Source organism: Crotalus tigris, unplaced genomic scaffold (genome assembly GCF_016545835.1).
Source record: "Crotalus tigris isolate CLP2741 ecotype Arizona unplaced genomic scaffold, ASM1654583v1 scf7180000017560.2302168, whole genome shotgun sequence".
Lineage (NCBI taxonomy): Eukaryota > Metazoa > Chordata > Lepidosauria > Squamata > Viperidae > Crotalus > Crotalus tigris.
The window spans coordinates 13,966-74,913 of record NW_024096474.1 but is presented as its reverse complement, the minus strand read 5'-3'; the positions used below and the strand labels follow the sequence as shown (position 1 = coordinate 74,913).

The 60,948-nt window shown below is 35.0% G+C and overlaps 1 protein-coding gene across 3 annotated transcripts; it reads left to right on the top strand.

The window, feature by feature from the left end:
- The first annotated feature begins 5,858 nt into the window (after positions 1-5,858).
- On the top strand, positions 5,859-47,675 carry LOC120310014 (cAMP-specific 3',5'-cyclic phosphodiesterase 4B-like). 3 transcript variants are annotated; one of them, XR_005557246.1, is made up of 6 exons: positions 5,859-7,427; positions 7,872-7,992; positions 15,858-15,945; positions 31,800-31,912; positions 33,643-33,872; positions 47,367-47,675. XR_005557246.1 is itself a non-coding variant. In XM_039347876.1 (4 exons), the coding sequence occupies exons 2-4, from the start codon at positions 31,871-31,873 to the stop codon at positions 47,434-47,436; spliced, it is 342 nt and encodes a 113-aa protein (XP_039203810.1). In that variant the 5' UTR covers positions 5,859-7,992; positions 31,800-31,870; the 3' UTR covers positions 47,437-47,675. The 3 variants fall into 3 exon arrangements, 1 of the variants encoding a protein (XP_039203810.1); XR_005557245.1 differs by lacking the exon at positions 15,858-15,945; XM_039347876.1 differs by lacking the exon at positions 15,858-15,945 and having other exon boundaries at positions 5,859-7,992.
- Positions 47,676-60,948: the final 13,273 nt, after the last annotated feature.

Genomic DNA, 60,948 nt, shown 5'->3' with positions numbered 1-60,948 from the left:
AAGTCTCAATAGATTGTCTATAAAATAATGTAGAGTCTTCTTTAATATTATTTTGCTCTCCTCCTATTAGTTTTTTATCTGTCAGGTAATCAGTTGGAGTCTGGAGATCAGCCTGCCCTTCTGGGGTAACATCCTTAGTTTCTGTGCTAAGAGTCATTTGTTCATTAGCATCAAAAGTTTTTTACGGTGTAGGTTGGTAGTCCTGATGTAAGTTTGATTCCTCCATCTTAGTAAATTGTGAATAAAGTTGAAGGCGGGTCTCTTGAGTATATACCCCTTCTGCTGTTTCTTGGCTTAGAAAGTGCTCACTTACACCTTGCACTTTAATTTGTCGTTGAAAAATAATCTCTTTTGTATAGGCAATTATTTGTTCAGTATTTTCAAGAATTTTGTCCAATATATACTTGTAATTGAAATCTGGACAGAGTTCCTCCATTTCAGTAGTATATAAAGCCATTATTCTTTTGGTGGAGGCTGTATTTAATAACAATCAGTCAATATCTGCTTCCACCCAGCTATACAGCTTCTTTATCTTTCCCTTTTGAGATAATTTGAAAGTCAAAGTCAGACACAGAGTCCAAAAAAACAAATAACAATTGCAATAAATAATTTCACTACAAGATGTCCCCAGAGAATTAACCAGTTGTTCAGTCTTTCCAGACTCCCAATAAAAATAATTTCTTCCCTCTTTTCCTTCTTTTCTTTAGTTATAAAAATAGTAGGAAAAAAATTCCTCCAAATTGCTAGCATATTAAGTTTCTGTAACAAGGATTTTAGGACTCCCAAATATTCAAAAATAAAATCAACCATTGAAAAAGTTAAAATTAATTTTTTTTTGTTCCAAGCCTTTCCTTCCCCCATCAACAAAGCCGCTTTAAAAAGATAGGGAAATGATTCCAAAGGCTTTTCAAGGAATAAATAGGAAAGGGAGAGGCAAGGAAAGGTCTCACAGAATCTTCCACGGTGATTCTATTTCGCTTAGATGTTCTTGTGGCTTACAGCTGGTACAGCCAAGTGATCGGCCATTTTACTGACCAATCTTTACTCTGTCAGCCCAAAGGAGCTTGCTTGGACAGCAGAGGGTGCCTCCTCCCCTCTTCAGTCAAACAGGCAGCCTCCTCAATGGTGGTCGCCCCTCCAGGGCGACTTTCGACCCAATCAAGGATCTATCGGCGGGGGAAACTCGGTCGGCAAAGAGAGAAGCCTCTCTGAACGACCGCAGCGCTGCGACCTGGAACCAGAAGCCTCAAATATATGTTTTTCTGAAGTAGTAATCTATAAACCATGGTTTATGACTTAGCATGCAATCTCAGCTAACTCTGGGTTATTTGATAATCAGCTGTTAAACAGAATTGCCAGCATCCTATATAAATCTGTACCGAGGTCACTTTTGGGAGGCAGTGTGTAGAATTTTTGCCATCCTAATTAAATGAACGATTGCAAAACATACAAAATTCTAATAATACAAAAATTGGTTCACTATCCTATTAAAACATTAAATTGGGATATGATATATAATTTAAAACAAAGAGAAAAATTAAATAAACATCATTAAATTGTGCCTTATAAAGAAAAGGCTAGGATTTTTTTTTTAATGTGAGAGATTGATCTGACTAATATAACTCTACAGTTCAGGCCACCTGATTAAATTGTTGGCTTCCACTAACAAGATAAAATTATTCCTGCTGTAGTACATATTTAATTTATGGAATAAACTAAGACTAAAGGGATTGCTGGTTACTGGCTTAGATGAGCTAAAAGAGATTAGACCAATCAAAGTAGGATAAGACATAAGGATCAAAGCCACTGTTTCTCTGAACACTAGATTTTGGAACATTCTTTGTGGGAAAATTTTTATTTGATATTTGTGAGACTGGGTAACAATGCATTTGGTAGGTACTGCTTGAGAGAGGATACTGGCAAGATGGAACATTCCAAAACTGAAGACAGTATCTCTGAAGACTTTATCTCACATTGTTTGAACACTTTAAAACTTACCTCAGTGGCAGGAATATTATTTGTGTACTTTAGCAAATTCTACATAATCCACGCTGGCATACTAAGCCAACCGATCATTATTCTCTGCTCAGAACAAATTATGTACAATGTAATAGTATGATATAAAATTATAACCATTATCATCATCTTTAGCAGCAGCAAACTAAAAGCAAATAAATTATTTTTCAGGTACATATTTTTAAAAGGTGACATCCTCAAACTTTCAGTTTATTGTATTTACCAACATATAAATACATTTATCTATCAACATGACTAATTGGTACTAATCTAAATGAGCATAACTTGCTCTTAATAGCACGATTTCCTGAATTGTAATTATGATTCAGTTTGTTTGCTTATTCACTGATGGACATAACCAGATAACAACTGCAGGGTTTCATTTGGGAAAATTAGTGAGGATGTGTCTCACAGTTTCCAATTAAATTATTATAGAGACAAAAAAAGATGTTTGTAACTTGTTAAGAAGTTAATTCAGTGACTTCTTCTATACTGTCATAATTTATTTGCTTTTTTGCATCCATAACATTGTAGATATAACTCTCTCAAATTGAGCCTGACTGCTTTTGAGTGCATGGACATGTCTAGATTTTTCTTGTTGTAATAATATGGAAGGGATTTATCACTGACTTCTTCTCAAGTCTTGTGACTTCCTGATTTAACCCACAATCTTGTGATTTTCTGATGGTCTTCTGTTTAAGTATTAACCCAATTTGACCCTACTTTGAGATTTACCAATAAAATAAAATCTAGTTAGGCCTCTCCAGATTGGTATACATAATAATAACAGCATATTATTAACTAAATTTTAGATGAACTTAAAATGAACTCATTTTTACTTTAAACCCTCTATTCTTTCTTGATTCATATCTAATGAGAGAAACTGAGGGCCTGGTTTTGAATAAGTGAGACCTAAAAGAATTCTGCCAATTTTATAATGTATAAGGAGAAAATTAGTTTGTAGATTTTATAATAATATGCATGTGCTTTTAAAAATATTTTGTATGTTGTCTTGGGCATAATTTGCTGTTGATAAATACAGTAATTACAAATATAAATGTTATTTATGAAATAGAATTATCTGGCTAAATGGCACACATTTGTATTTTATAATTACATTGGTAAAATATGAGTGGAAGTTAGGTTTCCTTGTTTTCATGCCAACATAAAACATCAGATTTATTATTCACATTTTAACACCATGGTGTTTTCTAGTTATTTTGATGGCAGTAAGTCTGGTGGTAATTTCAAATGTATAATCATGTTGGCTAGTTAGGACTTAATAAGGGGTACTCAAGGGACCAGTATAAGAAAATATTTCAGTATAATTATAATCTTTGATAATATCATGCAGTCAGGTATCACATATGCATAAAGAGAGAAAGTCTTTGAAGTAAGAATTATAGTAAGTATCAAGGAACATAATCCAATTAAGGGACTGTAGTAAAGGTACATAATCTAAAACTACAAGATTGCACACTCCTCCTCCCCACAAATTTAGGTATGCTGCACAATCTCCTATGTAACTTGCCAACTTGTAATTTTTATAATAAGAGAGAAGGCAACGCATTAAAAGGATATGCTTGTGATTTCATGATTTGCATTAAATCAATAACATTTAAAAGTAACAGAAAATCTAATGAATTTAATTTTTGTCCTGGCTCCCTTCTATTTCTTGATGTTGCCTTTACTCATTTGTGGCCGTTCAGGAAAAAACAAACTTCTATGCCGGGCACAAGTGCTATTGTTGTGCCATTTGTCACTGTATGGCTTCCCTTGCTTTAGCAATACTGACAAACTAGGATGTGGCTGTTACTTCTGTTATACATTCCTTCCAGGTCCAGCTCTGCATCCAATCACAACACACTGCATCTACCATTCAGATGATACAGCAGCCATCTTCTCATAAACCCATATCACTCCAGCTTCATTTATATTCAGAGTGCAAAAGGGGGAGATCTAAATATGAACACCATAAAGAAAGTGTCCATGGTATGAGACAAATTAAAATGAAAAGGAATTAAGTGCTGTCTTTGCTGTATCAGCATATCTGGGATCGATTGATTTATATCCCACCTTTATTATTTTTTATAAATAACTCAAGGCAATGAACATACCTAATATTTCTTCCTCCTCTTATTTTCAACACAACAACAAGTCTGTGAGGTGAGATGGCACCAATTTGGGAAGGGCTTTCCAAGGAGTGTGCCTTTCTTCTTTCTTCTTAAGCTGTAAGATAAGACGGATATCATGCCAGCGTAATATGATGCATATTAGACCCCTCCCCTATCCCCCACCCCCAGAATAAGATGGCACCTGCTCTCCCAAGGTATCGGAAAGCTTTGAAAACTTGCTTTTGGTCCTAAGTCAAGGCTGAAGGTTTGTTGATTGCTTAATGACCCTTGTTTGTGGATTTTGTTACTAGAACATGTTAGCCTGGGCTGTCTGTTGATTTAGTATTTTAGCTATTTTTCTGCCTCTTTTAGTTTTGTGTGCCATCCAGAGTTTATTAGAAATGGTCAGCCAATAAATGTAAATAAATAAATAAATATTGCATTTCAAATAGGGTCTGCTTTTAGTTTAGGAATTGAGGTCCCCGTTACTTACTGCATATTTTCTTCACTGCTGAGTGAAGTCAAGGTTGACTACTGCACAATGCAGATAATTTTCAACACCTTTCCCTTAGCTGATTTTCTATTTTTTATTAAGATTGAACTGCATGTTTCTTTGAATGTATATGATGCAGCTACAACTTTATTTTTATCTTTTATTACTTAAAGGCACAGAAGGGGATTTGAAGTATATTGATGAAATAATCTTTCCATCCCAACAGTGGGAATCATACAATTGCTTTCATACTGGATGAAGCAATGCACAGTAAAGGGAAAAAAATCTTTTTCAGCTCTGATTAGTATTTTTTAAGAAATACATTTCCTTCATAAGTATGAGACTTAAGGGAAAAAAAAATCTCCACTTCACGGGATGGGTACGAGTAATGGCAGGCTACCAGGTCCCTATACACATATCTCCCACATGTAATTTTGGTTAGCTGGAAAAGGGCAACCAATGTCATAATGTAAACACCATAACATTAATATGTGGCCTGACATGGAAAATGAAGACATTTCAAAGATTGTCTTGCTCTTATAATATTAATTAGATTTGGCCACTGAAACTAAATAGAGGTTACTAAATGTAGAGAGATTCAAGACCAGTAAAAGAACAGAATACATATTTCAATGACTAAATATACATAATCAATCAAACAAACAATATTAAATTGGAATAAGACAAACATATGGGCTATAAAGCCAGCAATGGTTACTAGTTACTATCTATTACTAGCTACTATCCTAATTAATTAGCAGTTGATGCTTTATGCCTGACTATGGTGCCCAAAAGGTTGGGGATTTCTGAGTTAGGCAATGTGCATCATAAAAATATAGAAACAGAGTCAGGCATAAAGCATCATCGCACAGAGTTGCTCTGAAAGTAAGATTGGATAGCTGCATCAAATAAATCACTTTATCAGAAAACAAAAAAGAACGTTAGTCATCATCATCACCTCCAGCTTCCACATTCTCTCAGCCACTATAGCTTGCCTTTGAGAAGATATAATATTTCCAAAAGTACTGGGCTGAAACCCCCCTTTGTATTTTTTTTTTAAAATCAAAAGGCATATGAAGCCTAGGTCAGCCTGGAGGTTTCTTATAAATAAATAGCAATAGCAATAGCACTTAGACTTATATACTACATCACAGTGCTTTACAGCCCTCTCTAAGTAGTTTACAAAATCAGCATATTGCCCCCAACAATTTGGGTCCTCATTTTACTGACCTTGGAGGGATGGAAGACTGAGTCAACCTTGAGCCAGTGAGAATCGAATTGCTGAATTAGCCTGCAATACTGCATTCTAATCAATGTACCACCACTGCTCAGTAAATAAATGTAATTTTGATAGTTGGCACTTCTATTGCAATATCTTTTTGAAATCAGATCCAGATAAGACCCCTGATTTTATTCCAAAATGATACTAAAAAGAATGAATCTGTCACTGATAAATGTGCCTAGTTCTTTGTGTACATTGATAAAAAAGACTGAAGTAAATCTTGCTTTGACATAATTCACAAACATACCTTTAATATTAGCATAGAACTTAAAATATAGATTTTTTTTATCCAAACACTCACATTTGACAGTAACACTCTAGGACTTATTGTAGAGTAGGTGAAAGATGAATTCCCCCACAAAAAATTATTTTTCCTCTTGGAAATTAATGTTTCTATCTCCAATTATGAAATTCATGTAATTCTTGATCAAATGAAAGCCCTAAGAATAGTAGTTGTGTAATGAGGTGTAAAAAACCCCAAACAAGAAATATTCATATTCCCCACCCAAACAACAGGATTTTATTAGAAATATTTTGTCTCAGCATTTGTATTGAAAAATATCTCCTTTGAGTCTTATTAAATGTAAGAGAATTCCCTGCCTGTACAAATTACACCAGATATGCAATTAGGAAATAATCTGCTTTCAATCCCATAGCCTAACCATGGCCATAAAACAGTGTTTGATAAAAAGGGCCTGCAGATGTTCTTCATGAGACGACACTCATCTAAAAGAAGCCTAGTGTAATACTTTCATTGTGATAAATCACAGAAGACCTGGGAAATGTCAATGCTATTGCTAATATTCTGTGTGTGGGCTTTTTATAGAAAAGCAGCAGTTTCAAATGTGGAGAAATTCTTTAAAAAAAACACACCCCAAACATCTGTTTAGGCAAACATGGCTAGATATTAATACTGGATAGTATCATAAAGGGCCTATTTTACAGCTTCTTTTGTGCAATGACTATATTCAGGCTCGTTAAGAAGTGTGGGAGGGCGGATAGTAAAAGATGTATCTGATGTAGATCATTTCTTTTCCACTGATTTCCAAGGTTAATCTTTTCATCTCCCCTCTTATTTCCCCACCTTTCCATTCCCTAGAGATTTATGCTGCCTTCCCATTAACTAGGGCATCTGGCGTGGGGTCTGTTTATGCACGGAGTTGCCTGGGTTAGCTGGGCAGCATCGACAGGTGGTGGCCCGCTCTCTCATCTCTCCCCCTCCTCTCACACACACACACACACAGAGAGAGAGAGAGAGAGAGAGAGAGAGAGAAGGCGACGTAAGCACACACACATTTAGTCAAAGCAACATTGTCATTCAGTGCAAGCAAGCAGAGCTTCCCGTCGCCTGCCTCCTGCTGCTGCAGGCGGAAAGGCGCTGAGGGGAACGAGAGGGTGAGCTGCCCCAGCCCCAGCCAGCGACAGATTGGACCGCCGTCGCAGGCAGGGGAATTAAAAGCCCAGCCCGGGCCTCCTTCGGGTGAGGAAGAAGAACCACGCCGCTGACGGACTGCCGGCAAAGGTAAGAGCGCCTCAAGGGCCAGGGGCAGGCGTCAGGTGTCTGCCTTTGAGGAAAAGCAACGTTGTGACTCCCTCGCCTCGCCTTCGTCAAGTGAGGCCATGGCCGCGCGTTGGGTCCTGTAATAGCCAGCCCTCTGGGGGAGGGAAGGGGGAGAGAAAATACCTAGTGGTGGGGGGTACTGTCAGGTGGGGGAAGTGGCGAGCGCGTGTTTAGATCGCAAAATGCGATCTGAAGAAAGTGCGGGCGGGGGGAAGTTTGGAATCCTTTCCTCCCTCCCGCCTCCCCCCCCCAAAAAAAAGTGACTGGCTGGTTTGTTTGAATCCGGTAAAAGAAACAAAATGCCTCCCCGGTGTGCGCGGAAAACGTGCATCGGCGGCTGGAACTGCTAGTGCCTTCTCTCCGCCTGAGCGACAGATTTAAAACTCCTCTCGCCTTTTTTTTCAGCGAAACCCCGGCAGGAAGAAGATCTCGGTTGAACTTCGAAGGCGTCGAGGTGCCCGTTTCCCTTTCGCGGATCCTCTGAGAAGTGGAGGAGGAGGAGGCTGCCTTTTCCAGGCGCTGACAGGTGGGCTGGAGCACTTAAGGCGGGGGTTGGAAAAGGAAAGGGGACCATTGAAAGGGGACGGTGGAGGAAAACAATGAAGTTCTACTAACCAGGAACGGAAACAAACTCTTCTGGGGGGGGGGGGGAAGAGAGATTATACTGAAATGTTAATTTAAAAGTAAACATGAGGGCATTTGATGTTCTATCTATGGGGTGTGTGTGCGCTATAATTATCATTTTAAAAAAAAACTGGTGTTTTACCTACATTTTTGTGTGTGATAAATGGGTTTCAAATAACTGGAGGATTGAGACATTGATAATTAATATGTTCTAGTTTACCATAACTGATGTTGCTGGATTTGATTTAATTCTGGTTTTACTGTATCCATACTTTTTTTTTATATATAATCAGATGATTGAACTTAGTTTAGACTTCGAGCTGGAGCCGAAATATATTTATAAGATAGCACAATATATCATGAAATAGGTCTTAAATTTGAGATTGTTTTGCATTTATATAATTTTAATACATAACAATGTTCACAATTTCCTCACAATAATGCACTAGGACTCTTTTTTATTTGTTTTGATTTTGGAAAAAAAATATTGTCCTGGTTTGAATAGAACAAGAAAACAGTTCAAGAGTTAATATCTCTTTTAGTTTTTCTATCTGCTATACTAATAGACGTTTGTAATAGAAAGATATGCCATTGGTTTGAACATTACCTCAGGGTAATATATTCAGGGAAATAGAATATATTGCCCCAAATTGTTCTCTATTTTTATATTGGCTTTCATTTTTTTTTCATTTTATTGAACAATAACTACTATTGTGGATCTTGTTACATAACCAAAGTCTAGTTGACTCATTTTTTGCATTATGTGAAATATTCTTTGGATGTAGGAAACAGCTGGGGATTTACAACTGCAGATTTATTAGGTGTACAATTTTAAATGTGTAATTACTGCTTTGTGTGATTGGTTCATGGTAGGAGCAATCAATATATGATACTAGAAGTTTGGATCAATTCAGTAGATGTTTTTTTTTTCCCCTGAACAAGAATAATGAGCTATGATTAACTAAATTGCTGACTATGTAATAGTTGTACAGATATCTATATAAGTACCAGAATAAACTCTTTTCTTATATCTGTGCCAAAAACTAATACTCTTAAAATGTTAATAGAACTAAAGTGAATTTATACTTTCTAAAATCTGCTCACAAAAAGTCATATACACATCATTTGAAAATCTTCAAATACACCGTATCCAAAACTACTAAATTATAGGAATTATTTTTATATTAGATTACAAATGAGCATACATTAAATCTACTTCACTGATTTTTATAAAAAAATTCATGTCCTACAGTGTATTTTATTCTTTTTGAAAATGTAACCTGATAAAGACGGAGGCAGACATGATTTCCCATGACAGATTATGGAAAAATATTTTTTCTGAATCTTACTTTAGATTTAGATTAGGCTACTTCCAGGGGAATTCTAGATCATTTGTGGAGTTCTGAATTGAATCCTGAGCCTAGTCCTGCTGCGAATGATATAATTTTATAAGGTCACAAGAAAGAAAAATCCAATAAAGCTAAAATGTCACCCTCAAAGCTAAGTTGAGGTGTTATCTATATATGTAATCTATTGCATAAAATCTATGTTAAGATTTTAGTTCATTTTTTATCTTTATGTAGAAATATTGCTTGATCTAAAAAGTAATGGCATTTTAAATTGAACCTGTATTGAAAAATATTCAAATTCTCTTGCTCTTATTGTTGTGATGTGATTTCTGAAATTCAATTACTGAATTCACAGTAATATAATCACAGAAATATTCAAAATATTTAATTTTGTACGAATGGATAGATCTTCCTGGATGAAGAGAAACAAATATTTCTGATTCCTCTTCCTCCTCATCACTTTCCATTCCCATTGGAAGGATTCCCTCCTGTGCTCTAGATAAACATTTTAAGAGATGGTGTTACAACCAGACCCACAAGTACCCCCTATGTACTTTATTGTGACTCCAGGCTAATTCCATGCTTGACCCTTCCCCCTTGCCAGCCTGAATGCTTCCCAACATATTAATATTTCACAAATAGGCATTATAAAGATGTCCTCCTAGCCCCCAGACTCTAGCACAAATGGAGAGCTTCTAATGTATTCCTAATCCAAACCAGTATACTCTGAAATAACAGGAATTTTAAGGTTAATAACTATGCATATCAACAAACTATCAATCTCTTTGCTTGATGACAATATGACTTTGAAGTAAGATATTGCATATATTAAAATATGCATGCATCCTATTTTACTTAGGTTTCCTAGATGACTGAATTGATATAGTTGTAGATGTACATTTTAATAAGTTTCCCCCTGCCCCATTGTAAATGTAGTGAGGAAGAGATTATCTGTAACACTCTTTTAAATTTCCTGCAGTAAAATCTGCCTTATTTTTAAATTTAATCTACTGTTGAGATTTTCCTTTTCCTATTATCTTCAGACAATATCCATGTCTACAGGGTGCTGGATCCAGATTTTGTCATGTTTAATCATATTGAAATCAATAGGATGAAATTGATTATGATATGTTAAGCCACACTGATTTTTGGATGCATAACCGAAAGCTTATAGAATGGTCAGGCTATTTCAGCAACACTAGTAAAGGGAAGTATAGAATCTATTAAGGTAGTAAAAGATAGAAAGAGGGGAAATGTTATTTTAAAGGAGATTGTTATACTTCTGTATGTGTACATATTGTTGCTTTAACATTGTGTCTTTTCCCGTGTAAGATTGAGACTCGAATATGCATGTATAAAACTTGTCTGTATATGGGTGTATACGGATACACATGTATGTTTATATATATAAAGGTACATATATTCAGAAAGACCTGCCCACAAGAAGAAAAGCAAATGGAAAAGAAATGGGGGAGGACATAGCAAGGGAATTTTCCAGTGAGAAGACATAGTAGCCTCTTGTCCAAATTGAATATCTTGCAAGTTATTGCTAAAGTGTCCTAATCTGGATAGTATTTTCTTAAGCTGGCTTTGAGTTAAGCTGGCATGAGCATACGACAGAGCAACTTAAATTGTAAGTGCTTTTATGTCCTAAATCTGATTTAAACTCAGTATGCAAAGGTATTGTATACTTTTATGCATATTTTATAGTAGATAGTTAAAAGTATAACCTTAAAGCAAGTTCAACACTTGATATTTTCCAGTGCAAATTGCTCACATCTAGAGCTGAAAGCCATTCACTGTCTAATGCTATATATCCAATATTCAGTTTGTCTACTGAACATTTTAGACTAGGATGGCAAAATGATAATGATAAATTACAAAATGAATAAAAACACATCTTCCATTTTTAGCCCAGCCAGAGGAAATTATATTTGTTTCTAGATATCTTCTTCAATAATATGTTTGAACTGAAACTTTTATGAATCATTAGAAGTATGATTTCTTCAAATTCAGCTTTCTGTGCTTTTCTTAGGAACTATATGGAAGTGATTTATCACTGCCTTCTTCTCGTATATTACTTTGACTTTCTTGTAAAGATCAGACCCTGGGATTTTCTGATGGCCTGATCCTTTTTAGTAACCTAAACTGGTGGTGCAAAACTTTCTTGCCTAAATGAATACTTTTTAGAAAGGTAGGCACTTGAAGATAACTGAATTTTCAGAAAATTATAGAATAAGGAAGATGACCTTGATAGAGATATACAAAGTCTATTGCAAGGGGGATGAAAAATAATTTAAATATGCAACAGACAGATAATATTCAGAAGTGAATCAGACAGGCAGCTTCCTAATTCATTGAACTATAAGCAACAGGAAGAGGTGCAACATAATCAGACTTGCAAGACTGTCAGCTTTAGTAGGCAGTGCAGACCAAGAAATCAAGTATTTATTTTTTATTTGGATAAATGATCAGATCATTCCTTCATTGCTATGGAATTCATTAGTGCTCTGAACTCCTGCCATAAACTTATCTTTGATCAGTCCTGATAGATCAGGTGATTTCCAGAAGGTATTTGGGTTTTTTCCTGAAATTATGATGGATAATTCTGCCAAGAAGTTGGTCACCCCCTATAATATAGTGATGGTAGCATCCTTGGATATGATTACATCTGGACAGTCTCTTCCTGTTTGACAATACAGAGGAATCTCCTTGGTTTAATAAGGAACTCTGAGAGATGAAAGGAGAGAGGAAACACCTAAAATGATGCTGGCAGAAGACAAGGACTGAATCTGATCAAACATGGAGTTAGATTTGAGTCTGCAGTGTGGTGAAACAAAAGACACTATGTTGATTATTTCCTTTAGAAATCAGGTTCTCTACACTTTGGGTGTTTTATAGCACCATCAAGATTGTCTGTTTCAGCAAGCATTTAGGGTCTTAAAGGTTTGTTTCCTTTTTTAAGGGCAGTGTTTCTCAACCTTGGCAACTAGGAGATGAGCAGACTTGAAGTGGCTTGGGAATTCAGGGGGTTGAAGTCTACATATCTTCAGGTTGCCAAAGATGAGGAACATTGCTTTTAAAGGAATGGTTTTTGCTTATGTAATGCTTCTGGTGCTATGGTTTTTTTTCTTGTTGAATTGATTATTAATATGCTTTATCTTTGTTATTATGATTTTGTATTTTTAAAACTTGATCAGTGAATGAGGTGTTTTAGAATTATTTGAACTGGCTAGAAAATGCTGGTAAGACTCATTTAGCACTGCCTTGTACAATGACTATTCTCAAAGAAGATGGTGATGGAGAAATAAATTTGTGATCAATTTTCACATTTACAACCATACACAGAAGAGAAATCCTTCAGTAGGCTTCAGGAACAGAGTTGTTCCTGGAGCCTACAGGATTTCATCTACCATTAGTTCCCTCCACTGGCTTCCCAACTGACTCTTTTGGGAAGCCAGAAAAGATTGCAAATGGTGATCACATGATTGGAACTTGGCAACCAGCTCAAATTACAACTAATTGCAAAGTTCCCCAAATGTAGTTATGCGATCATGTGGGAGAGCACAATGTTTTATGACAGCTGGAAGTGCTTTACTGGCGATAAAGTTTGTCGTAACTTTGAACGGTCATTAGATGACTGGTCATAACTTGAGTACTACATGTATAGAGCTGCATCACTTGGTGCTACTCATCTTAACCACTGTGATGATGCACACTATACATAAGCTACCAAAAGAAAACTGAACAAAAGCTGATAAACTGTATTCATGAGCTTCCGGAGGATATGTGGGATATATCACACAAATGCTGTGTGACTGACTTACTTGAGTCAGACATCAGGATGCGTGTACTTAATCATGACATTTACATCATGACATCACTATGCCTGTGTATCATCATTTTGGGGTTTACCTAGAAAGCTTCTGGCTGTGTTCTGCCTGCAGATTTGAATAGTAAACTTGTAGAAAATAAGTACTATAGTTTCACTGTTTATGGAGGGCTATATATATTCTCTAGAGTGACAATGTGTGATTGCTTAGCTATTTATATGCATTTACTAATGCCTACCTGGCATGACTGCTACGCTACTATCTGCAGTCAATGTTATGATTACCAGGTATTACGTTATCATTTTTGTCAGGTATGATGTGACATATATCTATGTGCCTCCTGTTTTTCTTTCTTTCTTTATTCTGCTGCTGGCTGTGCATCGATTTATTGTCCATAAGGTATAGTCTGTTTTAGCCTAAGTTTTTTTATATACATATTCATATACATATACACACACATAGGCACGCACATAGGCATGCACACACAAGAGATCCATATCCAGGACTTAGTAATTTATATGAGTATCATACTGAGATTTTTAGCGGGAGAAAGAAAACAGCAGACACTGAATTAACTTTTATATAATGAAAAACTACAATGTATAAGTAGGTTAGTTTCAGGATAGTTTAATGTGTCTATTCTTTTTCTACCACAACTAATTTTCAGACTGTCTTGAGATTTGCTTCCATTTTAGGCTAAACATACTTGATTTCTATCACAAAACCCAATAAGCTATTGTAAATTAAAGTTCTAGTTTAAAGAAATAATGAAGACCACTTTCTATATTTTAATGTTAATTATCTATCTCTATGTATTGTCTATAAATCAGATTGTGAATGTTTTGTAAAACAATTTTTAAACAATCTTTTAATTTTTAATATAATTGTATAATACAGAAATTCAGTGTTTTAATTTAATTTTGAATATTGCTCACAACTATTTTTTATTGCTTTTATTTATTACATTTCATTTTTCTACAGTAGAGTTGGACTTGAATGAGATATTCTGATGTGAAAATGGAGAAATTTTCATTATTAAAAGCTTATAATAGTTGTGTGCATTATGTATGACCATTTATAGCAGAGACTAGTATGATAATTTGCTACACATTAAAAAACTGTAGAATTCATTGTGCATAAACATAACAATGTTAAAGACCAGCGAGAAATTTCATTGAACATCTATTACTCATACAAAATGTAATTATTTTTACATTGTGACTAATCTTTATAGCAGATGACAAGTAGAACTGACTAATATGTATTTTTTTTAATTAAAGGAGTGATAGAATTGTTCAGAGATCACATTTTCTATATTTCAGTGCACTCCTGAAAGTTCTACTGGTTTGACAAAAATATATTGATTTTCAAAAATTTGAAGAGAAACTATTAACTTAAAAGAAACTGTTCCTAACTTCTCACAATATTGTCTGTTTTAAAATGTGCCAAATCTATAGCTTTCTCTGTAATTTATAATCAGTTTATATTTATTGGCTTAGTCTTTATTTCTTCAGTGAGTGCTCCTCTGTATTCTGGTTATCATTAGTCTAAATATTTTATTAGCTTTTGCTGTGGGATATGTGTGTGTGTGTGTGTGTGTGTGTGTGTGTGTGTGTGTGTATGTGTGTATGTATGTACATATGTATGCATGTATGTATGTCTTTTTCTTTTCCATCCAAACAACTGAAATGACCAAAGATGTTTAGTATAAAAATATTAAGTGTTTTTACTGATAACAACAGAAAGTGAACAACTCATGTAAATATTTTTAAAAGCAATTTGAAAGTTTCCCTGGAATAGATTGTATTATTCTGTGTTTAATGAACTCATTTTACATAGGAAAACCAAAAAAGAATTAATGGTTTTTACTAAACTGAATTGCTCTTAACACAGAGAATTATTAATTCCAGTAGCTCATTTTGGACCTCTCTAAGTAATTAAATTGTTCCTTTAAGTACTTGAGTAGCTTCCTCTAATTTGTGCCTCTCTAGTAAGTCTCACTGTGAATTATGGATTATTCAGAAGATCATGTAACCTCACTGTGGGGTGTACTGCAATTATTAGAAAGTTAACTTTTAGATCCATCATATTGTCTATTGAGTTGTCAATGGCTAGTATTACAAATATAGAATCAGTTACTTTGCAAATGAAACTTTCTTACGTAAACGTATAACTATAATGGCTGGAATGTTGACACTACATCAGCAGATGCATTGGTCATAACTTGGGCACTGTCTTTCAATATTAACTGGATTACTTTTCCCCTGTAAGCTACAAAGAAGTAAATAAGGTGCTCTCTAAGTTGTCTTTGCTACCTAATGTTTGGACCTCTGCCTATCCTGGTAGTCTTGGGTTTGGGTAAGGAGGTAGCCAGTTGGTTCTGAGATACTGCCAGTGCCTGTTTGTGAGAGAGGGAATTATGAGCAGCTGTGCCCTCTGCTAAAGATGCCAGTCCTATCAGAAGACAACCTAGTCAACATCATATCTATTTCCTTGCAGTTCCTTCCCTTTTGGGGGAAGGTTGTTGAGACAATATTGAGACAGCAGCGCCTGCATTTTCTGCATGTCCTTACCACTTTCTACAGAGGGACGATTGAGAGCATCCTGTCATACAGCATTACAATCTGGTTTGGAAGCATCACTACTTCAGACAAGAAGACGGTGCAGAAAATGGTGAGGATGGCAGAAAAGATCATTGGCTGTTCCCTCCCTTCCATCCAGGACATAGCATATAAGTATTGCTTGAGCAGGGTCCACAAGGTTGTCTGGGACACTACACATCCTCTTCATGACCTGCTTTTCTTGTTATCTTCCGGGAGGAGGCTTCGTGGTATCCAGACCAGAACATCCAGATTCAGTCATAGTTTTGTTCCATACAGTATTAACCTTGTGAACTCTAAAGCTTCCTCTTTACGCTAGGTATTCAAGATGGACAGTGATTAATATTTATATGTATTTATATGTAAGGGTGTAGGTTTATACATATGTTTTATATAGCATGTTTAAATTTGTGTTATGTATGTGTACACTTTTGAGAGCAAGCAACTAAATTTCATATTTAATGTGTATCAGTATGCCCAAAGTAAAAAATGACAATAAAGATTATCTGTCTATCTATCTATCTATCTATCTATCTATCTATCTATCTATCCATCCATCCATCCATCCATCCATCCATGACACAGCTCTTGATAAGCCAGTTTTATTGCAGTATTATCAGAGCAAAAAATGAGCAAGTGAAAACTATAAGCCATTTGTATTCCAGTCCCAAGGGTCAGATCATACATGTCTTTTTTTCTTACCTATGTTTCTCAACAGAACAGAATTAGTTACATCTGTTTAAATTAATACAGAGTTACTGATACAGAACTGTCTAGTCTTAGGTAATCTCTGCTTTTGACTGCACCTGTTCTTACTCTCAGCCGTACATCATGATAATGTTACATCAAAAATTATTTGAACCTTGAATTTTCGAATACTTTTAATATATTATGAGATTATAAAGTTGGAAAAGTAATCATGTTCAATTCCCCATTCACTGCTGTAGGTAAACAAAGCATTAACAACAGCTGTTTTGTTTTAATTGAACGCATTAAGTAAAAGAGTGTTTATCACCAACAATATATTATTTGTCTTAGGACACCAATTGAAAATTCAGTAGAAATACAGCATAATAATAATAATAATAATAATAATAATAATAATAATAATAATAATAATAATAATAAAGTTGGAAGGGATCTTGGAGGTTATCTAGTCCAACCTCCTGCTCAGGCAGGAAACCCATACCATTTCAGACAAATGGCTGTCCAGTCTTTTCTTAAAAACTTCCAGTGTTGGAACATTCACAGCTTCTGGAGGCAGGTTGTTCCACTGATTAATTGTTTTCACTGTCAGGAAATTTCTCCTTAGTTCTTGGTCGCTTCTCTCCAGTTTCCATCTGTTGCTTCTTGTCTTGTCTTCAGATGCTTTGGAGAATAGTTTGACTGCCTTTTCTCTGTGGCAACTCCTGAGATATTGGAACACAGCTATCATGTGACCCTTAGTCCTTCTCTTCATTAAACTAGACATACCCAATTCCAGCAACTGTTCCTTATATATTTTAGCCTCCAGTCCCCTGATCACCTTTGTTGCTCTTCTCTATACTCTTTCTAGAGTCTCAACATCTTTTTTACATTGTGACCAAAACTGGATGCCGTATTCCAAATGTGGCCTTACTAAGGCATTGTAAAGTGGTATTAACACTCCACGTGATCTTTATTCTATTCTTCTGTTAATGCAGCCTAGCACTGTGTTGGCTTTTTTGACAACGGCAGCACACTGCTGGCTCATATTTAAATGATTGGCAACTAGGACTCCGAGATCCCTCTCACACTTACTATATTGAGCAAGGTACCCCCTATACTATACCTGTACATTTGTTTTTCTTGCCTAAATGTAGAACCTTATTTTTTTCACTATTGAATTTCATTTTGTTAGATAATGCCCTTCTGTAATTTAAATTCATGATTTTGTGTCCAGTCCTCTAGATCAGTGGTTCTTAACCTGGGTGATATTGCCCCCCAGGGGGCGATTTCAGTTTTCATGGGGGCAATGGAACGAAAAGGGGTGACGGGGGGGGCGAAGGAACGAAAAGGGGGCGATATGGGGGTGATGGAGCGAGATGTTTTGGGGACACTTTTGAGACTTTTTCGTACAGTGAATCGCTGTATATCTGTCATACAAAAACATCAGATCGTTTGCTATTAGTGGATTGAATTGTGTTTTCAATTGTTCTTCCAGCTAGCTTCATTACAGAATGCCGTACATATGTGAATACGCATCGCTTATCTTCATGCACGTTGCGCAGCAGCCTCTACCCATACAGTGACACTCCATTGGCCAGAATATGGGAGATATGGGGAAAAGACTGGAAATAAATTATTTGCATCGATATGTCCTGATGACAATTTTAAAGAAAACAAAAAAAGCGTTTGCATAAATTGAAGAATTGTTTCCTATGATTGAGAGGTTATGTTGGGGGAGGGGGGCGATGACAACTTCCTCATTGGCTCAAGGGGGCGATTCATTCAAAAAGGTTAAGAACCAATGCTCTAGATGACAAAACCAATTCTACACCCTGTTCATTTATTTTTCTAACAGAGAAATTTTAATTTTTAGTCCCAAATTATCCTCACTGGTCTTCTCTGAACCTGTTCTAGCTTGTTTGACTCCTTAATGGAGTGCTCAGAACTTGGCACAATACTAGGTCTGACTAAAATAGAATAAAGTGGAACTATTTACTCCTTATGATTTGGAAACATAATTGTATTAATGTAGCTAAAATGTCATCTTTTATTTTTTGAAGTCACATCACATTTAGTGATGTATACTTAATATAAATGAAGTATTATTTCAAGGTGTTTCTTTTTCAGAAATACAATTATCATGCTAGGAATTCCTGTATATTTTGTGTCCAAACTTTGCATTTATTTCTGTTAAAGTTCATTCTGTTGTTTTCAATTCATTTCTTTTTCTAACTATACTGAATTTTAATATATTTTGTAGGTTATTAGGTATGCCATTTATGTTGTTCTATCTACAGATCTGTATATTTTATAAGGATTTCCTCCACATTTTCACCCGTTATGAATAAAAATAATAATAAGGGCCCAAGACTTGACATCTCTCTTTAGTTGAATAATTTATGAGCACTCTTTGAATATGATTTTCAAGCCAGCTATGTCCTGTTATGCATCCACACTTATCTAATTTGATAATTAAAATATTATGAAAAAAATTGCTGAAAACAAAATACGATACATCAATAGCATCGTAATTTGCTAAAGAAATAACATAGTTAAAAAAAATGAGATGACCATTTTTTGTCGAATTACCATACTATTGTTAAGATGCTTCTAGATCATTGGTTTACCCAGGAATCCATGTCAGAAAGCCAGTGTACAGTTCTTGGGGTTCTTTTTCCTATCTTTTTTTGAGGACAGAGACCACTTTTGCTCTCTTTGATCATCTGTCGACTAGCCTTTTTTCAGCATTTCACAAAAATAATATATAAAGGTTCAGTCAGACTATAATGTGTCCTTTTGTGCTATAGGAGGGGCATTATCTTGCCTTAGGTATATAAGCACAGTCAAGAAAAAAGGAATCCCTCAGTATATTTTTATTGGCGTCAAGTTTTGATTCTACGCTTTCTGCAATAGTTGAAGAACTGGTGATTACTTGCAGTTGGTCAAATGAATTCAGAATGTATCTGGGATAATAATATAAGTTTAGGAATTATAAGTTCAGAAATGCTGTTTGGCAATAATATTGTAGTTCTTAATGTTATATAGACTACTGACATTGATCTGGTGTGCAACATAGTTACATGAATGTGTAAAGAGTAATTCATTGAAAAAGGTTTTAGAGAGACAAAAAGTTTTCCTTCTTCAACCTTAGAATTATTCAGTTGTTGATCCTTGAATAAGAAAAGATTATCTTTAAATTCTGAAGAGCCTTTGATGGATTAAACTCAGGCACAAGCTAAGAAGAGATTTTGTTCAGAGTTACTGAATTCAATTGTAATTAAAGTATTTTGTGGAAATGCCTGTATGTTACCTAAATGGTTAGTTTTTCCATATCCAATGCACTATACAAAGTCTGACAGATGAAAAAGCTAAAGAAAAGAACAATAAATATTTTGAAAATTTGAACCAACTTTTTATATAAAAAAGTTTACAAGGGTGTAATTGTAATTAAAACAAAGTTTAATCTGGAATATGTAAAATATTTATAAAATGTGAATATTAAAATGCTATTAAATAATTAATTTAACCATTGGATTATTAGTTTTCACCATAATTTGGAAAAGTATATATATTTTTCTTTCCAAAACTCAAATTCTAGCATTAAAGGAAGATGGAAGCTAACAGCTTTCTAATATAGGTAGTCCTCAATTTATGTCCACAACTGAGCCCAAAATTTATGTTGTTAAGCGAGATGTTTATTAAGTGAATTTTGCCCCATTTTACAACATTTCTTGTCACAGTTGTTAAGTGAATCAGTTGTTAAAATTAGGAACACAGTTGTTAAATGAATCTGGCTTCCCATTGACTTGCTTGTCAGGAGGTCGCAAAAGAGGGTCACATGATCCCAGGACTTTGCAACTATCATAAATATGAGTCAATTGCCAAACATACAAATTTTGATCATATGACCATGGAATGCTGCAGTGGTCGTAAGTATGAAAAATGGTGATAAATCACTTTTTTCAATGCTGTTGTAACTTAACGGTCACTAAATGAACTGTTGTAAGTCAAGGACTACCTGTATAAATAATTCACTGTAATGTTTTCATGATACTGGACATTCCATTCCATTCCATTTCTGTACTGTGATAAATGTTACTTAAATTAAATGATAGAAATGAGGGAGGAAAAAGAAACATGGATTATTATCAGCGTCCTGTCATTTAGAGGAGATAAACTGGCTGAAGTGGAATAATTCAATGAAGTTGTATGTAGTAAGGATGTTTACCTAAGAATAATCATGTTCTCTAGCAGTTAAAATATTGTTTGTGTAGCTTCATTTACTTCACACAATGCTGTTTATTTGCAGCAGTTTATTCTCACTGTCAGGAAATTTCTCCTTAGTTCTTGGCTGGAGTTTCCAACTGTTACCTCTTGTCCCATCTTCAGGTGCTTTGGAGAATAAGTTGACCCTCTCTTCTCTATGGCAGCCCCTCAAAGACTGCTATCAAGTCATTCTTAATCCTTCTAGTCCCTGAGTTAAGAACATCTGATTTAAGGACAACCCCTAGATATGAACTATCTATTAGTAAAAATGGTGGATGACACTGTCCTTCCTTGAGTCAACAAAGTGCTGAGGCTTGCTTTCAGAAAGTACTGAAACTTCACATTTCAAATATACAGGTTTCTGAAAGGCTTCATCACTTTGTCAGCTTAAGAAAGGACAATGCCGACCACCATTTTTAATAATAGGCAGTCTGTTTGTAAGTACAAATTCAGTTAAAGATAGAGTTAAGGAATAAAACTCATTTTTAACTTGCAGACTGCCTGTATTTCTTTTAACAAAAGGCAGGTACAATATTTTTATGCATCCCTAATCTATGCCTAAAAATTGTGTCTCAAGCTTGTTTGTTTGTTTGTTTGTTTGTTTGTGGATGGATGGATGACAGAACAGTGATTTTTTTGTTGTTGCTATTATTTCTTTCCCTTTTTGTTAATCATCACTTCATTAATGGAAGAAGGCTTATTTCACTGATTATCCACTTCATTTGAATAGTAAATGAAAACAATGTCCTCCCAAGTCACATTTGCTTAAAGAAAAGCAGATCTTTTTGGAAACACTTTTTAATAAATTGCAATAAACATTGATAGCCAGAAGAACATAACTATTGGTAACCTACTAGGTATGTTTGCAAAAAGAAGAAACCTAAGTGGGCTATTTAATACAGGTAATCTTCATTTAGTGACTATTTTGTTTAGTAACCATTCACAGTGATGGAAAAATGATGAAAAGTAACATTATGACCATTCCTTACATTTATGACCTCTTCAGGTCTGAAAACCAAAGGCAAGCTGAAGTAGAATCATAAGAATTGAACTTTTGCTTAGGAATCATTCCACTTAACCACAAAGCTGCAGGTCCTCATTGTGATTACTAACTGAAAATCACCTGTAAACAACTTGTTATGCATATTATGCTTATTGCTATTTTGCAGATATATTTCCCATTAACCTTTGATCATGTATATGAGTGGGGATGTGACCAAACCAGAAATAGAAAATGGAAAACAATTTTGCAAAATAGCAATAAACTTAATGTATTGTATTAGTAGGAATGAGATCCAGTTTGATGCAGTGGTTAAGGAACCAGGCTAGAACCTGGGAGACCATGTGTTTTAATCCTGTCTTAGGCACAAAGCTGGTGGACTTTGGGCCAGTTCACCCTCAGCCCTAGAAAGAAGGAGGCAGTGGCAAATGATTTCTGAAATCTTGCCAAGAAATCTGCAGGGACCTGTCTAGGTGGTCGCCAGAAATCCAGGCTGACTCAAAAATGCGCACACACAAACACACAGGAGTTGTATTGAATGACACTTTATTGAAATGTAGTAGTAATGGAACTTTAAACATAGGTACATAAAATTTACAAAGTAAATGAAACAAATTTACTGAAAAAAGGTCAGAGAGATACTTTGCTACCAATAAAACTGAGACAAAATTAAATGTTAGACTGGCCTTTGGGCATAGGATATGGGTAAAGAAAATCCTTGCTTACAGACCACAATTGGAACCAGCAACTCTGTCAAGAAGTGCTGGATTGCTAAGTAAAAAATCCCACAATTGTGCCAAACTTACAATATCATTTCCGTCATTAACAATTGTTAAGTGAGACATCATGTGATTGCAACTTTTTCATTCTCCATTAATTCTGCTTGTTGGAAGACAGCTTAAGCTTGCAAACATCTGTAGGAAAGCACACAAGTCTGAGCCTTGGAATCTCTTATATGTGTGCAACTGCTATCAATCACCAATTCTAGGCAACAGAAGCTTTTTATTTAAACTAGATGGCCTCTCTCTATGGGCCTTTCTGTTCTAGGAAGTTAAAATGTTAGCCACCCATCCTTAAATCAGTATAAATGCTACCATAAGATTGTTACTCCTGTTGCTAATTTCTGTCTGGTCTTTTCTGCATCAATTCCAAAGCACTGTGAAAATGGTATTGTTCTGTTGGGTGAGTTTCTCTTTTTTCATCCTTTTTCAGTATATCACCAGCAAGGATATACTGAAGGCACTTCAGCAAGAACGGTGAGGGCCTAATTGCAAGAATCTGTTTTTCTAGTGAGTTTATCTATCCCTCCTTTAGTACCTACCTTCTTGAGATCTCCCATGTTATGGGAAATAAAGAAAAGTGTGGAAAATTGACAAAAAGAGAGAGAGAGAGAAATATCCCAGAAGTGTCATTTTTTGTAATCTCTCAGAGAGAAATTATTTTCTCTCAGATGATGCAATTTTAGGAACTTTAGCTAAAACTACATAATTTATTCTGGTTTTTTGTAGCCAGTTATTCAACTGTTTGCTTATGTGTTTTCACCGCCATATGTCCATTTTCTGGCTATGATGTCGAACATATAATAATAGAACATAGAATAACAGGTTGGAAGGAACCTTGAATGTTTTCTAGTCCAACCTCCCTGCTCAAGCAGGGGATGGACACACACACACACACACACACACACACACATACACACACGTGTGTGTGTGTGTGTGTGTGTGAGAGAGAGAGAGAGAGAGAGAGAGAGGGAGAGAGAGAGAGAGAGAGATACAGTGGGGCAAAAAAGTATTTAGTCAGCCACCAATTGTGCAAGTTCTCCCACTTAAAAAGATGAGAGAGGCCTGTAATTATCGTCATAGGTAGACCTCAACTATGAGAGACAAAATGAGAAAACAAATCCAGACAATCACATATTCTGATTTGGAAAGAATTTATTTGCAAATTATGGAGGAAAATAAGTATGTGGTCACCTACAAATGAGTAAGATTTCTGGCTCTCACAGACCTGTAATTTCTTCTTTAAGAGGCTCCTCTGTCCTCCACTCATTACCTGTATTAATGGCACCGGTTTGAACTTGTTATCAGTATAAAAGACACCTGTTCACAACCTCAAACAGTCACACTCCAAACTCCACTACGGTGAAGACCAAAGAGCTGTCGAAGGACACCAGAAACAAAATTGTAGACCTGCACCAGGCTGGGAAGACTGAATCTGCAATAGGCAAGCAGCTTGGTGTGAAGAAATCAACTGTGGGAGCAATAATTAAAAAATGGAAGACATACAAGGCCACTGATAATCTCCCTCGATCTGGGGCTCCACGCAAGATCTCACCCCGTGGGGTCAACATGATCACAAGAACGGTGAGCAAAAATTCCAGAACCACACGGGGGAACCTAGTGAATGACCTGCAGAGAGCTGGGACCAACGTAACAAAGGCAACCATCAGTAACACACTACACCGCCAGGGACTCAGATCCTGCAGTGCCAGACATGTCCCCCTGCTTAAGCCAGTACATGTCTGGGCCTGTCTGAAGTTTGCTAGAGAGCATTTGGATGATCCAGAAGAGGATTGAGAGAATGTCATATGGTCAGATGAAACTGTCTGGTAGAAACACAATTCATGTTTGGAGGAGAGAGAATGCTGAGTTGCATCCAAAGAACACCATACCTACTGTGAAGCATGGGGGTGGCAACATCATGCTTTGGGGCTGTTTCTCTGCAAAGGGACCAGGACGACTGATCTGTGTACAGGAAAGAATGAATGGGGCCATGAATCGTGAGATTGTGAGTGCAAACTCCTTCCATCAGCAAGGGCATTGAAGATGAAACGTGGCTGGGTCTTTGAGCATGACAATGATCCCAAACACACCGCCTGGGCAATGAAGGAGTGGCTTCGTAAGAAGCATTTTCAAGGTCCTGGAGTGGCCTAGCCAGTCTCCAGATCTCAACCCCATAGAAAACCTTTGGAGGGAGTTGAAAGTCCGTGTTGCCCAGCGACAGCTCCAAAACATCACTGCTCTAGAGGAGATCTGCATGGAGAAATGGGCCAACATACCAGCAACAGTGTGTGCCAACCTTGTGAAGACTTACAGAAAACGTTTGACCTCTGTCATTGCCAACAAAGGATATATAACGAAGTATTGAGATGAACTTTTGATATTGACCACATACTTATTTTCCACCATAATTTGCAAATAAATTCTTTACAAATCAGACAATTTGATTGTCTGGATTTGTTTTCTCATTTTGTCTCTCATAGTTGAGGTCTACCTATGATGACAATTACAGGCCTTTCTCATCTTTTTAAGTGGGAGAACTTGCACAATTGGTGGCTGACTAAATACTTTTTTGCCCCACTGTACATGCATACATACAGTATAAGAGGCCCTATATTAAAGCATGATTTTAATATTTTCTGTGTCTCATTGTGATTTGCAAAGAAGTGTTCAAGCATTATGAATGAAGCAGTGGGGAACTGGAGAAGAGGTCTTCAATAGCAGATCAATTATACAGCTTTTAAAGAACATGAAAAAGCAAAGTAAAACTGACAGCTTTATAGGCAAAGGTATCTTTTCAGTGTTCTTATTATTTACATAATTTAAAACACTGTTGATTATGATTAAAGTTACCATCTGGTTTATTTGAGATTCAGTACAAAAAAGGAAGAAATATTGTGTTCAATATTTCAATCGAGGAATGTTTATGGTAGTTCAGGATTATTTTTCTTGGATCCAGCTTCTTGAAAGCTTGGCATGTTTTTCAGAAAAAAGCCCATGTTATGCACAAAAATTTCAAAACACCAGAAACCTTTCAGTTATTACATAGACATATCAGGGTCATTACATAAAGTATTGTTTTGTAAGCATTCTAGGACAAACTGTTCCTGTCTGTAATAAAATCATGATGCTGTCATCTCTGTCATATTTAATACAGAATGAAAATTGTTCCCATCTTCAAGTAATTGGAGTAGAAAGGCATTCACAGCTAACTTACTGTATATACAAATATTTTTATAAATATCAAATTAGACCTTTCATCTTTCTCTGCTTTAATTTTTGTTACTTTGACACTGTAGATAATGCTTAATATTTGGTATATGAGTTTTAATACAAATGATGTAAGTTAGGTATTTATTTACGTTATATTAGTGTAAGGTTTTTTAACTTGTTTGGACCAGATAAGTTTCAGTACATTCTCATAAGTACAGACAACACCTTTCAATTATTTTAGATCATGTTTTAATCAAAGAAATCTGAGGAATAATTCTATAGAGTATCAGAAAGAGATCTTTCTCATTCTGCTACCCAAGATCCTTTGTAATGATGGTATGAAGAATTAGACCTGGCATTTCAAAGTTAATCAAATTTGTATATATAATATAATAATAATAATAATAATGATGATGAGGATGATAAAGTTGGAAGGGACCTTGGAGGTCATCTAGTCCAATCCCCTGCTCAGGCAGAAAACCCTATACCATTTCTGACAAATGGCTGTCCAGTTTCTTCTTAAAAACTTCCAGTGTTGGCGCATTCACCGCTTCTGGAGACAGGTTGTTCCACTGGTTAATTGTCTAACTGTCCGGAAGTTTCTCCTTAGTTGTAGGTTGCTTCTCTCTTTGGTTAGTTTCCACCCGTTGCTTCTTGTCCTGCCTTCAGGCGCTTTGGAAAATAGCTTGTCTCCCTCTTCTTGGTGGCAGCCCCTGAGATATTGGAACACTATTATCATGTCCCTCCTCGTCCTTCTCTTCATTAAACTAGACATACCCAATTCCAGCAACCGTTTCTTATATGCTTTAGCCTCCAGTCCCCTAATCATCTTTGTTGCTCTTCTCTGTACTCTTTCTAGAATCTCAACATCTCTTTTACATCCTGGTGACTAAAACTGGATGCAGTATTCCAAGTGTGGCCTTACCAAGACATTGTAAAGTGGCATTAATACTTCAGGTGATCTTGATTCTATCCCTCTGTTAATGCAGCCTAGGACTGTGTTGGCTTTTTGGCAGCTGCAGCACACTGCTGGCTCATATTTAAATGATTGTCCACTAGGACTCTGAGATCCCTCTACAGTTACTACTATTGAGCAAGGTACCCCCTATACTATACCTGTACATTTGGTTTTTCTTGCTTTTTTCACCATTGAATTTCATTTTGTTAGATATTGCCCTGTGTTCAAGTCTGTCCAGATCCTCCTGTATCCTAAGCCTGTCTTCTGGAGTGTTGGCTATTCCTGCCAGCTTGGTGTTGTCTGAAAATTTGGTGAGTTCCCCATCTATCCCCTCGCCCAGATCGTTGATGAAGATGTTGAAAGCACTGGGCCCAGAACAGAGCCCTGGGGCACCCCACTACACACTTCCCTTCATGTAGATGCGGTTCCATTGAGGACCACACGCTGAGTACTGCCGGTCAGCCAGCTACGGATCCATCTGGTGGTGATGCTGTCTAACCCGCATTTTTCTATCTTCTCAAGTAGTAGGTTGTGGTCTACTTTGTCAAATGCCTTACTGAAGTCCAAGTAAATTATATCCCCAGCATTCCTCTGGTCCACTAATTTTGTCACTTGGTCAAAGAATGCAATAAGATTTGTCTGGCATGATCTGTTTTTGACAAACCCATGGTGGCTTTTGGTAATGACTTTGTTTACCTGTAGGTGTTCGCTGATTCGTTGTTTGATTATCTTTTCCAGAATCTTCCCAGGTACTGAGTTCAGGCTGATAGATCTGTAATTTCCTGGGTCCTTTTTTTTCCTTTTTTGAAGATGGGAGCTACATCAGCTCTTTTCTAGTCCTCTGGTAGTTCCCCAGTGCTCCAGGATCTTTGAAAAATATAGTTCAGTGGTTCTGAGATCACATCTGCCAGTTCCTTAAGAACCTTGGGGTGTAATCCATCTGGTCCTGCTGATTTGAACTCGTCTAGGCTGGACAGGTGCTCACTTACCATTTTCTTGCCTATCTTAACTTGTATTTCTATTTTGTTTTTTATGGCACTATTTTTGATAGGTTGGTCTGTTTTTTCCCTTTGTGTAAAGACAGATGTGAAAAACGAGTTAAATAGTTCTGCACCTGGTGCTATGTTTTCAGGAATGTAAGTAGTATACTTCCAATATGTAATGTCACCAATGGGAAAAAAGTTTCTTTTGAATAATTGATGATGAAAACTTGCAAAAATTATGCTCCACAATCTTCCAAGGAAGTCAGCACAATGCAATTGTGCTTAGAGATCTAAGGTGCATAATCTCTCTCCCCCCTCACACTTGTAGTTTTTGTATTTTTGCAGATAATAAGCTGTATATTAGTATCCTTTTCCAGATGTAATTTTTTAACAGAGCTGTACATGCCTCAGAAAGTGATTTGAATCTCCCGCAAGCATAAGGCCTTTCATTAAAGTAGTCTGGGTTTTTTTCAGACTTTCATATGAGCCTTAAAACAATCAATCAAACCAACTAACAAAAAATGTAGCTGCTTTAAGAAATCCACTTATTAATGCAATTCTTAAAGCAGCAACAGCCTTTTACAGGCTCCCATAAAAGCACGAAAAAACCAGGCTAGCAGATCTGTGCTGTGCTTCTGTGAGGGCTGAAGCAGTTCTTCCTAATTATTTTCAAACTATACCCAACTCTATCTTATACAGTAATAATTTTCCATGAATAATTTCAGTACAGTAACTTAGCAATCACAAAGCTCTGTACCACTGCCATATAGAATAACTATAATTATTACTTGTGAATAAAATAGTTGCTATACATTGTGCTGTACATTGGGTGGCACGATGACTTAGGGTAAGATGCTGGGCATGTTGGCTGCAAAGTCAACAGCCCAAGTTCAAGACCCAGGTGCCCTGTGACAGGATGAGCTGTAATAGTTCTACAGAGGATTATTAGCAATCAGAGCCACAACATAAGATGTGCAGGAAGCTGAGGTTTTTCTACTTTCTTTATATATCCATTCTACTGCCTTTGTAATTTGGTGGGCACATGGGGAGTTAACCATAGATGAAAATCTCAACCAGATTTGCATGACTCAGGGGGCCATGCCTGAAATAAACCTTTAACAAACTGTGGGTACCCTTTTCAATTTAAGTTAGCTGTTAATCCAAGTTCACACTGTGTATTATTCATAACCATACCATGATTTCACACTCTGGAAGAAGTAACCTGCCATTACCTATTAAAGAAGATCTATTAATTATGCAGACTTTCTGACTGTTAAATCATTACTACTCCTGGAAGGGGAGGAACCCTGGAGAACTGCTCTGCCCACTGGTGTACTCAAATATAACATTGATTGTTCTTCTATGTCAATGATGTAAGAGCACTCAACTTGTTCTCATTTGGATTACTTCTAGTGCTAGCCCATTAGTTAACTTTAGATCAGAAAGTTGCTGTTCAAATTTTATAAAGTTTATGCAGAAGGATTTGGATTATTTAAGCACGCAGAATGTCTTTATAGTAATTTTGGTTTCCCAATTTGATCTAAATGCATTAGCAGTAGCTAGTACGCCCAAAATATTATCAATTATAAACTATGCTTTTCTTAATTTAAACAGTTTTTTTAAGGGCAGATAAAAATGTTACTAATAAAGGAGAATATTTGCAGCTCGGGGTTGATATGGACGGTCCTTGGTGTTCTCTAAGCTTGCTTGTTTTCTTGTAGATGTGCTGGCATTGATGATGTTACCTAGTTTGGGTAATGTCTGAAAGAAGCAAGCTCAGAGCACCAAGGATCCCTCAAATAAAAATGTTTTAAGGTGGATCTTGGTCATTTGCAAGAATTTTGAAATAAAGAGTTGGAATACACTATATTGAAAAACTACTGTGTAAGAAAATAATATTAGGCATATTTCTTATGGTCTTAATGTAATTCAACAATTTTTTTTTCCATTTTTACTGGACTTCTCAGAGACTATTAAAAAGATTGGTTGTCAATTTTATTATGTTGGAAATGTAGAACAGTGGTGGTGACACTTATACATACAATATGATTTGTTTTATTTGTTCCATTTTTGTTTAATCTTCATATGGTTTTAATATGTTTTGGGGCAAAAGCAATAAGATTTAAAGAAGAGTATGTCATTTTGAGCTTTATATAAAAATGTGGAAGGTATATGTATGAGATGCAGCTGAATGAAAAGAATTTACAATTCCTATTTTCCAGTTGGTTCATGCACTATGTTTAACCTGGATCTAAGTTGACAAAATTGAACTTTATCATCATATACTATGTGGTCAAAGTTTAGCTATTATTTAAAAATGAGTTATTTGTAATAAGCACGATCTTCTGCTTAGCACTTTCCTTTTTGTATGCTAAAGTACGTTTCTAAGCAAAGCACCAAGCATCATTGGCCAATTATCATTATTTTGTAAGAAAATATATGTGATCCCTTTGAGATCTATAGGTTTTGTGAAAAGTGAAATGGTACTAGGACAGTGGTTCTCAACCTGTGGGTTGGGACCCCATTTGGGGTCGAACGACCATTTCATGGGGGTCGCCAAACAACGCAGTCCGCCATTTTTTCCCCCTTTTCCTTAGCTGTGCTACTCCCTTTTATTCTATTTGCTTTTGAAAGCCAATAGAATAGACTCTATTGAATAGAGTCTAATGCTATTGGCTTTCAAAAGCCAATAGGAATTGTCCAGGCTGTCTCTGCCCTGCTGAGCCCGCCAAAAGTCCCATTCTGCAAACGGTGCTGCACCAGTTGAGTAGTCCTCGACTTACAACCGGTTGGGGGTCGTGGCATTAAAAAGGTTGAGAACCACTGTACTAGGAGCTTGCACATTGTTTTGCTGTAAGCTCACTATCTTTTTAATTAAGAGATTTATATATATATATTCAGAATAGAGAATTTGGTAAGGTTCCAGGCATAACTTCATGGTTATCTATTTTAACTTCTGAAACAAGAATATTTTAGACAGTCTAATAATCTATAGCATAATATTTAAACATTTTGATTTGGAAAAGCATACTTTTTATCATTTTAGTATTGAATAATATGCACACAGTTTAATTCTCACCAATGGAGTGGAAGAATTATTTTTCTTTTCAGTTTAACTCTGCACGAGTTTAAACTATGCAAAGAGAAGTTGCATAGCTGAAGGAAATTAAAACTGGTGACAATATAATTATACCTTCTATAAAAGATCAGAACTTTTATACTAGAATGCATAAAGCATGATATCTTAGTTTATGCAATCCTTTTAACCACTATAAAATCATTGTAGGGAATATCTCAATGCAGCCTTTTTGCAACCACAATGATTTTAAAGAAAAAGAAATATAATAATTTACATAATTATTTACATGTAGTAATTTACATAATAATTTACATAATTATATAATCATAAAACTAAGATTCTGACATGATAACGGGCTTATTTTAGGATGACATGGTACAGAATTTTATGTAATTACTTTTAGATAGCGAGTGGGTTCCATCTTGATTAAGTGAATCTGGTTAAATATCATATACATCAGGGGTGTCAAACTCAATTTCATTGAGGGCCGCATCAGCATTATGGTTGCCCTCAAAGGGCCAGGTGGGTGAGGCTGGGTAGGCGTGACTGGATGGCCAGCTGAACGTGGCTGGCTTCACACAGCTCACTCAATGTGGCTGACTCAGTATGGCCAGGTGGGTGTGGCTGGGTAGGCATGGCTGGGTACGTGCAGCTGGCCCCGCTCTGCTGACTCGGGATGGCTGGATTGGCATGGAACAGCTGCAGTTAACAACTGAGGCAAGAAAGGTTGTAAACTGGGGCACAACTCAACAAACATCTCACTTAACCACAGAAACTTTGGGCTCATATGGTCGTATGTCGAGGACTACTTGTTCTTACCTGGTAGGGAAAATATCATGTTCATGAATAATTTGTCAAACATTTCTACCATTCTTGGCAATGTGCAAACCAGACCCTTGTTTCCATTCTTAAATTTGAAGACAAATACTGAAATATGGTTTTCTCCTTCCTTTTTTGACCAGGTTTATTGGTTAGGTAGAAGCACAGTTTCTGAAAAGGGTGCTTATAATTGAAGTGATTTTCCATCACCAACATGAAGAAAAGTAGGAGTGTAATGACTGTCCCTACAGAAGGTGTAAGTATATACATACATACGTATGTCTGTCCCTCTGTCTGTTTCAGATAAAATATAACTAATCTTGTATTGTTGTTAGATACTTATTAAGGCTTTAATGCTGATTATATTGATGGCTTTTAACTTGTACGTAACGTCTTCTGTTGTAGAACATTGTCCAAATATAAATTTATTGAATAAATTAATACTTTGTGAAAAAAACAAATTATTATAAAATGATGGTTGAAGATGATAAAACTTTCAGAGATGGCTTAAATAACTTTTTTGCTTAGAGAGAAAACAATATCTATATTTATGGCTGACTGGAAACCCCTTATAGACTGTTTGTATAAAATGGGAAAAATGCACTTATAATTTGTGGGTTTGATGATAAGATAAATACTGGATAATAGAAAGGAATTAGCTTTCTTTTATAATAAAATAAGAGATAATTTTGTAACTGTATGTATTTTTGCTGCAAAGGACATAGGAACCCCCTTCATTTTATTTTTGTTCTTTCTGCATTTTTGTCTTTTTTCTTTCTTTTTTGTCTTTTTTCTTTTTATAAGTTTGTGTTAGTTTTTATGTTCTTTGTAAAACTCTTAATAAACATTTATATAAAAAATAAAACATTATATCCTATTATGTCATCTACCGTAGGATAGTCTCCAAATATAAGTGATAATGATCAAATATATGTCTGATGTTGATCACAGTGCTCTAACACATGTTTTTTAAAAAGCTCAAACACTAACATATTCTGTTAGGGGTATTGTTCTATCCTTGATAATTTTAGGTAACTTTGTGGTATATTTTCTAGCTCTACAATATTGTTTTAAAGAAGAAGCAGGTACAGTATGTGTTTGAAATATGGTTATCCCATAAGATCTTGGCATTTTTATTTCCAACATTTTTTTCTTAATGACCAGTAACAAAGACTTTGGCTTTTAACAATATCTGTACGCAATGTCAACAACTTCACTTAAGTAAGCACCCTATCCAAAGTTTTTTTTTTCTGATTTATATGTAAGTAAAATTAAAATTTTGTTTTTGCCCAGTGTATATCTTTTTACATATACTATATTCAGTGCTTCCAATTTTTGTTGTCTGTTAGCTCAATTTGGGCAAATATTTCTTGCCTTTTTTCAAGCCTTTAGTCAACATTACTTTCTTATTGTTGTTGAAAGGTTATTGGTTCCACTCCAATGGGACTCGTTACTTGTATTTAGCTGAAATAGTGTTTCTGATTATTCAAACAATGCAACCATATTCAGTTTCTATTTCTTTTCCATTACATAGAAAGAGAGCTGTATTTGTGTGTAGATACTGATAATGCTTACATCCCAGTAGTTCAGTTTTGATTTAGTGTCTGAATAGGGTTCAAATCCTAGTTGGGATTTGCAAAAATTGAAATGAAATTTTGGGAGGACATGGAATAAATTAATGCTTTTGTGAAGAAAGAAAAAAATTTATTATAAAAGTAATACCATAACTTATTGAGTCATGTGTAAAAGTTAATGATGTGCTTAATATTTACATTCAGACTGATGGTTGAATTGCAGCACATTTCATTTTTCCTCATTTGTAACTTTTCTTTTTAGTGTGAAATTTAATGCTTATTTTAAGAATCCACTTTATAGGAACTGTCTGTGTTCAATTTTGTAATTAACTAGTGCTGCAATTCTAAATTTTTATATTTAGCTTTATAAAATTGCGTCTTATGTAATTCAGTTTTTTATTTGTTCTTTTAGAATGCAAAAGATTATTTAGAATGTCGTCTCAGCAAGTCTTATAGTGCATCTAGCAACACCCTCGGCATAGATCTCTGGAGAGGAAGAAGATGCTGCTCTGGTAATTTATTATTACCACCATTATCTCAACGACAGAGTGAAAAAGCAAGAACACCAGATAACATTTCTAGACCCACAACATTACCTTTACTGACGCTTCCTAGTATTGCCATCACTACTTATCAGGATAGGTAAGTTGTTTCTTTAAAATTTAATTGTAGAACTTTCTTCCTGATACTGAAGTCGCAGACATATTTAATAGGGATTAGTGTACTATACATTTTTAAAAAATGGTCTGATTCCATATTTAATTTTAATTGTACTTTCTATGTCATGGCCATCTGACCTCGTCAGGAATTAACATATTTTGTGCTGTATCTGATGAAACAGACACAGGCATTCCGGGCTGCAATGCAGACTTGATCATCCAGCTGGAAAACTGGTCTAGAAACATTCCTTCAAATATAAAACAGCATATGGGAACAGCAACATCCACAGCAAATTGCAGTTATGCTAAAATAACAACATGATGTTTAATGCAAATACATAAATCGCCAAATTTTTGTGATTATGTCCTGATACATGTTACTTAACCCAGATGGCCAAGTATGAAGATAATACAAATCCATGAATATAAATGCTATAACTGTTGGTGCAACTTGTTCCTTTGCTGCAAGCACATGAGAACATATTTTGAGTTTTTCATCTTAAGACTGTGGAATGGATTGTGGATAAGAAGTTTAAAATATTCTTATGGTAGAGATGTACTGTACAACCTGCGGCCAGCCAGATAATCAGGCCCTTTTGCTTCCTCAACTTCTATTCTCCACTAGCCACATGGTTCCAATTACCTATGTTCATATATTTTTTAGAGTGATACCTGAGAATCAGTTAAGATGTAAGGGCTGCAGATCACTGTAAATCTGCCTCTGTGTTAAATTTTAACAATTAAGTAAATTCAAGGTAAAAATACACTTTTAAGATCTTGTTATGTAAACATCTTTGACAGGTATCAAAGTGGTTTGTCTGCTCCTTGATTGAGGGAAAAGTTTCTCACTCCTACTCAGGAGGAACATTAGCACATTTCCAGGGCAATGAACTAATTTGTACAAAGCAGTCAGTTTGTAGTTTTCCCTGAAAATTTGGTGTCCTTTTGACAGTTGGTGTCCTTTTGACAGTTCTCTCCCCCCCCCCATATAGTTAATAGCATGTAAAGGAGAGTTTTCAGTAATCTGGGGAAAAGACAGAAGGAAAAGATGCTGGGTTTAAACTCAAGAGAGTTTGAAATGTAGATACCTTATACCCTCTTTATTTTTTTATGCTGTTGTTCAATTTCTAGACCACTTTTTAACAGGTAAAATGAAAACTTTATTTCAAATTATTATCCCAGTAATATTCTGTATCCTCAAAAAATATTCAAACTTCAATGTTTTTCTGCTTGGATGTCTCTTACTGTCTATATTCCTGAAAGTAGGTGTTGTCAAAATGTCCATACTCTATAATATCTTTCAGGGTATGAACTGAAGATTTTTCAGTTAGATGACTTAAAATGATTCCTATTAGATGAAAGTGATGTCTTGTTGCAAAAAAAGGAAATAGAAAATGCCATATTTATTTGTTCTTACAACTTCAAAATAAACAACAACAAAATCATGCATTTTACCTTACATTTCCTAACAGATTAAGATTGAAGAGCTTGTTTCCAATTTACTCTTTAATCTTTACAGGTTTCTGTTATTCTGTGAAATGATCTTTAAATATAATACTTCTGTGTGCATTTTAAAAACTGAAAACATATTCAACTTAGAGTGAGATAACATCCAGGCAATAAAAATTAACAAAAGTACTTAACAAAATTCCGTATGTCTCATGTGGGTGGATAAATATGCTTTTAACAGACTCAGTGTTAGAAATATATATATAATGAATTCTGAGCTAAGTTTTATAATCAATTTATTTTATGGTAACATTTTTGTATTAATTTCCAGGAATCTTAGGTTACAGGTAATTAGACAAAATGTTCAGATTTTGACACATTGCAAAACAGGTTACTGTAATAAAAACTAAGCGTTATATATAATTGCTTCATCATCATTATAAAGAGGCTTTTGGGAGATAGCCATATGCAAAAAAAATTTCAAGTAGTTTTTAAAATGTACTTTATTTGTACTTATCTGAAAAAGGAGAAAAGAGAAAAAAGAAAAAAGCTCCCCAAATTAAAATATTCATATATAAATCAAAGCTAATATTACATATACTCATTTTACCCAGTTAAACTATTAACATTTAACAATAAGAGAATGGGAATTTATATGAATGAGATATGCAATTCAAGTTTTTAAATTATCTTCAGCTAGGATTATCAATTTGAATTTTTTTTATTCAGCAATAAAATATTTGTTCAAATGCAAAAGGAATATTTAGATCAAATATAATTGGTAAAACTTAGTAACTGAATGTGCAATACACTATCCATTTCAATTGTCTTCCTTCTAATTTTAAAACTATTAGTCATTGAAAATTCATTAACATTTGCCAACTCAATTAATCTTGCAGATCAAAATTAATCTGTAAAATAACTACTAAATATATATCTACTATATCACATAAGCGCATTATATGAATCAGTGTTAGTGTGTTGAAGCTAGCTGAACATTTTTATCTAGGTATTCTGAAGACGCTAACATGATCATAAAGATCAAATCTGAATTAACGTGCTATTACATAGCCCATCTGTCTAGTAGCTAATATAAAACATTGATAATTCCATATTTGCAAAGATAATTAGACTGTAACAGATTTAACTTTTTAGGGGGGTCCACTATGCCAATTCCAAGATGGTATTTGAAGGCGAATTTCCCACATACAAAGCTTCCCATTCGTTATTCTGAGAAAGAATATATGCTTTACAAAACAATATGGAACAATACGTCAAACTGTTCTCACTTTTAGAAAAAGTGTCTGTGTGTTTATTTTTCATTTTAAAGATCAATTCAGTTGGAAACTGCCTTCCTGTAACTGAAATTAATTATACTATGTCTTTGCTCTGGAATCATGGACAACATGTTTTGTCCTTTCGTGTGACATTTTTTCAGATATTCAATTAGTGCTTTCTTATCTCCATCTCAGGCCTTCTTTTCAGTATGACACATGCTCATTTTCATCAATATCTCTTCAGAACTTAATTTTTAGACCTTTCCTCCTCTGAAATTATTATTTGAGTATTTCTGAGTGTGGTGCTCGTAACCCACACAACACGTACAATGGAGTCTGAGCATAGCACAATAAAATAAGAGATACTTTCCATAATTTGAAAATTATATTCATCTTACATTTGTCTTTTTTATAGCCAATTATCCTGCTGCCTTATACTTTGTGGTCAACTTTTCCAAGATTTATTTTTTACAATTTCTTTAATCAAGTCAGCCAATTCTTATTCTGCAGTCATGTATTTTAATTTTGCTTCCTAAGAATATGCATTTGTCTCTATTAAAATTTAATGCTGCTGTTTTCAGTTTGATCAAACACTTTGCTAAAATTAATATATAGATAGATAGATAGATAGATAGATAGATAGATAGATAGATAGATAGATATATTTAAAGCAAACTCATAATCTATAAAAGAAGTTATCCAATCAGAAAAGGAGAAAAGGTTAATCATATTGATAAATACATTTTGAACAGATTGCTTACAAGGTGATTACATATTGATCTATTCTAAAATTTTCCCAGTTATCGATGTCAAGTTGCCTATTCAGTTTTTTTCTTTGCATTTCCTTCTTTAACACGTCTTGGAGTTCATATGTTCCTCTTAAAACCTTCATGCATTGTTAATGATCAGAAGTGAAGCTACTGCAATTAGCTGGGACACATCAGAGAGATGCATTTAACTAACTGGCTTGTTGAAATTATGCTGAGGTTGAGTTTAACTTCTATACTGAGCTTGTTGTCAAGGTAAAAACTAACCCCAACCCTAACCCAAATCCCAACCCTAATCCCGACCCCACCTTATCCCTAACTCTATAAAAAGTAATAAAATCTATACAAAAAAATAACTATTTAATATTTCAGAAATACGTTCAGGGGCAGTAATACATAAAGCATCTCTTTAAGCTCACATGGACAATTCTATTTCTGTTTCCTTTCCCCAAAAATATAAATAACCAGACTGTTTAGCACTAAGAGACTGATGTTTGAATTTCTGATGTGTAGTATCTGAAATGTAAATAAGTACAGAAATAATAGCATGTCATTCTGTGAAATTGCTATGTTGTGGTACTTTCAGGCCTAAGAAAGACATTGGCATGTGCTTATTTCTGGGGTAATTTGCATTTGCATTTTTTCAGCACAAGGCCTCGGTTGAAAGCTACTATGACCTTCTGTGATTGTATGATGACAGTATGTTCAAAAGCTGAACAACCTATTTTAGTGTCTGCTGCAGGGTATTTAAAACTAGAACTATACTCTTTTTTAAAATGCTGAACATCTGTTGATGCTTGTGGGTGGTCAGTTTTCTGCCTCTGTACACTATGCCTCCTTGCTCCTAGATTTCAGGAGATAAGACTGCTTGAAACATTTGTTGTTCCTTTTCACAGGAATTGATGGTCATACAACTAGACATATGCATACAACCCAAAGTAACAATATTAGAGTAGACAAAATGTAGGTCTGCCTGCAGAGGGACTCAAAAAAATCAGTATGGCTATTGTGAACACACAATTGAAGCCCTGCACCTTTTCCACATGTTTAAATATCATACAATGAAGCAGTGCTGTGTTCATGCAGTTGCAACTGATAGTTTTATGTTTTGACCTCCCCCAGCCTATGGAGGCTGCTGAGTGAGGAATTTTTTTGTTGTTGTTGTTAGGTTACGACCTGGAGTAGAACAAGTGGGACAGTGATTTTTATTTTGTGTTTCATCAGTTTTGATTACAGGCTATCTTCAAATTGTTTTGCAGAAGGGAGCAAGTAAGAGTAATAGCAGTACGAGGCTGCTCTCAAAATACAGTATTATGTTTGGTATCAGATCTGTTTCATGTTCTGTTCCACAATACAGTGTAGGGTCAATCCAAGTTTGAAAAGCAGGCATCATATAATCTGTGTTTGTATGGTTTAGAAAAACATTAATGAATTAGATTAATCTCAAATTCCTCTTGAGGTTATAGGCTTAAGAGAATTTATGGTCAGTTCCTCAATTAGTTCTACATTTAAAATCTTGTCTGGACTCTGTTACTCTGTTAATTTATTTCAACTGATTGAAGCAGAAAGGTATACCAATAATTGTATGCAGTCATTGGCCTTGGACATCCTGTGTGACCTTTTCTTACTGTTCCAGCAGTAAAACATTCAGTTGCTCATAGGGGCTTTCTGGAAGATATAGTTATTGATCTTTTAAAAATGATGCGCTTGAACTATGGGTAAACAATCTATAATTTTCTCAATAATTTGACATGACTGTCTGTCAGAACATTTCCTGGTATACACTTTTTAATTGTTTTCCTTCTAGTTTATTAATTCATAGTGTTATGAATGTTCATCCAGCTAGTAAACTCCATCCAGTTGCCCAATTCTACCCTGAATTAAAGGATTACAGGGCCATAAAAAGGGATTTTTTTTAGTATTATGAATGTTCATAAACTCTCCATTAAATATTTGGGTTTACTTCATAGCTTTCTTTTGTCAAATGTTTGATTGCAGAGTGGGCAAATTGACAAAAGAAAAGCTAGGTTTATATAAATCAGGGGTGTCAAAACTGCCAGCTTGCGGGCCGGACACGTCACGTGGAAGCCGTGCCCACCTCATTGCCGGCAATGGCAAAACCGGCCCGATACATTGCACGACGTCACGTGACGTTGCGAGTTTGACATGCCTGATATAAATAATGTTAAATATGTAATTGAATAATAATTTAATAAACTGTATCAAACCAAAATGATTGTTGTTGTTGTTAATTGTAAAGTCGCGTTCGACACATCGCGACCCCATGGACTACGTTCCTCCAGGCCTTCCTGTCCTCTACCATCTTCTGGAGTCCATTTAAGCTCATGCCTATTGCTTCAGTGACTCCATCCAGCCATCTCATTCTCTGTTGTCCCATTCTTCTATTGCCCTCAATCTTTCCCAGCATTAGCCCCTTCTCCAGTGAGTCCTTCTCATTAGGTAGCCAAAGTACTTGAGTTTCAACTTCAGGATCTGGCCTTCTAAAGAGCAGTCAGGGTTGATTGCTTCTAGGACTGACTGGTTTGAACGCCTTGCAGTCCAAGGGACTCGCAGGAGTCTTCTCCAGACCATAGTTCAAAGGCCTCAATTCTTTGTCGCTCAGCCTTTCTTATAGTCCAACTTTCACATCCATACGTTGCAGCTGGGAAAACCATGGCCATATAAATAAATGCCTCCTTGTATTATAAAGAAACTAGTCACTGTATTTCTTATTATAACAATAAATATAGTAGCTAATTTCTTTATAACACTATTATTATAATAAACATAGATTAAATAATTCAACCATCAAATCATTTTAATTCCCTCCCTTTATTCAAATATGGGCTATTTTAGTGTAAATGTAGATAGAAATAAATGTATTGCTGAACAAATGGGTATTGTTGCCTCTCAGAAATGATATTATGTAACCATTTCTATTCTTAAAACAACTTGTATCTGAGCAGCCACTTTCACTGAACTGGTCATGTTAACTGAGAATTCTGAAAGTTACAGTCCCAATTGATTTGGAACAGCTGAGATTGCAGACACCTGATCAGGAAGATCAAGCACAAAGCCTTTTTCCTGCTTGGGTGATTATCTACATACTATATAGATAATATAAATTTTAGCATTTTTTTTCAGAGTTGCAATAGGAAAAAAAAATATATTTGCATCGTAAAATAGTTTTATTGTGAAATGTGAGATTATTTGAGATAAAGCTAGTAAAAACATACTGCTTCTTTATAACACAAGAGGGCATTGCTGCTTCTTTTTTCACATGTGGTAAGAGGGTATTACTTGTTCTTAATAAAATATTTGTTCCATTGATTATAGTCATGATGTATAAAATGCTTATGAAACCAACTTTTTAAAGCAAGTTTGAATTTAATGTTATATGTCGTACTTGGTATTAATGTATACTACTATTCTGTAGTGTTTTAATAACAAAACCATTATCCTGATCTATAAGGAAAAAACAATATATGTCATAATTAGGCCTTGCTTTTCTGAGATCAATCAAATAGACACAATACTGGGAGCTGGTTGTTATAAAAAGTGGAGAAAAAAATGGGAAAAAAACATAAGGGCTTTCTGAAGTTAAGTAAATTACTTTTTGGTTCAGCTGTGATGCTGCCCAAAATACTTGTTTCATGTTGTTAAAACTGAAATTGCAAGATGGATAGTTTCCCACCAATTCTCACCTTGTGCTGCCTCTAGATCCCTGATTCTCATCTTGGCAAAGTTAAAGTGGCTTGACACTTTATACAATTTCACCTTGTTTTTTGAACTGAGTGATTGCTTGTGTAGAGAAACTAAGTGGGCAATGAAGAGAATGAGAGCGGAGAAGCTAATCATGATGCTTTCCCATTGCTGGAGATGGGGTGGTAAAAAGCTCATTGAATATACTAAATATTGTAATGATGGCAACAATGAGGATAATTGCAGGGCAAGATGAACAGCTTCTGCAGAGATTTTGGGAATTGAAGTTGGCAGTGTAGAAGTGCTCTTAAATAAGGTTTCTTAAGTCATATGCGGGTTTCAAACTACACTTCAGACTGTTGAGATAAATATGCAATAGGTGATTCTCTGATGTTTGAACATTTTAATCTCCAATTTTATCTGGAGATTTATTATTTGAAACATGCATATTTTTTAATAGCAGACCAAAAAAAAAAGAGATAGCAACTTTTAAAATTTACAAAGCAAGGAATTAATTTTAAGTAGTGAAATTTGTGTAGTTTCTTCACAGATAAAGAGAAAGAAACTTTTCAGTGAAACACTGAGATCAGTTTATTATTATTCATATTTTCACTATTTTTTATTTTGTGATTATTTTGCTAAATTTGCTTCTTGCAAACAATGATGATAATTTAAAATCTCCAATAAAAGATAATTATGATAGGCTACCCTATTGGGCTGAATCTCGTAATAACCCACTTAGATTTTTACTTGGGGAACTTTTATTTCTTTTACCAATAACTTCGTCCTTCAGCCAAGCCCTAAAAAATAGAAGGGAAATGTTCTATATCCCAAACCTATAAATATAATACTAAACAAACCTGATGACAGTGATGTAACCAAGCATTCAGGTATATGAGAAAGGTTTATATGAGAAATTCCCTTATTAAGTCAATGAAGCCTCTATTGTTTTAAAATAATTTATTGGGAAATGGGAAATACAGGAAAAAGAGAAAATCAACAATCATAGGTATAGTATTTCAAATAAAGAAACTATAGTAAGCATAGCTACAAAACATCTGAAATCTTATCTTTCAATACTTGTTCTAAGAACACATCAGAGAAGATGGTTGGAGAGAAATACTGAGACTCTTCCTTGTAAATGTTGATAGGTCCTTCCTGTTCCTCTAGCACAGTGGTTCTCAACCTTTTTAATGCCGCGACCCCCCAACCGGTTGTAAGTCGAGGACTACTCAACCGGTCGTAAGTCGAGGACTACTCAACTGGTGCAGCACCGTTTGCAGAATGGGACTTTTGGCGGGCTCAGCAGGGCAGAGACAGCCTGGACAATTCCTATTGGCTTTTGAAAGCCAATAGAATTAGACTCTATTCAAGAGAGTCTATTCTATTGGCTTTCAAAAGCCAATAGAATAAAAGGGAGTAGCACAGCTAAGGAAAAGGGGGAAAAAATGGCGGACTGCGTTGTTTGGCGACCCCCGTGAAATGGTCGTTCGACCCCAAATGGGGTGCCGACCCACAGGTTGAGAACCACTGCTCTAGCAGGATCTTCACTTTCATGGGATGCAGAGTGGAATGATCCTTTGCAAACAAACAAAATACTCTGTTTTTCATGGCTGAGTCTAGCCAGCAAATCAGAAATGATCTAGGGCCTAAACCTTCCTTACTTGGTGAAATAATAAAAGCCCAACCTAGTTGTCATCAGCATAAATAGGATTGCATGGCAGAAGCTTTTAGAGGAAACAAAACTGAAATCCATTTCTTTAGATTTCTCAGCATGGGATTAGTTAATTGGGTGTTTTAGGAACACTATTGTGCCATCCCAAAACACCAATTAATTCTGTCTATATATTTTATTGCAATTGTTCTCCAGTATTTGAGGGGCTGCCCCAAAGAAGAAGGGGCCAACTTATTTTCCAAAGCACGGAAGGCAAGACAAGAAACAATGGATGGAAGCTAATCAAGAAGAGAAGCAACATGGAATTAAGGAGAAACTTCCTAACAGTGAGGACAATTAACCAGTGGAACAGCTGGCCTTCAGAAATTGTAGGTGCTTCATTATTGGAGGTTTTTAAGAGAAAACTGGACAGCCACCTGTCTGAAATAATACAGGGTCTCCTGCTTGAGCAGGGGGTTGGACTAGAAGACGTCCAAGGTCCCTTCCAGCTCTATTCTGATTGATTGATTTTGATTCCAGTGGAATCGACTACAATATGTGTTCAGACTTGTACGTAATTTTCTCACACTTTCTAGTTCCTTTCCCTGCTTACCTCCTCCTTGACCTTTACCCTACCTACAAGCATACCACTGCGTAGACCCTTGTGTGCATGTCTTGTTCTCATTGATGCATTTTTAAAACAGTATTTTTAAAAACAAGGTGGGATTGAGATGTTGAGAGATGATGCAGAATGAAATTGGCTTGCCTTTCTAAAAGATTCAAGAGTGTCAAACAGAGAATGAAATGTAAAAACCTCTTTCATATGGATTGTAAGAGTCCATTAACTACTTCTTAAAACTTTTTAATTTCCGCTTTTTTTATGCAGGTGAGTTTGAAAATTTATATCAAAATGACTCATTAATCACTGACATCTTCAGAAACGTACCAATTAGTCAGGTTTTGAATCATGGCTGTAAGCTTTGAAATGTGACTTCTAACTAAAGTCATGACAGGTCATTTGTTCTCACATCATAATTCTAAAATATGTTTTTCCTTGTCCTTGGAGTTAATTTTATACTATCATTAGCTCTGGCTAACTGAGGTGGGCTGAAAAAAAAATCAAGATAATTACTAAAGGGCAGTAAAGCATTAGAATTTTCCAAGCTTCTTTGCTGCAAATTTATAGTTCCAGTTCAGATCTGGTAGTCCTACATTTGTTAAATTTGCAATTAGCAAAATATATTTTTTTAAAAAGTAATCATTCTGAAAACTTTTTTTAACATAATACATAATGCTGAAGTCCCCTGAATAAATTGTGCATGATGAAATAACAACTGCAGCAGAAACCTGAAAATAATGGTTTAAGTCATAAGTTAAATTTTATTACTGTACTTTTAGTTATTAGTTTGGTCTACCAGATCAACAAGTAACTGAAAAGTTGGTTTTGCTCCTAGGCCTGGGATTAGAAAGCTGCTTAGCTCCAATTGTTTTTTCTCAGCGGTATTTTTGAAGTATTGTAGTTGTTCCCTCCACATGTTCAGGAGTTCTTATAATCCTCTTCTAATTTTTTTTGTTTTTTGTTTATCTTATTATATAAGACACACAGAGTTGTCTGGAACTAAACAGCCTCTAAATTTAATCAATTTAGTATTATTGTGTATTTTAATATGCATGATATGTATCTGCATTGTAACTTAATTCTTAAAGAGAACTTGATATATTGAGTGCTGGTATCTCAAATGTCACATAGAAATTCCCATTGCTTGCTTGTTCACTTTAGGTTTGATGGTCGATACTGTGTTCTTTTGGATAGAGAGCAATTCTCTGAAATCCTATGATTTGAAATAGCAAGCAGTAGTTTAATGAGTCACCTTACTAAATAGCAAGGAATTTAAGTGAAAAGCATGCTTCTAACCATTTACTTAGCATCTGTCTGCAGTCTTCAAAGAAGCTGCATTTTTCTCAGAATCATACAGTTCATTAACTGGGGTAATTCAGTGATGAAAATAACAATGGCAGTAAGTTTTCTCAACAGGGAAAGGATTTCAGGTGCATTCTGTGGTGCACCCTGAGTTACATGGGGCAATAGGGAAATTTGAGCGAAGTTTACATAAAGTCAGATTTTTTTAAAATGTTCAGTTCCATTTACAATATATTGGCGTGTAGTAGGAAAAAATATATGAGCACATAGTTACATAAAGGAAGAGGTGGTATCCTTCTGGGCAATCTGCAAGAGATAGTACTGGGTGACCCAGTCTTGCAGTGGTTCAGCTGCTTTCTTCAAAGCTGGTCTCAATTAGTGTTGGTAGGAAGCAAGAGGTCCAGCCCATGTCTGCTCCTTTGTAGCTTGCCTCAGGACTCTTTTAAACATCTATATGAAAGTGCTAGGTGAAATAACACATCATGGGATGAGGTATGAACAATATGACAATGATACCCAATATCACATCTTCATTCCTGATGATCTAAGTGATGCTGTAGCTGCTCTCTTATGGTGACTGGTGGTTGTAGGGGTTTGGATGGTGGACAACAGGCTTCAGCTGAGCTCTGGTAAGATGGAGTGACTATGGGTTCAGGGGACCTTGGGATCTAGGAGTTTATCATCCTTAGTTTTGGATGGGGTTGCACTACCCCAGACAGATCCGATATACAGTCTGGGGATTCTTCTGGAGTTGCAACTCCTGTTCAAAGAGCAAGTGACAGTTGTGGTTAGTGTTGCACCTTTCCCTGGATCGTGAGGCCCTGTACACAGTAACTGATCCCAGTTGGATTACTGTATGGGGATCTAAATGGGGCTACCCTTGAAGAGTATGTGGAAGCTACAATTGATACAGAATGCAGTGATACAGACAGTTCTGGAAGCCTTTTGGGTGGCACATATGACATTGCTGTTATGTGAGCTGCACTATCTGCCAGTTTGCTTTCAGGTCCAATTCAAGGTGTTTGTCATCACCCTTAAAGTCTTTTATGGCATGGGCCCATGGTATCTGAGGAACTACCTTGCCCTGATGGGACTAACCCACCCCGCTCATTCCAGCAGAAAGGGTCTACTTTGCATCCCGCCAGTCAAAGAATTTCAGGTGACGAGGTCGAGAAGAAGAGCCTTTTCTGCTGTGGCCCCTTGCCCTAGCAGAGGTGAGATCTGCCTCCACATGCTTAGCCTTCTGGAAGAGCCTAAAAACTTGGTTCTGTTGCTTGGCCTGGGGCCCCAATAGGGGCCTGCAACACGGGATTGCTGATGGGTAGAGAAGATTCTCACACCCAGGCCACTTCTCATCTTGGTTCTTATTTTTTAATGCTTTTTATTCCAATTTTAATTGTTATTTAGCAGTTTTAAACTTTTTATTATATTGTAAGCTGCCCAGAGTTGTTATTGTGTTCCCCAAAAATAAGACCTGGTCTATATTATATATATATATATATATATATATATATATATATATATATATATATATATATATATGCCTCCAAAAGAGGCATTAGGTCTTATTTTTGGGGGGTGACTTTTTTTTTCCTGACACATGTCTCACCTCATGGCAGTTGTACCAACAGCCCCATCCAGGAACTGCATGGCCGCCATCCCATTTCTTCTGTGATGTGCCAGTGCCACTGCCACAAGGCAAGGCTAGTGGGGGAGGGAGGCCTGGCTACAGGGGCCCTTTGGCATGGTAAGCAATTGCGGGGTGCGTGAGGCAGCTTCCCCTCTCGCCTCCTCCTCCGCCTCATGTCTAGCAACCAGACACTGTGATGGAATGGGTGGCTGGCCGCCTGCACAGGCTCTTACATAGGGCTCATTTTTGGGGTAGGGCTTATATTAGGTCCAACCCCCAAAGTCAACCTAAGTCTTATTTGGGGGTCAGGTCTTATTTTTGCAGAAACACAGCATATGAATGATATTGGCATAGAAATTTAATAAATAAAATAACATTTTAATAAAATTGTCTGATCTGTATTGTTTTTATGGACATATTAGAATATTATTAGTCTATATTATATATGGTACATATTATAAAAGTATAATAACAAAAGGATAATATTTTTACTTATTCATTGATATTGTCCTTAATATCTGTAACACTTTTCTACAGAGCAAGCATGCATTTTTTTTAAAGGTTAAAAAGAGACCAGAGCTGTTTATAACATCCAATATAGTCTATAAGAAAATAGTTTTTAATTACAATCTACTGTTTCTGGGCAATATAAATGATAGCTTAGTTTGGAAAAGAGAATTACTATGATTAAACACAAGTTTCCTTGACAACCAGTTAGATGTCGTGAATGCTGAATTGTTTGGGAGCTGTATATAGTCTTCAAGATTTCATCTAGAAAGGGATCTTTCTGTTTGCTTATATTTTGGTATGATGTTACGATAACATTTTGTACAAAAGTTTTAGAAGCCATACAGAATTTTAGAGCCCAGTTCATTAAACTACTGAGGATTAACTACCGTAACTGCATTGTTGTTTTGTTGTTTGTGCATTTATTTAAAGACTGATTTGCTTCTCCATTGAACCATGAGAATGTGCCAACAATACTGGAAAGGGTTATTTAAGGCCATATCCCTTTTAGATAAGCTTCATTGCAATAATGTATTACATATACATACCCATGATGTTATTTTCTTTCAGGGGTGAAAAACATCATGCAGAGTGGAGAAAAGTAATAAGAAATAATAAGCCAAAGGAAATAAAGACATGAGAATAAGAAAAAGAAATTTATGCCCACACTGTTCACTGTACTTCTCTGTTTCTTTCTGTCCTTACAAACCATCATTGCTTCAAATACATCCATACAGTGCTTCAGTTATCATTTCTACTATGAAAAAGTTCAGAATAAATATTAATATAAATCCTTTGTCATTATTTTGGGATGGAATGGCAGCCTGACAGTTAAAAATCATTGTTTTGGACATGAAAGATCATGAGTTTAATAATAGCAGACAGGCAATGAGTTAAATCTAGCATTTGTGCTTATTCCATATTTACTGTCTGTTTACAATATATATTTTGTGATTTTAATGCTATTTTTTATGACAATTACTCAGAGCTTACATGATAACTGTTGGTAATTGTGTAAAGTACAATAAACAAAACTCAAAATGTAAGGCTACCATATGAACCAAGGAAAAAAATGGTGCAGTAATAATTATAATGACAACAACAGGATATTATAATGAACTTACCACACTGAGAATATTTATTTTCAAGAACATATCCTAGCAATAATATAGAATTAACAATGGTGTGCTTTTCAAATTTTACCATAGAAACATATAATGAGCCTTGTGATCTACAAACTGCAGTGATCATAGATTCAAAAGAGCTGGACTGAAGCTGATTGCTGGAATTAGAATATGACTTAAGTAACAAAATGTCTACAGTCTAGACTGTCAGGTCTCTTAACTTATGAGGTAAAGAAAGAAGCAAACAATTTATAAGATCATAATACCCAAAAGTTCAAATGACAACTGTCGTGAAAACAGTCCAGTTTTTTTTAAAAAAATATACTCAAAAAGCCAAACAATATTTGATTTTAAAGGTAGGCTTGCCAGATGGAGGACAAGAAGACAAAAAAGAAGACATCTTCTCTTTTGCTGAATGTCTGGTCACCCCAGTCTAGACAGGACAAGGAAACCTCAATTATTTTGATCATCAGAACTGTGTTCAGACTGTTGTCATTTGTAACTTAGTTGAATGTGTAAAAAAGCACCTTTGACCCTTGGAATTACTCAATAAGCTCTACCTAGGTACAGCATTATTTGATTGCAACTGTTAAACAATAGTTGTGATATGTAATGGTGTTCCTAATGGTAGAATATTTTTGGGTAATAGTTGTTAATGTGATATCCCACCACACCCATTTAGGTGCAGACTCTAAAGAACTATGATATTTCTGGGAAGAAAAAAAAACTTTTCTAGCTGGGTAACCAAAGAATCAAAATATATATGAATGATTGCTGCTTCTATTCTTTTGCTTTATTTAAGTTTAGTTGTTCCTAGTCTAAAGCAGGGATGGGCAATTAATTTTTCCAAGGGCCCACATGAGGAACTGAACTGTTGTGGAGGACCACTACCACCCCTGCTACTAACTACTGTTAATTACTGACATTGTACCGTGTCTCCACCAATATGAATAGATTAAGTATGGTAGCAAACTTTTTTCCTATAGTAGTCCTTGATTTATGACCACAGTTCAGACTGGAATTTTGGTTGCAGTCATTACATTACCAGACCCAGTTTTTTTTTTTTACCATTTTTACTGCAAACCAATTGCCAAGTATCTGAATTACCATCACATCACTGGGGTGGTGGTAGGGGTACAACAATTAAGGATGGATCACAAGTCACTTTTCCCAAGGCTGTTGTAACTTTGAACCATTATACGAATGGTCATAAGTCAAGGACTGCCAGAATTGATGTGTAGTATAGATGCAAATAAATATGGGCATACATTTAGTTTATGATTTATTGCCTATAATTTAGCATGGACAACTCTCAAACCTACGTAGTTTAATCACATTTTTATCCAGAAGCAGCAGAGGTATTCTGTATTCTAATTCTCAGTTATTCCAGGCAATTATCATTTCCTTAAGGATGAGTTCAGCCTGCAACTCTTTCATTATAATTACCTTAATCACAACATCTTGGATAAACAAGTCGGAACTGAAAATTATCTTCTATATGGCTCTATTTTCTTGTCACTCTCATTTTGGGTAGTGACAAGAAAACAGAGCCATTTTGGGTAGTGATGTAATATTTTTATCAGTTATAAATATTAGGTGTTTTTGCATTACACTCATTTATTGTGCATAAAATATTATCAAATTTGACCCCTCATCTACCATTAGGCTGGAAATTACCACTACAGGGAATTAGAACAAATTAATTGAAATTACAGTAAGCCTGAAAACTGTGAGCCTTAGGTATGAAAGACAGCTGGGAGGCTTTGGGCCAGTCAGAAATGTTTTATGGGGAAAATAAGAGAAGATAGGTGTATTAGGTACATATGCTGCTTTGAGTTATTTATAAAAATAATGAAAATGGGATAGAAAAAAAGAAAATATGAATTGCTTTCAGAAAGATTAACCATGAAGTACTTAATAGAAAAAAAAGAAAGCTTTTGGAATGACGTTTACAGGTCCTATATTTGAATGTTACTGAAAATCTGTAGGGAGATCTCAAACATAAAATAATCACAAAGACAAAAGAATGTTCTTGAGTTAAAAGACTTGCAAGGAACAAAGGAAGACTATTGTAGCATGGAAAAATTCTTAGCTAGATATAGGAAATGTTTGAAAGCTGTTATTTCTGCCAAATAAGGTTTTACAAAGTACTGATTAAAACCATGTACAGAGCTTTGCATCTACCATAAAATTCATTTTTTTTATTTTTACTTTGTAAATAACTGCACATAAATAGTAAATATTTATCCAATTTTGCAGAAGTCATACTTAAACTTTGTACCATATTGTGGTTATGTCAACTTATTTTTAGTTAAAGATTCACTGAAACATACAGTTTCACCAAGTCTATATTTTTGCATGTAACTGTATCTCAACTCATTTGCATGAAATTTGAAACATTTTACACCTGCATGTATTACAGTTTCCCAAATCTCCCTAAATATCAAATGGGTATTTACAAAAAAATTAAAGAGACATATATTTTTTAAAAATCCCAAATAAATTAATATTGCAGAATTCAGTAGGTCATAGAGCTGTAGTTTGCCTACAAACTTTATTTCATTCTGCTGGGGAAAAAAGGCATTAGTCTTTTTTTCCATGCTTCAAGTATTGGAAGACAGTTTTTCTGAAATTTATTTTGGCTTTGGATTTCAATTAAGTTTGGGTTACTTCCCAAACATCCCAGAATAGATTGAGTCCAAAGTGGATTGGAGGGACTGTATGCACACCTAATAGTGTATGAATAATTTAGTGTATCCTAATTAGCAGCTGACAGAATTACATATATTTAATCGTGTTTCAATCCAATGTATGTGAATTAGCTTGTACTGAGATAAACTGACAAGAAGTTAATTTGTGCTGTTTGTGGTTATCAATAATGTAATTTCAACTGAAAATATACTGAGGAGTGTTTTGGCTGTCTATATTTAGCTTTCATCTGTTGCTGTAACAATTTTTAAATATCTTGGATCTTCAGTTGCACATAATTATTATGTTTATGATTCACCTAAGCCCTATACAATGATTATCTTTCATAATGATTGTATCTCATCATAGGCAATGCATATGGATTATTTATTAATAGCCTCTGGTTCAAAATATGAATCATTTTTATAAAGGTCCCTATGTTATGATCTGTGGTTACAACAACAAACTTTTATAAATGCAGATGTCCTCTGGATTTTATTTTGGGGAAGATGAGTTCATCTTTTTTGGGTTTTGCATATATGGAAATTCAAATAATTTGTATATATGGAAAAATCTTCAAAATTTTAATGTATTTATCTTTAAATTTAATAAGTCCATAAGTTTGTAATGGGTAGTATACCATACCATTTTTTCCTACAATGTTCCAAGACATGGTTTACTTAATCATGATTTTATCAAATAAACCTTCCTGAGGGAGTTTTTCTCAAATATCTGCTGCCCACAGAAATATGTTATTGTTATATTAGAGCTCTAGCTCCAAGGCCCCCTTTGAAACTGTTCAAACAAAATTTATAAGTGCATTATTAGGCACATCTAATTATCTGTCAGGCTACACTACAGATGGGCCTAATTTTAACTGAGGCATGAAAGTGCTTTTGCACTTAAAATGTAAGCTTGAACCTTGAATTAGGAGAGCCCATAATTGTCCATTGCAACTCTCTATTCATGTAGATAATCGGAATAAATGTAATTCTAAAAGATTCCGAAGACTTCTGTTCAATAACTAACCTTGGTTGGAATCAAAGAACCTGTATGGAAGAGAAATGGTAGATGTTTTATTTAGATCTTCAGAAAGAGTAACCTCTAGCCCAGTATCTTATCACTTCATTTAACTCAGTGGACTTCATCTATGCCCAGAAGACAAGAAAGACTTTATCCTAGCTGGATATGACGTTTGATCATTAGCCTAATTAGAAGATAGATTCATTTCTCCTTTCCTGAAACATCTGTTTATGTTTTATGGAGAAAACTGAATCTATTGGTCACATTACTCTCCACTACACTTTTTACTTACCTTGACATAATGATTCAATTACATTGCTTTTATTGCAGAAACCTAAATGACAAAGATTGTTTGTTTCCTGCTCATAGATACATCAACAAGGATTTCTTAAAATGTCACAACATCTGATATAATTGCCATATCAGTCCGTCACAAGATTATTTAGACTAGGAGAGATTTTTATTTTTTTCTATTTTTCTAATAGCCAATAATAAATATACATATGTGTGGTTGGTTATTACCTATGAAATACAATGGATATTGCCAGATTTTATAGCTTTTATAGGTTTTTAATTGATTGCTGTGATATAAGAAGACAATAAAGTCTTATCTATTAAATATGCCACACTTGGCTTTATTCACACAAGTTAAATTCTAAATGATGCTACAGAGTATATTACACAAGTTAAGCTCCCTAGATACTACTTGAATGTTGGAGTGTAACAGTATGATTTACATTATCACATCCCAAGATTCAATAGAAACATATATCATCCAAGAAAATATGTATGATTTAATAATTGTTGCTTGCATTTTACATCTTAAACACATAAATATACATTAATTTTAATTCCAAAATAATTCTGAGATCAAAAAAGATTTTAAAGCCCTACCCAAAGAAATCAAACATGTCACCCAGAGTCATGGGTGAGCATATAAATGTGTTAAATATGCAAATAAATATAAATACCGTACTTTCCGGCGTATAAGACGACTTTCACAAGCGTTAAAATTGGTGCCGAAGTCGGGAGTCATCTTATACGCCAGAAATAACGATAGTTTCTGGCGTATAAGATGACTTTCTAGGCATGCGACTCGGTGCCAAAGACGGGGGTCGTCTTATATGCCGGGTCGCCTTATACGCCAGAATATACGGTAGTTATAATTTAATCCATGGAGTATTGTTCCAACATCAGAAGTGAAATGAAAGTACAACTTTGGCAAATATACAAGAATATCAAATACACAAACATACATTCATTTGTTTTTGTCACAGTTTAGTTCACAAGTTTGGGTTACCTTCTCTTTGCTCTTGGTTCTTTATTATTCCAGCATTTTACAATTTCTGTTACATTTTTCATTGACAGGCAGTCTTTTTCTCACTAATATCTGCTTTATTATAGTCTCATAGAGTTAGATGTGCCTGCTTTAATCTTAATGAAAGTATTATGTTTATGCTTTATATCAATTTAGGATAGTGTCAGGCTGATAGTGTCAGTCACATGCTACCAGTCAAGATTATTTACTCCTTTACTGCCTCATAGTGAACATACAACAGACCATGTCTCCTTGCTTGGCTTTCTATCTATAAATATGGTAATCAAAAGTCTCTTTATGGTTTTCTCTGTTACATGGCAGAAAACAAATCCAGTACACTACTTTTTCAATCCCATTGTTCAGCTGTCATAGCCTTTACACTGAAAATCTTAAATGACCATGTTATAGGTTCAGATCTGCTTTGCATATGTGTCTGAAGTCTAGAATGTGAATTTGGCATCTTTAGAAACTGTTTTATAAATCTTTAAAAAATACTCAGCATGTTTTAACTGTTAAAAAAAGGAAATAAGTCCTCATGACTTGTTCAATGATTTGTTCAACATCATAGTACAGGTTCAATTAGCTGAAAACATGAATATCTTAGAATGCAAAATCATAAAAATATGATTAATGATAACATGGTCTTGTATATTTATTCAGAAGTAAACCCAATGGAAGTTATATATGTGGCTATAAATAGTTTAAGGTAAGTAACTATTACTATTGCATATCCTCTGCTCAAGTAAAATAGGGCAGCTTGACACGTATCTAAAAGTGGGAGAACAGCATCAGCAGCACCAATTAGCAAGAGAATTTGAGGCTGCTGAAAAACTGCAATATTTTCAGCCTACAAAATTCTAAAATAGGACTAGCCATATTTAGGATTATGATTAAAAAAGAAGAATGTGCTGAAAATGTCCTGAGTTAAAATATTTTCCCAATTTAGAAGAGTGGGGAAATGTTGTATTTTGATAGTCCTAGGTTTGAATCAAATGATAGGTTTCTAAGAACCAAGAATTTTAGAACATAAAAAATTAATTTTAGTGATTTTAGTAAATAATAATCTCATTAAAAAACAGTTAAAGTGGTTTAATTATAATGTTGTCTAATATAAGAAAATGGTATTGTATCATATCAGTTTAAAGCAAAATATCTTATCTAGGTTAGAATTGCATTTCAATGCTAAAACCTCTATCAGTGAGAATATTTATAAGAAGCAGATGATGGCCAAGTATTTATCTATCTGGACTATATATGACAGAAATGAAAGAAATCTGTATTGTTTTCTTCTTACATACTTTAGGAATGCACTATTTTTACAAGCATAGCAGATTTCCTAATTCTACAATACGGCATTAATGAAGCTGAAGATAGTTTATGCATTTTTTTGAAATTTGAAGAATTCTGTGCAATTTAGCCTGCTCTGCCTACTAAGTGTTTATCGTATAATTTAATCTTATAAAAGCTGACCTTTCCTCATTTGGTGCCTAGGCTAGGTTACATTTTAGTATCTTAGTCCAATTTTCTAAAAGCTTATTGATTAAAAACAGAGATCAACAGAGACTGTTTCATTGCGGTAAAATATTATAAAATATATTCAGAATTTAAAAGAATCATTTCTTCTGGAACACTGCCTGAAACCTACATGTACCCAAAATTATTAAGAAAACATAATATTAGACAGTTGTTTATTGACAATAATAGAATAAACTGAACCCAATAAATTGTCCATAAGATTCCTAATGTGTGTGCTTGCAACTTGTGCATATGTCAAAGCTGTTGTTTCATTTATTATTCATTATTGAATAATGATATATCAAAATAATAGCCTGAAGTGGTCAATGATCAATATAATAGTAAAAGATAAGTGTATCAATGAACCTGCTATTTGCCCTTTCTTTCGATGGAATAATGGAACTTCCCAATTATTCAAGTGTTTCTACATATTTCTCTGCAGAAAGCTTTCTTGGGTTTTTCAGTCATTAATAAAATATCCATCTGCGCACTTCAGAAGAATATTGCTAAAGCAGTTCACATCTCATTTTGCCAACTGTGATTACCCATGAATAATAGAGCAACTGTTAAATATTTTTGATAAATATTCTAAACTGACTAGATTTAAATACTGAAGAAGTTCTCAGTGAGGAATCAACTACAATTATCTTAACTACAGCTTGCTTTATGGTTCATAAAATACATCATATATTATCATTCATTTTATTTAATATGTTTGTATATATTATATATCATTTTTACATAGCCACCCATTTTTGGAGATTTGTGACACTGGGCAATAATAAAAAAACCTAACAATTAAAAAAGTCAACAATTAAAACAATTAAAGTTATCAATAACAATGTAGCAGAGAGAGTTATTTTTGGGGGAGGGCAACAAAGCCATCTCACTAATTTACTGCTTTGAATCTGTTGGCTTAGTCATGTTTTAAAGGTTAGGATATCAGGGATGAGGCCAACATCACCTCAGGAGGATAATATTCCATGGAGGTGTCATGACAGAAAAAAAAATATCTCTTCAGTTTTCTCTGCGTAACTTCTTAGTGGATAGGACTTGCAGTATATCTCTCCTGCCAGACACAATGGAATGGGCAGATAGAATTAGATGGGCGTGGTCCCACAAATAACCTATACTGATGCCATGAAAACTTTAAAAGTCTTGTTTTACCAATAATTTGTCCGGCATTAAATAGCAGGATTTTCAGGTTTGAAAATTGAATGATTTCATTGATCTAACAGAACAACGGAATAACAGAGTTGGATGGGACCTGAGAGGTCTTCTAGTCCAACCCCCTGCTCAGGCAGGAAGCCCTATACCATTTCAGGACAAATGGTATCCAGTCTTTTCTTAAAAACTTCCAGTGTTCTTTGAAAGATTAGTAAACATTTCTTTGTCCAAAGTAATGGTTGGAATACAATAACTGTAACAACTGTGTAGCGTGTATCCCCCAAAATATTCGATGGTCTTTAACCCCATTTATGGAGGTCTTGGAAAACAATATGCTGGCCTGAAGGTGTTCTTAGTTTCTACTTTTCACTTTTTGGAGGCCCTAAATTAAAGATCCAGCATTAAAATTAAAATACTTAGAACTGATAATTATTACTACCAGTAAATATAATTGAAATATTTAAATAGTTACCTTTTGCTTAAACACAGTACTTTTTGAAAACATAAGTGTGGAACAAATGCTTTACATGCTTTTTTTGTATCAGCCTGCTTTCACTAAGACAATGATGCCTCCTTATAATTGTTAACTTTTTAGTTTTTGGAAAGACTTCAGAGACATTTAATGCCGCATTGTGATAATTTACATATAAATAATTTAAAACCCCAATTCTATTGTGTCTGTTATGGAATGTAGTAATTGAATATATTACTAGCAGTACTCCTTTGGCATCTTCACATTTGGTGGGATTTTCTATGGCACCACTTCCGGTAAACTGCTCTAAGATAACTCTAACTACTTTGAGTTGTTCTGAGGCTAAACGTTAGAGAGTAGTTTGCACTTTTGCATCAGGTGGTGTTAGGCTATCAGGCGAATGCAAGACAATTAAGGAATTTAGGAAGGTGAAAATGTTTGACTGTGCCAAGTGGGTACATTTTAGGCAGATGTATAAGTATTTCGAAATAGGAAAATATGCGTGAAACACTGTTGAAATTCTAAAAGCAAAATCATAAAACAGGATTGTTATTTATGTGTAGTATTTTTGTTTTTAATTGGGGCTAGGAAATAACTGTGATATGTGGGAAATGGATCTGATTTTCAATAAAAACAAAATAGATTTTTTTCTTGGGAGTGTTATTTGCCATTGGAGATGAAGAAACCAGGAAATGAGGGAACAAACCTTGAGCTATAAGTAGAACTGGTCTGAATAAGCCTCTAGGCAGCCAAGATTGCAAGCAGAACCCAATTATGAGATACCAGACATCCAACTTCACAAAACAAGCAACATTGGTTGCCTAGTCACCACATATTAAAAAAGGTCCATAAAGAATTTGTAATACCTTAGGAATAATATGTGAAATACATTTGCTCTCCAATCACTCTTGGATTTGAAGTGGTATACAGAGATCTGGCAGACGGATATAATTAGAATATTGGACTTGAACTAGGAAGACCTTGGTCAAGTCCACAATGAAAAACTGAGCTTGTTGGATAAATTTAGTCTGCCTCAGATCTGCCTATCCCATTGGAATGAGTGGTGATTAAATTAGGAGACAAACCACAAACCACCTTGAGGTCTCAGAGATGACATATAAATGCTATGAATGAATTAAAAAATGAAACTAGTATTTTAATTAGTTTACTCAGAGCATAATCAATACACACACACACACACACACACACACACATGCATACATATACATATATTGCCCAAAGCCATCCCATTAGTGAACCAAGATTTCCTAAGGTGGATCCAAACTAAACAGCACTTTACCATATTGGTTGTAAAGAGTTGTTTATATTAAAATGTGATATTTTTGTACAGAATAGAAACATCTGTTAAATGGAATTTCCCAAAGTTCCATTTTTGTTCTTTTATGTGGAGGTAGGGGAACTAGTGCCAGTTTATCTGTAATTTGTTGAAATCACGCTTTTTAGTTAAGTTGACAGGGTTATCATTATCATTTGACTTTTAAAGTGCATTGTGCTAAGAAGATATAGCATCTGTTTATATGAAGTTTTCTTTTCTTTCTTTTGGTTTGACTCATTGTTGTTAATTCTTTTTATATGGTACAATAACCTAAGTGACAGAAAGAAAAAACTTGTAACTAATTTTATCTAAATAATGTGCTTTCATAGAATGTACCTTCTGGGAGAAGCATCCAATTACTCTGCCATTAATATTATAAGGAAAGAACCAACCAAACCTCCTATACTTTGTAAGCAAGGAATATAAAATGCACCAGTTCTGTACTATGCCCTGTCATTATACTGACAATTTGACTTCTAGAGTGGAGATAGTCCAAAAAACTTCAGTGTTGAAAATCTTAATTAAAATGCATATTTATTAATAGTAATTCAAAGTGATAATATACACATCTTAACAAGAATTTTAAAAAATAAATCTAGCCTATTCTTAAGGATCATGAGCAAAATACAAAGTCATTGTTGATAAGAAATATTTTCTTTCTTGATCCTGTATTTCAAAATAAATATTGTATTGATTCCATAAGCTCATTTGGGAGTGTACACATTTAGTATAATTGCTGAGAATAATTAGTGTACTTATCCTTTCTGCATGGTTTATATACACATGTAATGAGTAATAGCCTGAAGAGTGGGAGATATAACATGATTCTAGTATATTTATTCAGAACTTGAGCTAATTTAGGTTAGTACAATAAAAATTAAGTAGTTTATGGATAAGTCAACATGCCTTCTGTTTGTATATAGCAGGGCTTAGGCCTTAAAATATTTGTTACAGTATTTTATAAGGAAACTTCCACTATCAGAAGACAGAACATTTTATAATACATAATTACTATCGGGTTGCAAATCGTCCAATTTTAGAATTTAGGACAATCTTACTATGTTGGAGTTTAACAAAAAGAGCTTTAACAGGATTTGTTGTCTCACTTAGGGAGTGGAGCATTTTCCTCAACTTTCTGACTTACTTACAGAATAGATAAGTTTTATTTTCTTCTTTTGTTTTTATGTTCCAGGTGTTCAGCCTGTTCTTAAATCATCTTCTCTCCCTGAGCCCACTTGCATACAATTCAACCCAACAGCAGCAAGGCTAAGGCTATATTCAGTTAGTCAGTTTAATCAGTTCTAGATTTCTGCCTTAATCATTCTGTCCCCTTCCCCTGTCTGCTTTCTATCTGTCTCTATCTCTAGTTCTTTCCAGTTTTTCTTATATTGACATTCTTCTCTTGTTTTAATTTAAACTTTCTTTCTCTCTTCTGTTCTGATGCTACCATTTGCTGTCATAGTTTTCACTATTTTTAAAAACATACAAAACAAGCATATATGCAGCCTCCTGGAGCCATTTTGGGCAACATTAAAAAAAAACCATCTTAGGATACTTGCTTTCCTCAATTTCTGAAAAACCAAGAAGCTAAAACTATAACTTTAAGAGAAACTGAAATTCTGAGAGATCTAAAAAATCTTGGTCAACACCATTAAATGGAAAAGTAACAACAAGAACTTCAGAACTAAAACACATGCCCCAGACAAAAATTATATTGATTACGATGAGATAAATTGTGCAGGGAGGAAGGTAGATAACCCTGCAAAATATTGAAGAATTGCTACTTAGACAGAGCAAGCTATAATAGTCTTTAAATCCTGAGAAAGCAAGATATTTGGCAGCTCCTCAAGGAAATGCCTACATGATTCACTGGAACATAAGAAAAAGGGGAAGTAAGACTCAAAGTATCATTCTAGTTTTTCTGTGGAGTTGATTTTCTGGTCTGGTCTACCTAGTGGGTCTGACAGATTGTTCTTTTGAAAGTGATATACATTGATAGACACAGATTCATTTGATGTGCTATCAACATTATAATCTTTTTGACATTCCTGTTTTTTATTTAAAGGCTTGTTTTTGAAACATTGGATTAGGATGATATACAGTTAATTTCCTCTGTTGAAGAATTAGCAGACAATTTGTCTTCTTGAAGACCTATTATACACTTCAGGCAGAAGCTTGGGGGAAATTGATAGAGCATAAGGAGGCTCAGGCTGAGAAGAGAAGATCCAGTGTATAATGTTAAATTTTGCATGTAATAATAATTATGGTAAAGATAAAGGCCAATAGGATTTAAGCCACTCATCAAATTTTGTTGCTATTAAAATAAAAGAATTACATTTAATAAATGAAAAATCCTCTATTAGAGAACAGAAATCAAATGCAGAGGTACAGAAGGGGGATACCTGGCTTCACAATTCTATTTGTAGAAAAGGTAGTGACTTCATAGTTGAATCGAAACTAAATGTAAGACAGCAGGTGACAAGGTTCCAACAAGCTACATAGAAAGTATAGTTTTAAAGTAATATAAAGTATTACTTCTATTCAGTTTTGACCTTGAATATTGTGTCCAAATGGGATTCGGACAAAGTGGAACGGGTTCAGAGAATGGCAAGAATAATAACCAGAAGACTAGAAACTAAGTCAGAAAAAGAAAGATGGAAAGTACAGTGAATTTAGTTTTGAGAAAAGAGGGTAAGGGTATCTCAGGGGCAAGTGTCAAAAAAAAAAAAGTCAAGATAGTAATTATGACTTTATGATGTAAAACCATTTACATCAGGGGTGTCAAACTGCCAGCCCACGGGTCAGATGTATCATAGCGAAACCATGCCCACCCCGTTGCCGGCAATGGCAAAAAAGTCATGATAGGTCACGACACATCACGTGATGTTGCAAGTTTGATACCCCTGTTTTATGTGGATGAAGGACATAAAAAAACAAATTGGGCTTCACAGCTGTGATCTTAATGTTTTGATCCTCCTGTAGATATCCTGATGGATGGGGAAAAGCATCTTTCAAATAATCTAAAACATCAAAATAGTCATCTATCTGATAAGTTCTCACCTGTGTTTAGATTGCTATATGTTGTGAGGCATTGGGGTTAGTAACCTAAGGGGCCCCTTTCTATTATTTTACTATTTTTCCTTAAATCTTATACATGTTTTAGTACATCTCCTTTAATTACAGCCAAGTCTGCTTTTGAAAAAAAACCCAGTTAATAATGTTAGTATAGTATAATTAATGCTACATTAGAGAGTTTGTTTTAATTAAGTCAAATACTAACTGTCAATATGCATTACAGTCACTCTTTGTTTAGTGCATGGGTGTCAAACTCGTCATGTAACGTATCGCGACGTATTGTGACTCTTTTTGTTTTGCCAGCAATGGGGTGGGCGCGGCTTTTGTATGATGAAACCGGCCTGTGGGCCAGCAGTTCGAGAGCCCTGGTTTAGTGGCTACCTTGTTAGTCACAAATATAATGGTAATAGTAATAATAAATCATTTTCTAATAA

Bases quoted from the DNA above. Each gene is read 5' to 3' on its own strand.
- LOC120310014 (XM_039347876.1), top strand. From the start codon at position 31,871: ATGAAGAAAAGTAGGAGTGTAATGACTGTCCCTACAGAAGGT. The intron at 31,913-33,642 runs GTAAGTATATAC...TTGTTCTTTTAG, and splicing joins TGACTGTCCCTACAGAAGGT to AATGCAAAAGATTATTTAGA. The intron at 33,873-47,366 runs GTAAGTTGTTTC...ATTTTCTTTCAG, and splicing joins ATCACTACTTATCAGGATAG to GGGTGAAAAACATCATGCAG.